The sequence below is a fragment of the Leptodactylus fuscus genome, chromosome 7, assembly GCF_031893055.1.
Source record: "Leptodactylus fuscus isolate aLepFus1 chromosome 7, aLepFus1.hap2, whole genome shotgun sequence".
Taxonomy (NCBI): domain Eukaryota; kingdom Metazoa; phylum Chordata; class Amphibia; order Anura; family Leptodactylidae; genus Leptodactylus; species Leptodactylus fuscus.
In genome coordinates, this window is record NC_134271.1 from 31,224,565 (window position 1) to 31,296,653 (window position 72,089).

Here is a 72,089-nt window from a genome sequence, read left to right on the forward strand (position 1 = left end):
CCCAGACTTGAACCCTATCAAGCACCTTTGGGACGAGTTACATCGCCGATCTAAGGGGTGCAGCAGCCGACCAAAATCTGTGAAAGAACTTACCTGTCTTCTCCAAGCCAAATGGAATCAAATACCACTAGCCATCATACAAGGACTTGTGGAAAGCCCCGGAGGGTTGAGGCTGTAATTACCGCTGGTGCTGCTCGGACCACAGATATCCAAATACTTATTGGTAGACAGTGTATAAACTGAGCAGTGCGGGGAATGGGTCATGGACCACCACTAATCTCCAATTCATGACCTTTACTAAGAATACGCCATTCATTGTCAGGTTTGGGGAACCTCTATAATCCACCCTCCTCCAATAAAGGATAATCATGTAAACTATCCTCCATCATCACTATAAGATTGTACGATACAATACTCCATAAATTCAGTATTTTAGCATGACATATAACCTAATCTCAATATATAATCTAATCTTAACCTACATATAACATGTAACCTATTCTCAATCCACAGTAACCAGTGTCAACAAACATCAATTCCAGGCCCCAAAGGTAATGGCCTTCTCTAAAAATGTGAATAAGGTATAAGCAAAAAACATATACTGCGGATGAAGGGGAAAGTTTAGCTGCATGAATGTTCACATGCCATTTCATTCTGTATAGAGTTGTATCCCACAGCAGGGATTATCTATTATACCGCCATATGTGTTCTAAATACATGCATGAATAAATGTCAGATGAATGAGTGTATTTATCTTGTATCATTGTGTGTGAATGTCAGATGAATGAGTGTACATATTGCATGACGATATAAGACTTAAGAACCAACTGCTAGAGATGAAACATAAGGAACGGCTCTACATATATAGAGACATTATCTGAATCCGTGTGTATTGGTTGCCTACAATGTATCTTATTGTCTCATCTTTGGTATATTTTTGCATTTATTCATTTATGAAGTTGAATAAGCTTATGTTTTGTATATGAATGAACATGACTATAAAACTGTGTCTGAAAGGTACCTACATAGTACAAGTGTGGGATGGGAGATCTCTGAAATTAGAAGATGTAACCGGGTCAGACGCTACTTATTGTTTCACTCTTTCTATCCAACACATGGGGTGTCAGTGGTTCATTCACAAAGAAGGCCAGCTGATCAGTACCTGCACTATTCTGCCATTAGGATGCATATTAAGGTGACAGATCCATAACTTACATGGTCTATATCTATATGCGGTATATCTAGATGAAGTGTTTGAGTATCACCCGAATGTCTAGGGGTGAGTTGAGCAACATTGTGCCTGAGGTTGAGCTGGATCTAGATATATATTCTGTACTTGAATCCATTATTCTTTTATTGTATGGGACCCTTTTCATGAATATAATATAGGATATTGTATATTTTATTATGTATATAATTGCCCGTTATATAAATGTACATTTTAAATCCTATACATGATTTGTATAAAATCTATCATTACATGAATATAGAATTGCTATAATGTGTACGCCTCCCCCTCCTTTATTCACTCCCCTCAATTCTTTCTGTCCCTCTGTCCCCTTGTCCCCAGCAGTGGACTACAATGCTGCCTAAATCTGTTGCTAAAAATATCGTAGGTGACTCAGACTGGCAGGCAGTGACTCACCGACATGTGGAGAAGAGAGTGAAGGAGAGGGTGGGCTGTAGAGACACAGATAAAGACTGCCAGGGAATGGAGAAAAGTACAGAGTGTGCTATGCAAAAAATGGGGATGAAAAAGAAGGACAAGAAGTTTGAGAAACGGAGAGAGAATAAGAACTGGTTGTGAGATGTCGCCGTATCTGCTGGAATGGGCGTAATAGTGAATGGTCCTGGTCATCAGAAGTGCGGAATATCCCCCGTCTATTATCCTGTATACATGAGGGTCCTAAACGATCACCCAGACTGCTCCAAGGGGTTTACTAACTAAGCATATCTGGAATAGGATCACATAGCATTATTGTAACCTACGTAACTAATATAATTTCTCAATTTCAATGATACTTTTTCCTGCGTCTTACTTTATGCCTTGCTGTGCAATATAAAAGGCTGGAATATTATACCTGACTAGGCCCTATAGCAATAATAGACATATATCATTCCTATCCAGATATAACTAACATCAGATTGCTACATGACATTGGCCGATATTCAGTAGTCTTCTATTTTAATACATACGGATACTTACCCCTTTGTTCTAGGTAAAAGGGAGCAATAGATTTTAATGACAGGTAAACGTAACAGCAATGAGAGGGATCACAGCTACATAACCATCTTATTCAATGCAGGACGTCTTGTACTAAGTCATTTTGTATCTCGGTGAAAGAGAACGCTTACAGTAACACTGATGGATCAGGATCATGGAGGAGGAAGAGGCAGGTGACAGCTGTTCTCAGCACCATGGACAGGGATTCAGTACAACAGAAGGAAATGATGGTGTCATAGGAATGAGAAAAACACATTGGCCTGGTAGATGATACAATAAGAAACCCTGGTAGTGGGATAACATTTATATAAAGAAGAGGCTGGAAATAGGACGGCATAGGCGAGAATGGCGACTGCTGCAATGAGCAATGCACTGCCACTAGCACACCGAGAAACAGAATGTAATAGGAGGGAGGGAGGACGGATGAGGGAGAGGAGGGAGGGAGGGAGGGAGGGAAGGGTGCAGGGGGGAGACCGAGGAGTTTTAATAATCTGTAAGAGCTCTATATATAGCCCTGATGCTATTTTTAACTTACAGAACAAATGTATAGAGACTATAAAAATAAGTATATTGTATAGTTATATATAGATGAGTATATATGTATATAAATGTATAGTGTTATATATCTGTATAGGTAGTGTATATAGATGTGTGAATACATATGTGAGTGTAGGAATAGTGTTACAGGCAGTATAGATGTATATACATATATAAATGTATAGTGTTATATATATGTATAGGCATATACATGTGTGAGTGTATGAATAGTGTTACAGGCAGTATAGATGTATATACATATGTAAATGTATAGTGTTATATATATGTATAGGCAGTATAGATGTATATATACTAGTATATACAGTACTCCAATCAGCCACAACATTAAAACCATAAAAATTGCTGGTCTAGTTACGGTAACCCTATCATGGAGATGGTTAGGCGGGAAGTGAACAGTCAGTACTTGTTGTTAATATGTTGGAAGAAGACAAAATAAGCATTAATAATATAGTAACCTAGTAACAAGGGAACATCCATCCAGTTCTGCCTATTATCCTGCAATGGAAGGCAGAATACATCAGAATTCATCTCTCAATCTGATCTCTGTTCATCTAGTAAAAGATACCTGGAATATTTTCATACTCAAGAAAGACCCCAAGACACTTGAATTCGCAAGAACGCCCCATGGCAACATCTCACTGCTCTTACAGTAAAGAATCTCCTTTGATACATTCCCTTACTTCTATATGTAAAGGATAACACCATGTCTTAGATGTCATCCAAGGCATAAACATAGGAAAGATCTTGGTATCGACACATTTATACAGAGGATCAGAGCAAATTGATTCTAGACTACTGGGACACAAGGGGTTTACCTGATATACATTACTTAGTACCTACCAAAGTAGTCCAAGGAAGTCCAGCCATGTACTAGACTGGTGCACATGGGGAGCGATGGCGGACCGGTCTAGTGGAATCTAGTAAGGCTTCACCTCAAACTAACATTTTGTTGCCCGATAATACAGGAAAACTTCAGAGGTCTTGTTTAATACTATATCTGATGTACATATGGGTATAGGTAATGTTATGTATAGATATATACATACGAGTGTACAGACAGTGTTATCTATAGATTTGAGTCCACAGATATTGTTATATAGATATCGGTATATACATCTGTGTGTATACATAGTTATATATATAGATTGTGCATACATATATCCACGTCATACAGAAATGTATATATCTTTGTGTGTATATACCACTTTAGGTTACATGTAGGTGTTTGTTCTTCATATATACAGTAAGTATATGTTCTTCTAACTGTTACACTGTTCATAACTCTGGTACTTTCTTACAGAATACATACTTCATAGATTACGTGGGCATTTGCGAAGTGGACCCTGATATACTCTGTGCCTGTGACATCATTGCAACTCTGATATACTCTGTGCCTGTGACATCATTGTGACTCTGATATACTCTGTGCCTGTGACATCATTATGACCCTTATATGCTCTGCCTGTGACATCATTGTGACAATGACATTTGGGATGAATAGGTCTCTGTACAAAGCAGCAGGCTTCATTGGTAATCTACGTATTGATAGTGGGATTGCGACACTGAAGTGCTAGAGATTGTAGCATCACTTATGGGAATGGGCGGTATCTTATTATTCAGCATTGAGGACCCCTGTATAGTTAAACAGGTTAATGTTCTGTGCTGTATTATATATGCGATAAGCATATTCTCACACCTGCCTGCCCCACTCCACCACTGTCTATACATTAAATCTGTGAAAGACAGACTGCTGCTACAGGAATTTGTGGTGAGTATAAATTTTGGGGTGTATCAGTATTTGGAAGGGGAAGCTGGCATTGGCACTGCCAGTTATGCGTTGCTAGCAGTGGGTTATAAATAGAAGAGCTAAAATAAGGAATTCATTATAAGGAGGGGTGAATAGAGAGAGAGAGAGAGAGCGTGGGAGAGAACGCGTGGGCGAAAGAGAAGGAGGGAGAGCAAGGACAGGAGCTAGGCAAAAAAAGAGAAACAGATACAGATTCATCTCAGATAGGTGGATGAACGTTGGATAGAAAGATAAATAGATAGCGAGAAAGAAAGACAGATAGAGATAGATGACATACATCTACACTGGCAAATACACTGTATGCATATTAAATACATAAAATCATAGAATAGAATAAGATAAAAAATGATGTTGTGTTCTTTCCAAGTTAATGGGGCTTTGCTAGAAAAAACAATAGAGAGAGACTGCGAGATAGCTAGATAGATAGTATACTGCGTTATACAAGGGGTCACTGTTAGTTACCCCCTATCCAAAGGAGGTAGGGGGTAGCTTGCTGATTAAACTGGGACCCCACCAATCAGCAATCTTGTGGATAGCAGGTAATTTGCTGTGGTTGGAATAATCCAGATAGATAGATAGATGGATAGCTAGAGAGATGATAGATAGATAGATAGATAGATAGATAGATAGATAGATAGATAGAAAATGTGCTACATGGTTAAGATGCAATGGGCAAATTAAATTGTGCTCTTTATAAACAATAGATAGATAAATAGATGGATGGATAGATAGATAGATAGATAGATAGATAGATAGATAGATAGATAATATGTGGTCAGATAGATAGATAAATCTACATAGATAGATAGATTTATAGATATATAGATAGATACTGTAGATAGATAGATAGATAGATAGATAGATAGATAGATAGACGAAGTAGCAAGAGTGAGAGATAGATAGATAGATATTAGATAGATAGATAGATAGATAGATAGATATTAGATAGATAGATAGATAGATAGATAGATAGATAGATAGATAGATAGATCACTGTACAGGATGTAGGTACTGCCAGGTACCTGTTATAGGGGGCTGACCAATATTCCAAATGGCAGTAATGTGGTTTATAGCCTGGTGTCTATTGGCAGTCATAATATTCTGCAGTAGTGTAAAGCTTTAGGCCGTAATCACACAACAGAGCCCTATTTGAGAAACATGGTCCATATGCATATTTTACAGACTTTAATGGGGCATTGCTGCGGTTCCTACACCTGCTACTACAGTAGAAACCAGGTAACTTCCTTCAGGCCATATTCACACAACTGAGTCCTATCTGTAAAATATACAGTACATATGGACCATGTTTCTCAAATAGGGCTCCGTTGTGTGAATACGGCCTAAAGCTTTACACTACTGCAGAATATTATGACTGCCAATAGACACCAGGCTATAAACCACATTACTGGCTTTTGGAATATTGGCCCGCCCCCTATCGCTGGTCACTGGCACTGCAATCATTCATGGGGAACACACCACATACTCGCCACGACAGTTTGTGGTTGTTTTATGTATTATCTGGTTATTTCACTTTGTCAGACTTTGTATATCACACTTGATGTGGCTCCATAACTCCTGTTTTATTTGTTCTATATTTTTTTGGTTCCTAGGCAAGAGCACCATGGGGATTTCTACATTATAGCTGTGTGAACGGTGACGAAGTCAGTATGTAGTTGATTCTATTTATAGTCCCTTTCTCTCATACATTTTGATGAAGGTTATCTTTCCATTTGCCTGATATTATGTTCCCATTTTTATCTTTTTCTTCATTCCATCATCTACCTTTCCTTCTCCGCCTTCTCTCTTGCTGCACAATTTTGACAATGAGCCATTTCCGTTTCATGTAGGATATATTTTCTTCCGCTTCCCACGCACACATTGTTGTTCTGACAGCATAAACACCAGCATTTAGCCATAAACTGCGCCAGCGATACCAACCCTTTCACAACCAGCGCAGACTGTATTGTACAATGGTGGATACAGGTCGCCTTCTTGAACATTAACTTGACGAGTAAAGACCAATTTTCTGTGTTAACAATTGAGCAGTTATAGATAAGCGCTACTACACCCTAAAGATGGCTGCAAACATTAGACAGAATATACCAATGGTTGGACAACCATTGTACATACTTCTGGCATTCAGACTGGGCATACACGTACAAAGACACTGGGCAAAGGATGCGCCATCTTTCGGGGAGTGTTCAGGGAATATTAATTCATGTAAAGATCATTTGTGGACTAGTAGCAACCACTAGCCAAAAATTTTAAACATGGTTGATTTTTTTCCAAATAATGATGATATGTTAGCATGGATTCACACTTGCGTTGGAGTCTCTGCTGCAGAATTCGTCTAAATCATCAGAGAGGACTTTTGTCTCTGTCCGTTTCAATATAAACCTGGCGTAAACTGGACGGAAACCCAGCGGATCCAATGGTGACCGTTAGAGATGAGCGAACACTATTCGAAACAGCCGTTTCGAATGGCATGCTCACATAGAAATTAATGGAAGTGGCACACCGACTTTGCCGGCAGCCGGCCGTTTAAGCCCCCGTGTGCCGGCTACGTCCATGCATTTCTATGGGAGCGTGCTATTCGAAACGGTGTTCGCTCATCTCTAGTAACCGTTTTTTAAGCATACAGGGTCTCCATCTTTCGGGTCCCCATGCAAAACCAAAGGATGGAAACACGAACGCTAATTAGATGGTTAAATCAATCCTTCATTGTTATAGAATACCGAATGAATGATCATTTTAGTTGAGATTATGTGGGATCAATGTCTATGGCCACCTCAATTGGGTTTGTCCATGAATTCAACTTATTCCCTATTTACAGGATAGATGGTAAGTCCCTATGGTCAGGCCAACACAACTCTGCAATTTATCCCCTTTAAGTATTAAAAGTGTACTAGGACCCTTTTCCTTTAAGGGATAGGGTATATAATCCTTTAGCCTATATAGTTTTGTACACATTGAACTTGCCTTCCTTTTTCTATGCAATAATGGTATTTTGAGATATTGCCGCATATATTTAGTCATTTTTTTAATCTACAGATGTTTGATGCTGAATTTTTGCTGCAGTATATCCTTCATGTTTCTGACTAGGTTCCTCAGGCACTTTTTGGGAATGGTTTTAAGTGTATATACCCATATCGTAAACTTTGTCATTATCATTGTACTGGCAGAATAAGGTCGAAAAGCTAAAGCTATAAATGGTACTATCTGGGGGGACTGGACTTTTGGGACCCAGTATTGTGATCCTCTGGTAATTCGATGTACCTCTCTAAACGTGTTATGGTGATGACAATGCTTTAAGAAGTTTAAAAAAAATTGTAAATCGATTTCAGGGTAAATTCTTCATTTTCTGACGATCTGATAGTTATGTACAGTCCACCCTGTATATACTTATGTTTTGTTGCATTATAAATATTACTTTATATCTTTGCAACACTCTTTCTTTCTTTCTTTCTTTCTTTCTTTCTTTCTTTCTTTCTTTCTTTCTTTCTTTCTTTCTTTCTTTTTTCTTTTTCTCTCTAAACTCTTTTAACACGGTTTTCCTCCCACGCAGCCCTAGCAACAGGAACCTGTCTCCCAGCAACAGCATCTTACGTGAAAGGAGCGTAGGGAGGGAGTGAGGGATGGAGGGAGAAGGGAGGGAGGAGAGAGATGCGCCAGACGACAGCCTTATAAGGACTTTTTCTCGCTCCGAAAATAATACAATCAGGTTTTTTTCCCTCTCCTTCACCTCACCAGGGAAGGAAAGTTTCAGAAGAGGGAAATCCCTTTAAACTTTTTTAGTGCTGGCAAGGAACTGGGACAGGGAAGCTTTCTTCTCGATGCCAGCATTTGGGATTCCTAATGGATCTATGCAGATACGCAGGACGATTATATTACAGGCACCAGTGATGCATTTTGACATCCACGATTTGATAGGGAACCATGATAATTTTGGATACTGTTTTGCGGAGCGCTAGACATAAATTTATCCTCATAGAAACGGCTGACGGAAATAGCGGCATGTATTTGCATGTCCTTTACTCTGAATTGATTAATATAATATGGCTTAATGTCACACGTTACATTATCATTCACTGCGTGGCTCTATGGGGTTACTAGGAGGGAATTATCAGGGACCGCGTATTATGGAAAGTGATGGGTTAATAAAGTGAAGCCATTTTGTTTTGACAGCTAATAGTGCTTTAACATGGTATGAAAGGTGGCAGATGAACAGTTAAATGAAAAAGTAAAAACAATATATAAATAGAGAAGGTCAAGGATAGAAGAGAAGTGATTGCAGCTATTTTTATCGGAGACCAGAGCGGGCGTATGTACAGAGAGACGTGAATAACAGATGGAAAGGTTATAAGGAGTAGTAATAAGAACAAACATGATGTTTTCTTGTATTTTCAGATATAGACCTGGTTTACACTTTACATATTTTTGTGCAGTGTTGGAGGAGGGGGGCGCTGCAGATGTTAATTAGAATTGATGGAGATTTTTGAGAAACTCCCTAAAATGTTGCAAAAACTGTGTTTTAGGCTCCCAGGCATTCTGGGAAGATTCCCTTTAAAAACATTGCAGAACACACATTTTTTGACGTACAGTAGTGGCGCAGCCCTGAGCCACACCCTACTGCAAAGTGTGAACTCAGCCTAAGGATGTATAAAGATTTACATAATATGGGCGTATTATAAAGACTGTATTACTACCACAAATCCCCATCCCCACCAAAGGTCTTATGACTCGAACTAGCTACATTATAGATGCTTATTAGAAATGAGCAAACACTAAAATGTTCGGGATTCGAAATCCGATTGGAACACCCGCACACTGTTCGACTGTTCAAACGGGTTTTGAACCCCATTATAGTCTATGGGGGGAAATAGTTTCAGGGGTACGCAACATTCGATCAAATTCTACTTACCAAGTCCATGAGTGAGGGTGGGGCTGGAATCTTCTCCCTACACAGTGTCCCCGCGTCCTCTTCTGGCCTTGAATTCACTCTGCTAGGCATCGGGCCTAGGCAGAGCCGACTGCGCATGCCCGCACTACAAGCAGACATGCACAGTCGGCTCTGCCCAGGCCCGATGCCTGGCAGAGTGAATTCAGAGCCGGAAGAGGACATGGGACGCTGCGCAGGGAGAAGACTTCTAAAGGTAGGAGAAGAACCAGCGTTGATTGGCAATGTACAGCATTCTGCCAATCAATGCTGGTTCTGCATCGAATCTTAACTTCAAACAGCTAGTAGTACTCGATCGAGTACGAGTATTTCGAATACCGTAGTATTCGATCGAACACCTACTCGATCGAGTACTACTCGCTCATCTCTAATGCTTATGATTTTGGATTATTAGATCGGCCAACAGGGTGGGATTTGTAGACATAATACAGCCATAAGAATTAGTCCTGAATCTGGCCATACATTTTAGATAATAATTGATCTTCGGGCAGCTATTACTACTAACTAGCCCCATACACCTGCATGCTTAGCTTGAAACATATAAGTGCAGAATGGGTAGAAGGAAAACCCCCTGACAGTCAGGAAGCCTCCATATCTTATTAGATAGTCATCTGTTCCTGGCAATAATGGACAAGCCAAATGTCTATGTGTAAAGATTGAGCATTGAATTTCAATATGCCCAATTTTTCTTCCCACCTCTGTCAATGGGAGAGTCAGGAGGCCTAAACACAACTTATATAGTGGCTTACCAAAATCGTCAGGTTTGGCCAACTTTTCTCTAATGTATATGGAGAACTTAAAGGGGTTGAAGAACTCTTGTGCTACCAATATTGGCATTAAAATGGAAACATGTATTTACCTCCCCTAGGTCTTCCACTTCCAGGGTCAGAAGTGACATTACATTTCTGAGGAGTCTTCACTGCAACCAATTCCAGGCCTCAGTGGTGGACTTTCACAAAGGGCACCTGACTGACCTCAGCAGTGACGTGCTCTTTAATGTAATGCCAGTGATGGATATGATGGACTGGGAGAGGGGTAAATGTGAAGGGGAGGTATATTTCTCCCATATTCCTCTCCTATGTGAAGCAGTAGGCAGAGGCCCTCACCTGTGCTAATTAATTAGTTAATTGAGAGAGGGCAGGTAAGAGGGGCTATACAGACTTCTTTCTCTCTCTGCCTGGGGACACAAAAAACCTGTCTGTGTGAAAGACACATATAAGTAAGGCCTGGTTCATATCTGAGTTCAGTATTCCGTTCGAGAAGTCTGCCTGGGGTCTCCCGAATGGAATACCGAACGCATTAAAAAGCTGTGAGCTACGAAACCATAAACTATAACGGGGTCCATGTAGTTTCCGCTCATGCAGAGAGAAAGGTGTTGCTTGATTCGTGCGGACACCGAGCAAAACACACGGACCCGATTATAGTCTGTGGTTGTGGTTTCTTAGCTAACTGCTTTTTAATGTGTATAGGTTTCTGCTGGGGGAGGGGGGTCCCAAGCAGACTTCCCAAATGGAATACCGAATGCAGATGTGAACCAGGAGTTAGATGTTGCTGTATGTTGTTGTGTTTATGAGCCAGCAGGAAGCTCTCTAGCTGCTAGCTAGGGATGTTTAATGCTTAGCAAGTGTTGGATAGGCCAGGATTTTATTTTGCTGTAGCTTTTTTTATTTTCTATAAACGTACAACCTTACTAGTGTGAGTTTACACCTATCTGCTGTTGCTTGGCCTGGTTTTGATAAGACAGACATATGTTGTTTGACCCCTGCACAAGTGATACTGAGTATAATCTCACAAGATATAATGCCTTTTTTTAAATCAAAGCAAAAAATATTGTACAAACATTTGTGTTACAATAATTAAAACTGTATAAATAGTACTTGCTTACATGCTTGTTACTCTGTGGAGTTACACCCTCCCCCCTCCTACTTTCTAAATAACATTAATAATAAAAATATATATTTACCAATATCCCTGGGACGGTCATGTGGTCACCTCTTTACAAATGGCACATCATAGCAGTCACATGTTGTTTGGGAAGAGGTCACCCCCGAGGCCTGTGATTGGCTGAAGCAGCCACCTGACACAAATGGGACATCACTAGTGATATCAGCTGAGGAACCTGTATACAGATGAATGGGTCCAGGACAATCAGGAGGCCTGCAGGTGGCCAAATTCAAGCAAATAGATAAATGCAATGGTCGTCCTCACTGTTAATAACCAAGCAATGTACTCAACCTCTTTTCTGCAATACCATGCAGATGAATGGCAGCAGGTATGTGCGACCACTGCCCCATTCTCATCATTAGTTGGGTTCCCAAGCTTTTAAAACTTTACATCAGCATGTGCAAATTTATCTCAACTAGTAATGGGGGGGGAGGTCAATGAGTACATCTAGTCATTACAACCTTTGCGGCATGACTATCGTGTCCTTCACTGTCTGATGTCAGCCCAATACCGTACCTAACCACCCGGCTCATGAGGTGAGATCTAGCACAAAGACTACATGACTAGCTAATGCTGTTCACTCCCTTGTGACTACTTAAAGGGGTTGGCCACTTTCAGACCAATATTGAGAAACATATGTTATGGTTTGTACCATATTGGAAAATTGTATATCTTTTTATTACACAAACCATAACATTTATCTCTCAATATTGGTCTGAGAGTGGCCAACCCCTTTAAGGTAAATCTTAATATACCGGTCCAAGGTTTTAAAAACTTATATCTTGAATTTTCAGCAACAGAAATCTTAGTGAGGGCCCCATAGGAAAGGTCATTACCAGATGCTAGACCAATTTACAGTATATGCAAAATACAATAAAGGCACCAAGGCTTCACACAAACTAAAGCTAATAACAGTGTCAAAAGACAGAAGAATTATGCAAAAAAGGAGTAAGGGAATGACAGAGACAGTGAGTCCTAAACTCGACCCAGCCCCTGTCCCTACTTACTTACCTCAACTACCCTAGGCGGTAGATGACAACTGGGCAACAGTCCATTCTTACAAAAGCAAGTGATACACAGAACAGGACAAGATAAAGAAGAAGAGTCAGCAAGCTGAGGTCAAACCAGAGAGACAAAACAGTACCAAATCATAATCCAAAAGAGTAGTCAAAAGCCAAAGATCAGAGGTAAGTAATTACAATATAAGAGCAAAGTCAAACACTTAGCAAGGTCAGAGACACAATAGCTAGCAACCATGTGTGGTCTGATGGTCAGTTTAAGGAACTCCAGAACCCACCCTAGGCTTGATCGGCAGTTAAGTTGTCAATCACAAGCACACAAAAGTTAACTCTAGGAGTGCTAAAACAGAATGACAAGAGTCCAGGAGCAGGTAATCATGAGCGGAAACGCCTCCTGTGCCGTACAATGTGGGCGGAGGACACTGCAGGAATACGAACCGGTGAGGATGAAGCAATAACCCTGGCAGAACCCATTATGATGCAATGGAGTCTATGGTCTATATTTTTCCTGTACATACCTTTATGAAGACTTCACTAAATTTCCAGCTTTTCATACGAAACTGTGAGACCTTGATTTCTCCAGTGCTTTTAATACTATTCAACCAGGGCTAGTGAGAGACAAGCTGGACCTTGATGGAGTGGACCATCACCTCTCCAGCTGGATCCTAGACTACCTCACAAACCGACCTCAGTATGTGAGAACCCAGAACTGTGTGTCTGACACTGTGATCTGTAGTACGGGGGCACCACAAGGTACAGTTCTTGCCCATTTCCTCTTCATACTGTACACTGCTGACTTTAGGTACAATTCATCTAGCTGTTGCTTACAGAAGAACTCCGATGACTCCGCAATAGTAGGCCTCATCACAGACGAAGAGGACAGGGAGTACAGAGACTTAAACCGGGACTTTGTGCATTGGTACAACCTTAGTATTAATGCTGGGAAAAACAAGGGGATGGTGGTGGACTTTAGGAAGCGGAGACGTGCTCCAAAACCAGTGGACATCAAGGGGACGGGCACTGAGATAGTCAAGACCTATAAGTACCTGGGTGTGCTCCTCAATAATAAGCTGGACCGGGCTGATCACCTGGACGCACTGCACAGAAAGGGTCACAGCAGGCTCTACCTGATCAGGAGGCTGAGGGCCTTTGGAGTCCAAGAGCCACTTCTTAGGGCTTTTTCAACTCTGCGGTAGCAACAATCATATTCTTCAAGTGGCCGGCTGGGGGAGTAGCATACCAACCATGGATAGAAATAGACTTGACAGGCTAGTTAGAAGGGGCAGCTCTGTCCTGGGGAGCCCCCTGGACCCAGCACAGGTAGTAGGTGACAGTAGGATACTGTCCGGGGTGAGCTCCATGCTGGAGAACAAATCCCACCCCATGCATGAGACCGTAACAGCAGTGACCGACTGCTTCACCTCAAGTGTGAGAAGGGGCCGCTATTGGAGGTCCTTCCTCCCAGCTGCAGTCAGGCTGTATAACCAACACCGGGCTAAATGGAGATCACTCTGCACAGAGAACTAAATGATCCTGAGTCTTTCTTTTTCTTCTTAGTTGCTATGACTCCTAGTATCTTTTTCTGTCTATTTGTATGTGTTCTTTCTTGAAATATATTACTGTATTATCATGCTGCTGTAACACACTGAATTTCCCCATGGTGGGACTATTATAGGATTATCTTATTTTATTCCCAAGCCCAGGATATTTTTCCACTCTTCTGGAATTCCAGGAAGTCGCTGATTTTTCTGGGATCCTCCTGAATGTTCTGGGAAAGTTGGCAAATATCAATAGTGTCCCCTCAGTGCCCCCACACCGTATAATGCCCAAACACAAAATAATGCCCTCTTATTGCTCTCACAAAGTTCCTGCCACATCATAATGCACCCTTAATGTCCCACACAATATAATGACTCCTTGGCTCCCTTAGTGCCCCCACCCCAAAAATAATATAATGGCAGAGTAGTAAAAGGAAGTTGGGAGATGAGTGAATCCAGTGAATTCTCAGCCATGACACGTAAATCTGGGGACTCCGTAACGTACTTCCTCGGCTTGAGAACCACTGGTGTAACCAATCGGAATCAGTTCTTTTATGTCCTAAGGACATTGTTCTTTTTATTTGTATTAATCTCTACATTAGAAAAATTATATCTCTTTATTTTTCCATTTATTTAGCCTTATATGGACTAGATTTTTGTGGGGTAGGTTGTTAATACCCCTTTCCCTAAACTCCCCTACACTCTATTCACCCCTCGTTTCTTCCATACTACTGGATGAGACTCACTAGAACTCTAAGGCCCAGTTCACATTTGCGTTCGGTATTCCGTTCGGGGACCCTCACGAACGAAATACCAAACGCATTAAAAAGCGGTTAGCTAAGAAACCACACAGACCCCATAGACTATAATGGGGTCCGTGTGTTTTTCACACGGTGTCCGCACGAATCATGCGGAGAGAAAAGTGCTGCTTGCAGTGCAACTAATGTTCTCAAACTATATTAAACCTAAATTACTGAAGATACTTACTCTGCAAGCTAAACTGGAGGCATAACTGTACATATACAGAAAATAGTAACGCCATGCTGCCACCTAGTGGGCAGAAAAGTGTACATTCGTTTTAGGAGAATGTTTGATACCTTATATACCTATTGTGAGAAAGTGACAGGCAGAGTGCTGGAGTCCAGATACATCAGCCCCTGGTTTCTGACATGTGTATGGTCCAGGGCACATCTGGAGTAGGCCTCAGCCTTTGGCTCATTACTGGGCCAGAAAAGGCTGCCGATCCTGCATTCCAGTGCAGTTCCATGAGGTGAAAGGAGGTGTATGGTTTTGTCCTGTAACCCTGAGTCGGGTGAGACTATATTGTGCTTGTTTTGTTCATGTGGCTGGTAGTAAGCCACACGTATAGTTAGGTTATCAGTTCTGTTTAGTTAGTGGCTCAGACGAGCAGGTTATTATTTTGTTTTTGCCTGAAGTTAAGGCTGTATTTTGTTTTGCTCATTTTGTGCCTGAAGTCAAGGTTTATTTATTTTCCTGTTTTTTGTTTTCTAAATAAACCAGTTTGCTGCATATTGTGTCCCTTTCTTAATTGTTTGGATCCGCACCACTGCTTCTACCAAGCTAACTTCACCAGAATATATATCAATCAGTTATACCCTTACAACCATCTAATACTGAGTACATTTCCTTTATGTTAGATCTCGGCAGTCTTGAACTTTCGCTTGATTTTCAAATACTTTTGCAGTGTCGCAGGGTGCATTATCCTGCTGAGAGAGGCCAGGGTCATTACGAAATAAAGTTGCCCTGAAGGGCAGTATCTGGTCTGCACCAATTCTTATACAGCCATGTCAAAATAATATCCATGTGGATGCTTGACATAAGATTTCCCAGCAGAATGTTCCCAAAGCCTGACACTGCCTCCTACCGCCATTGGTTCCCTAGATAAGTGAGGCACATTGACACAGCTCTCCACTTAATATAAAATATTCATGATTCCTTGACTTCTTCCTTTGCCCCATGGACTAGTTCGATGCCAAAATCCCCATAGCAGGTGCTTTCCAGAGGTTCAGCTATGGGGTTACAGCAGTCACAATTCCAAGCTCGTATACAAATAGTACTTCATTGATTGTCTTTGATACCTGACAGTCTATGTATCCTAAATCCTTCTATCGTACCCTCTGCACTGAGATTTATACAGACATACAGTTATACGGATATACAGGATACCTGAAAAATGCCCTTTTATCACCAAAAGTAGGATAGGTGGGTAAGTGTTTTGTGAGTTTTGCAAAAGGAACAAGAAACCAAATAAAATGTGTTGTTGGGAGTGTTACCATATTGTCTATCCAAAATAGTAGTAAGACATTATGGTAATACACCATCTACCAATAAGTATTAGGACCCCTATGGTAGAATAAGAAAACAATATTTGTTCATATTCAGTAGTTGGTTTTCCCCAGCAGAGGCTTCCTGTGAGCCGGGCAGCTGATAAGCCATCCGGCTCCTGACTGGGCGTGGTCTCTTGCTCGCCCCGCCTTCTCCCCCTTCTCCGGAGGCCGGCACTCCTGTTGGCTGCCGGGTAAGGGGGCGGAGATTCCTCACCACCCTACCCCCTTTATACAGCCTGGAGCCGGGCGGGGACTTCCTCTTGGATCCCCGTCGGCATCAAGTGAAGATCCCAGCGGCCTGCCCTCCCCCTTTTGGTTTACTGATGTTCTTTGTAATTTTTTATGGTTTTTCTGTTTTGGTTTTGTTTATTAATTTTCCTTTGTTTTTTTTTGTAGGTGTCACAGCTGGCATATCGGCAGGACATTGTCCCCCCCTATCCTCTGTCATCAGGAGAAGGTGGTAGACGCGTCACCCGCTAAAACATCATCACATGCACACCGGAAATGGTATCTGGGCATCCTGGTGACGCGTTACATAGGTCATCCCAGGGGTTATCAAGGTTCTTCTCATATGTATATTGTCAATAAAGCTGTGGTCTACCTCCACTATTTACCCATATTTGGTGTCTGTGTCTTTATTATGTTTGTTATGTGGGCATACGGGGCTAAGGGGGGCATGTTTGTTGTAGGTTGATACGGTCAGCCTTACGGTTGGTATTGAGCGACACAATACTCCCGGATGCCTGGTGACACTCCCGGTGTATGTGAGCCATCGGTTGGGTGCGGTTTTTCTGGCCAGCGCTCATCGGTCTCTATCTCCCAGTTTTGTGGGTCTGTCAACTCAGGGCGCATTCTGACAATCACCGATCACCTTCCACTTTGTAATCACATAGGCCACTGTCGATTTTGGGTAATTCAGTTCGCTTACTTTGTCCCTTAGGATCGACCATTTCTGTGCTACCCTACAATTACCCCTTTCTCGAAATCGGATAACTCTGCACTTTGTGGCAACTTGTATGCGACTAATGCCAATGCTGTTTCCTATATAACGGTGGAAGGGGTGACGTACATCATGACCGCAGATATCTTCATTCGCATGGGTGTCCAAATACTTATTAGTAGACAGTGTATCTGGCCACAATGGTTTTAACAGTGGCTTTTGTGGTTAAAATCTCAGCAAAAAATGCTGTTAAAAAATCCTACTAATATTATAAAGGTGAAAGTATGTGTGTTTGGATGTTTGTGTGTTTGGATGTTTGTTCCTCAATCACACCTACACGGGCGAATGGATTTGTCTGAAAATGCGCACATACATACCTTAGGTCCCGGATTGAACGATAGGCTACATGGAATTCCCGTACACCAACGCAATTCACTCCCGTGTCCGGTGCTTCTCACGGTTCAGTTCGCTGCAGGACCTGGCATGCTGTAGGACCTGGGATGACGTCATCCCAGCCGTTTCAGCAGCTCACCTGATTGGGTGCCACTTCTCTATGTGGGCGGAGTTATTGTCCAGCCGCCGTCCACACCAACATGGCGTCTCTGAGACAGCTTCCTGCACAAGGGCCTCTACTCTGGGGCAGCAACAAGTCCATATGCTGCCCCACCTGTGTGGCCTCACCACGGGACCGCAGTACTCTGCCGCGGCCAGACAGGGTTCACCTGCGGCACGCTCTGGAACGCTGGTTCGGCCAGCTGTCCCACAGCGTCTGCCGTCTCTGGACACTACAAGTCGGAACATCAGTGCACGGGAAGCCCAGGGTGTGGTGAGGACGGGGCCACAGGTTGGTAGGGGGAAAGGGGACACACAGTCGGCACGATCTGGTGGGGGAAAAGGGGGCACAGGGTAGGTAAGACAGGGGAAGGAGGCATGGGGTTAGGGGGGGGAAGGAGCCCCGTTCCTGGGGGGGCAAAGGGGCACGGGGTAGGAGGAAGGAGTGACCACATGGGGAAGCGGGTAGGGAGAAAGGGGGGTGGTGGGCGCCAGGAGGGAGAAGACGTAAACAGTTCCAGCGGGCCGCAGGGTGGGCCCTGAGGGTCCATGGACCCACAGGTATAGGAAGGGCCCACTGCGGACACAAGGCAAAGGAACAAGCCTGTGCACTGCTCCAGGTGGGTCCCGCAGGGGGTCGGGGTTCCGCGGACGAAGTAAAAGCTAGTACTAAATAAAACGTGTGAACCAGGCTCATGGTGAATGCCAGCTTTCTATTGATAGAAGAAATCATGAATCTGGAAAACGTCCCCATATTTTATCTTTCTGGGTTACGATATTCATGGGCATACTTTATAACTTTATGTATCACTACAATACAATGTATTTCCACTCTGCACTTCTCTGTATCTGCTATTTAGCTGTCCTGATACTCTGCAGAGAACGCCATAGAAATCTGTGTATTTTATTACACTCATCCGCATAGATTCTTTAATTTCGATGTAGGTAGCTTCTTAATAGACTTAATAGTCCATAACATTGATGGTTTCCCAGAAAACACAATGAACTCTGTCTAGATGGACACTACTAGATATTTTCTTATATTTTAGTGATTTACTGTATTGAATAGCATCTCGATAGAAACTTCTATCCACTCGAATACAGAACATCTCCAAATGAGATAATCCTACAGAATATACTACATCTAGTGCTCAAGTACAGCTATTAGGTAACTATAATAATCTATAAACTCATTACTTGTAATTCTTTGAAGATCCCACTCATGTTATTTCTCCCCTACCACAGTAAGTATATATAGATTTCTGCGAATGATTATATAATATCAATTATATCAATTACAATTATGGACATGTTTACATCTTCGGAACCACATTCAAATGCAATACAAAGCGTTCGGATCAATCCAAAAAAATCAAGACACAGAAGGATTAATATGTAAAATAGCAGCATGACATGTCCAGTATCAGTCCCTTAAAGAGGACCTTTCATGTCCTCAGGCTTGCGTGGTTTTATACACCGCTAGAAAGTGAATTCAGCGCACTGTCGGTTTTCCCGTTATGTACCCCGGGGCAAGAGATATCTGTGCAGTTACCGACATCTCTTCACTATCAGAAGGGCGTTTCTGACAGTCTAGTCGGGCTGTGAGGAACGCCCCTCCTGACATTACTGTCCATAGCTGTGTACCATCAGAGGGGGTGTTCCTTACCGCCCAGCCATGACACTGAGCTGTGAAGAACGCCTATCGATGAGTACTATCAGGAGGGGGGGGGGCGTTCCTCACAGCTTAATGTCATGGCTGGGCGGTAAGGAACAGAGCTATGGACAGTAATGTCAGGATGGGGTGTTCCTCACAGCCCGGCTAGACTATTAGCAGCTAATAAACTAAAGCCCCCACCCCACAATTCACACTGAACGGCTCCACACTGGAGAAAACCAACAGCTACACCTACCTGGGGCTGGAGCTCAGCTAATCAGGAAGCTTCAAAGCAGCAATAGAAACCCTGAAAGGAAAAGCCTGCAGAACTTTCTACGCCATCAGAAGACAACTGTACCACCTCAAACCACCGGTGAGGGTCTGGCTGAAGATATTTGACGCAGTCATCGCTCCGATCCTTCTCTATGGCAGCGAGGTTTGGGGCCCAGCCACCTATTCAGACCAGTCAAAGTGGGATTCCAGCCCAACAGAGACCTTCCACCTGGAGTTCTGCAAGTACCTCCTCCATGTGCACCGCAACTTCCCCTATGGCTCACCATACAGAAGAGGGCGCTACCATTCTGGACACACATACAGGGCAGCAGCCCTGGCTCTTACCACCACCAAGCCTGGCTGAGCTACAGAGCCCTGAGCAAATCCGATACCCCCAACCAAGCATCAGCCATCTGCCAAGCCATAGACAGAGAGCGGTACATCGAGGAATGGAGAAGCGCAATAAATAACTCCAAGAAACTCACCGTGTACCAGTCACTGCAAAGGGACTACACCATGGCCACCTACCTGGAGAGAATACGCCACCCCAAACACAGACAGACCCTGAGCCGGTACAGACTGAGCGCCCACAACCTGGAGATGGAGATGGGGCGACACAGGCAGACGTACAAGCCACGGGAGAACAGACTGTGCCAGCACTGTGACCAGGAGGCCTTAGAAGACGAGGCCCATTTCCTGCTACACTGCACCAAATACTCAGCTGTGAGGGCCGTCTACTACCAAAGACTCTCTTCCCACATCCCAGACTTCATATCTGCAGACAAGAAGAGGAAACGCTACATCCTACTGGGAGAAGAAGAGGCCACTGTGGAGATCGCTGCCCAATACGTGTCCAGCTGTCACCAAATAAGAGGAAGATGAGACTCCACGGACTGTTATACCCCAAATCACCCACCCCATCCCCCCATACAGCTGTCACCAACTAAGAGGAAGATGAGACTCCACGGACTGTTATACCCCAAATCACCCCCCCCCATACAGCTGTCACCAACTAAGAGGAAGATGAGACTCCACGGACTGTTATACCCCTAATCACCCCCCCACCCCCCATACTCTCCCCTCGACTCCAGCTCCCCCCCCCCCCCCCTCACTTTACTAGCTTTGGCAATGCCAAATATCTATTCGGACGTGCCAATAAAGCCTGTTTGATTTGATTTGATCTATTAGAAACGCCTTTCTGACAATGAAGAGATGTCGGTAGCTGCACAGATATCTCTTGCCCCGGGGCACATAACGGGAGGTGGGCGGTAACCTTTACTGTGAAAAAGCAAAAAATCTAAAGAACCACCATTTTTTTCCCATTTCACCTCCCACAAAATTTCAATAAAAAGCAAATAAAACTTCATCCATTTCCCAAACCCTGCAAAAAGATACATTTATACAGCACCATATACAGTTTCTCTCTAATTCCACCCCATTCTGAAATTTCTTTCCGGCTTCCCAGTACATTGGATGGAATATTAAATGCTACCATTCATACATCACTTGGCTTTTGGAAGGTGGAGAGTACAAAAAGATAAAATGGCCGTGGCGGGAAGGGGTTAATATATGTATTACATTGATCCAGTTTATGTGCTGACATTCAGCTTTTCTCAGTTTCTTCGGAATATTTTCTTGCCCGTATGAGAGGAGGTTACACTGTGTTATATTGTAGGTTGGCAGAGTTTGCAGCCTGCGGCTTCTGACACTTTGTGATATTACCGCTTACAAGATGCAACAGCTGGAAAACCACAGATCACAGCCCACTGCTTTACTGGGTGTTGTAAAGCACAAAAGAAAAGCCTTTTACTGCACATGTGAAATGTCAAAGACATGTTCCATTATATTTTCCCATTTGTAGGTATCGGGCTTTGTTCACATCTGTGTTGGAGGTTCTTTTAGGAGCCTGTGTTGTAGATTGAGTCATAAATGCTGGGAAAAAGCAGCCTGGCGTGCTCACGCTGTCACTCTCATTTTTTTGTTCCTATCACGATACGCCTTATTGATTGACAAAACAAGCTTAATGCCTATAGCGATCCTGCTCCATTTGTATTACAGGGGTTGTCCAGGAATATTTGATAGGTGAAGGGCTGACAGGTGACCCCACATGGCTCAGCTGTACAGGGCCACTTCTGACCCCCATACTCTACATTGCATGAAGGCAGAAGTAGTTGCCTCATGTCCTTGTATAGTGGCTAGCACCAGTACTTCAGCTCTGCTCCTATTGACTTCAATGAAAGCTATGGCGCCAAGTCACTACACATGGCCAACCATCTCTCACCAATTGCCCCAGGGGGCAGCATTATAGTGTGGGGCGGTGTAGCAAGGGAGTCAGCTACTCTTTCATAGTGCAGTCTACCCTATGGTTATTAAAATAAAATTGCCTTTAGCTACATCATCTGATCCCTGGGTGATCAGTCCGCTCGTAGTCAGCCTGTTTAAATGGCCTGGTGGTAGGCCACAATCTTCATACAGCCCAGAGACCATGGTCATCATAATCCACCTCTGTTTGAAGCTATTGGTAGCTACTAAGCGCTCCATACCAGGAATACTCCACTAGACCTGCCATTTATAAACGCTCTGACCTAGGTGTCTGGGTATCAAAACTTGGCCCTTATTAAAGTTGCTCATATCCTTACGCTTGCTCAGATTTCCTGCTTCCACATAAACTTCTAAAAATGACCGTTCATTCGCCAGCCAATATATCCTGTACCATTTACACACTAGCACTCAGGTCATAAATCCCTGACCTTGTGATGTAGAGTAAGACTTACAGCTGCACATTTCACTGCATAACACATGTATCTGGTATATTGTATAGCAGTGATGAATATGAAGGGTAAATGGCACGGTTATGTAACCTCTACCCTATTCATTTTGCACTTTGACATCTCTCTACTCATAATACAGAAGTACTATCTGGGTATTTGTTATGGGCCCTATGGCAGTATAGTATGATCTATGTGTTTTTATGTAAAAATATATCATTTTTGTACCAAGTATCTGGACGGTAACGTCAAGTAGTAGTATCTCTTCCCATGAAGGATGCAAAGATAAAATTCTTTTTGCTTTCTTGTGCAGTGGACATTTCTATAAAGCCCTTTCTAATTTATCTTGCATTCCCATGACAGACCTGTAATGATGTGTAAGGCGCACTGATGGAGGCTGATGTTTATAACGTCTGTCAGGGTCTGAGGTTGCTAGGTGGGGCGGCATAGACACACAAGTCCAGATTTTTAGTCCAAACAGGTAGAATTTTATTTTTTACTCCACAAGAAACCGTGCAGCAACACAAAAAGGGGGAAAAAAAACGTACAAAACAAATACCTGCCCGGCTAGGCTCTAACTACACACATCAATAGGTTATCTCACCTATGGTAGCAGCTCCCAAAGTTTGACCTTCCAGCTGGCCCTGCAGCCCAGCTCTGTCCAAAGTCTTGCTGCTGGAGCTGACCCTTTAAACCTCACGGATGAGGACAATCCACAGCAGCAGGAACATCTACAATGTGTGGACTGGAGGGGGTGTGGAATGACAGGTCCCACTGCCAATCCTACCTGCCATTCCTAAAATATTCAGCCCCATGCTGAGCATGTAACAAAATGCTCAGCAGAAAGAACAATGTCTATACCAGACTGGATCACTTAAATATTAAATAATTTTATTGAAAAAATAAAAACAGCACAGCTGTATGTAATAATAATAAAATTGCAATACATAAGGGAGGATGATTATAACCCAAAAAGGAGAAGTACAAAAACCAGGTGGTGGGGGCACTATATAATGGTAAGGCTGGAATATGCAGTATAATTATACTAGGTAAGGTGCTACATTCAATACAAAGGCAACAACATGGAGTGTTAAACATGTGACCAATGAATACAACATAATACATATAGTGAAGTAAAAAGAACACATGTGAGAACTGATAAAATGATGTGACCAACCAAGTAAATGAAATACAATACAAGTGGAAGTATAATAAGAGCCAATGCCTACCCGTGCCACCTGGGGACCCGACGCGCGTTTCACCTTGCTCAGGCTTCGTCAGGGGATATACTTTCTCACTGCCCCTCTAGTTTATATAGTGGTAATTTGATTATTATTGGCCACAACCCCTGCTCCTAACTCATTGGTGGCAGTGTATGCCGTACAGCGGGAGCCGGAGGTACTGCGCATGCGCGATGTTCAGAAAGAACATCGCGATAACCTAAAGGCCGGCACGAACGCCGGGAACTCCAGGCGGAGGAAGTGCGCATGCGCGACGCCGAGAGAAAGCATCGCGAGAGCATCACAACCGGCAAGAATGCCGGAGACCAAAGCAATAGGTCAGCAATAAATGCGCATGCGCAGCATATATCGTGGAGCGCCAAAGATAAAGGCAATCTACTGTAAATTTCCACCTAAAACACGTAAGAGAAAAATGGTATATGGGGATAACATGCCTGGATGTCTGAGAATATAAAGACATAGACAATGGCCACTGAATACATGAAACCACAAAAAAGACAAACAATAACACACATAAAAAACGCACAGTGTGAATACAGGCCAAAAGGCCAATATTATAGGTAAGGACAAACATGACTATGACAATGAACATAAAACAAAGATAAATAATAATGGTGATGAAAAATAAAGTGAAAAGCAAGTGCCAGTGCTCAGTGCAAAAAAGGAAGAATGATGATAAATAATAATAATAAATTGAGAAATGATAAGTAATATATGGAATCAAATCCAAAAGATGAATATATCATACGATGGTAGGAAAACACTGTGGGTAGATAATGGTATAATAATTAGAAGCAGTGAAAAATACATGCACAATAATATGAGGAATATATATATATATATATATATATATATATATATATATATATATATATATATATATATATATATATACACTCACCGGCCACTTTATTAGGTACACCTGTCCAACTGCTCGTTAACACTTAATTTCTAATCAGCCAATCACATGGCGGCAACTCAGTGCATTTAGGCATGTAGACATGGTCAAGACAATCTCCTGCAGTTCAAACCGAGCATCAGTATGGGGAAGAAAGGTGATGTGAGTGCCTTTGAACGTGGCATGGTTGTTGGTGCCAGAAGGGCTGGTCTGAGTATTTCAGAAACTGCTGATCTACTGGGATTTTCATGCACAACCATCTCTAGGGTTTACAGAGAATGGTCCGAAAAAGAAAAAACATCCAGTGAGCGGCAGTTCTGTGGGCGGAAATGCGTTGTTGATGCCAGAGGTCAGAGGAGAATGGCCAGACTGGTTCGAGTTGATAGAAAGGCAACAGTGACTCAAATAGCCACCCGTTACAACCAAGGTAGCCAGAAGAGCATCTCTGAACGCCGCACAGTACGTCAAACTTTGAGGCAGATGGGCTACAGCAGCAGAAGACCACACCGGGTGCCACTCCTTTCAGCTAAGAACAGGAAACTGAGGCTACAATTTGCACAAGCTCATCGAAATTGGACAATTGAAGATTGGAAAAACGTTGCCTGGTCTGATGAGTCTCGATTTCTGCTGCGACATTCGGATGGTAGGGTCAGAATTTGGCGTCAACAACATGAAAGCATGGATCCATCCTGCCTTGTATCAACGGTTCAGGCTGGTGGTGGTGGTGTCATGGTGTGGGGAATAATTTCTTGGCACTCTTTGGGCCCCTTGGTACCAATTGAGCATCGTTGCAACGCCAAAGCCTACCTGAGTATTGTTGCTGACCATGTCCATCCCTTTATGACCACAATGTACCCAACATCTGATGGCTACTTTCAGCAGGATAATGCGCCATGTCATAAAGCTGGAATCATCTCAGACTGGTTTCTTGAACATGACAATGAGTTCACTGTACTCCAATGGCCTCCACAGTCACCAGATCTCAATCCAATAGAGCATCTTTGGGATGTGGTGGAACGGGAGATTCGCATCATGGATGTGCAGCCGACAAATCTGCGGCAACTGTGTGATGCCATCATGTCAATATGGACCAAAATCTCTGAGGAATGCTTCCAGCACCTTGTTGAATCTATGCCATGAAGAATTGAGGCAGTTCTGAAGGCAAAAGGGGGTCCAACCCGTTACTAGCATGGTGTACCTAATAAAGTGGCCGGTGAGTGTATATATATATATAAACTGCTGACCAGAGAACCAATACCTTGATATAGCCAATGGATACATCAAACAAATGAAGCAAAACTCATCGACTCATTGAGGCCTTTAGGATGTACGGTGTCAAGTTGGAATATCCACTTACATTCTTTTTGGGCCAGCTGTCTGCTGAGAACAAGTCATTCCTGGACTTTCTCTCATCTTGCCCACCTTAGTAGTCTGGGCGAGATGTACACCCCCTCCATTATTTTTCTGCCCATCGGCTTACACGTGTTACTAAAAAGTTTCTTGAGCAGAACAGGAATCCTAATTGGCATATATAACAGTTGCTGTGCAGTTTTGTTGCACCCGGTTTTTGAAAGCGTACCTGTGTGGAGCCGGTCTCCTTCTCCTCCTTAGTCTCCTGGAACTTCTAACATGTGCAGGAAGAATCTGTTATTAGGTAAGTTAGCTATATACAGTTTGTATAACAACAGCTAATGGCACAGATAAAATGGGGTGCTCAGCCTATCCTCCCCATTGAATCAAGGCAAGATGTCATCCTTTTCACATACTACAGAGATTGAAGATCATAGTGGGTTAATAACCAAATCACTATATTTTTCTGTTACTGGCCACTGATGCCCAATTCACAATACACATTGTTTGACAAGAATAACTCAGCTAATAAAACATAACTTTTACTGCACCCGTGAAATAAAAGATTAAAAACCCATCAAGTCTGCCGTTGTGTAATATTTCTCAACATATACTTGATCCATTTGGTGACCACTAGTAGTAAGTCAATGATAGGTGGTAACTAGCGATGAGCGAGTACTATTCGAAATGGTAGTTTCGAATAGCACATTCCCATAGAAATGAATGGGAGCGGCCGGCGCGCAGGAGGTTAAGCAGCCAGACGCCAGCCCCCAGCCCCGGCTGCGTGCCGGCTGCGTCGATTCATTCCTATGGGAGTGTGCTAGTCGCAGATCACTTCACCCATTCACTGAATTAGTTACATGGCAGAGACTAATAATTGTGTGGCACCCCAACATGCAATAAAAGTTATCTCTTCTCATACTCTGTCATTCCATGGAGCTCATGGGTAATCCATCCAGACCACAGCCCAGGACTTTCTCTGGTCTTCTGTCTGAGAATCGCCACAGTTTTTTCTGTATTTAACACTTAGGGCTATGCTGGGATTCTAGGTGCAGAGACCCACTTGGTTCTTGAGGAGCTCTGCAGCTTTGTCTCTCCCACTTGCATTGCTGTCATCAGTATGAATTCTTCACCCTAACTCTCTGGTCTTGGGCTTTCCTCGCAGGGGTGTAACTAGCAAAGACTGAGTACCATCATAAACTTCTCACTCCACCTTGCCCCCACACAGCATTGAGCCGTCTTTCCTGGCCCCCATATTGTAAAACTCTACCTCTGCTGGCCCTCACACCTCTGATCATTATACTCTGGGGTCTTAAGAGAGCATAATAATACCAGTTTAGTATCTGACATGTTTGGTCCAAATGAGGCTGCTAGGTGAACCTTGCAAGACGGATCTCCCAAGGTTTGCCCACGGCCCTACTTACTGATCCCTAATTCTGCCTAAAGCCGTCTTTGCTTCCCCCATCAACCCTCCCATATCGTGCCATTGTCAGTGACACCTTGATGCTGTTTAGCACGGGATGGGACACACGGGGCCCCCTGTAGGGCTGAAGTGGAAGCAGCGGTGGGCAGGAGCAGTGATCGGTAGGTAACTAAGTGGAGCTGGACTGAAGACGCAGGATTGAAAGGGAAGCGTACATGCCAGGAGCACGTGAACAAGGGATTATGGCAGGGAAGGGTTAATTGGCCGGTTTGAATGAGGCAAAAGGGTCATGTGATTGTGGGAGGGGTTAAAAGGGAAGGGGGAGTTGGGGGGGGGGCATATATAAACCCAGGGCGGGAAGATTCCCGCCACTGTCGCCAAAAGTAGACGTGAAGGAAGCCCCCGCCCACCCGCCCTTTTGGTGGTTAGTTTGGATTTCACTTGTCACAGTGGCTGTTGCGGTGGGGGTCCTTGAGGCTGGGGTAACCGGAAGGTTGGTGGTGGGGAGGGCCCCAAGGTAGGGGCTGGACTCCCAGGGACATTTGGGATCTTGGTTAATTGGTTTACTCTGTTTAATAAATGTTAATTCAGGTTAGAGGTTAATTAGTTAAAGGAGCACCGGAAATTCTAATCTAATTAAACAGGTGCCCTTGAGCTGGTGTTAAAGCGGCTAGGGGTAAAAATGCTGGTTCTCAGGGACTGGAGTACGGTGGTTGTTGGAGCCTCAAGGACCGTCATCGTTGGGAGATAGGCTGATGGGGGAGGTTTGGGTTGGCACTTGAGAATGGTTATTTATGTTATGTATTAATAAAAGGCTGCTGTGGCCATTTAATCCATTCCTTGCGTGTTGAGTATTTATTACAGGTAAAGCATGAGAAGTGCGACTTGGCAATACACTAGTCAAGACCCGATACCTGCTTTTACCTACTGGTGTAATTTAATATCTGTAGTGTAGGATTTGCATGTGGCCCTATTGAACTGAATAGAGCCAAACATACTTCACTTTGTTTCAGGCAGACCTTCTGTCCATCTGAAAATTGCAGAGAGCATGTCTAATCGTCGTCCATTCTCCCAGACCATAATAGCACAAATTCTAGTCTGAAATTTCCATAGACTACACACTGAGCTGCTCAGGCCTGCAACCATTTTTTTTGTCCTCTTTTGCTCCCAGAGGCACCATAGAGGATAAATAACCGGTCGCCTTCATGTGGCCTGCCTATTGTTAGCCAAAGTCCGTGATGCCATGTCCTAATCCAGTTGTTTATGGATTACTAATACTAAAGCCATATAAATAGTCATTACCTTTTATTAGCTGTGATATCATAAAGCTGCACTGCATGTAGATGAGGCCTCAGCACTGAATAACTAGGCTGCGGTATACATGTATTGCCATCTAGTGGTTATTATTACATATTACAAGTGTATGACTAATATAAACCTCTACGTGTAGCAAAACTGTTGCTCATTCAACAAATCAATACAATGAAAAGCATTTACAGCATATTAGCATTTAATATGTTATACATAATAAACTGCTTTACCTACATCGAACCATGTTTTCCCCCTGTACCTCCATTGTGGGGTTGTTTTTTGTCAATAGGCAAATGAACTATTTGAAGCAACCAGGGCAATGTTGCTTTCCTCTTTGGAATAAAATACTCATTTGCATATTGACAAAAATGGAGACATCTTGGGAACAGAGGCACCAAATCACAAGGGAAGAACACTAATCTGGTGGCCCTAACCGAGCTGTGCATTGTAGAATACCGATTTTTATGACCACCCACAAGTGCAGAAACATAAGATGAGGCTGAGGTTGTAGTAGCTACTGGATCGCCACCGTCCTAGGACATCTATGTAGTACCAAAAGAAGACTGGCTCCAAACAGAGGAGCACAAAAGACCCGTGCTTGTCCAAATTCTTAAGAACGTTTCCTTCACTGTCACCAATACACAACAAGTTTTGGAGCTGTGATGTTCCTTTCTCTGGTGTATAGTTGGTATTAACCATAAAACATACATACACATTCCTGCTTTATATACCAAATGACCTAAAATAGGGTACACCCCCTGAGAGTGTCTCTAAATAATACAAACAGTGGCGTAACGATTGTGGTTGCAGGGGGTGTGACCGCAACCAGGTCGGGAGGGGTATGGGAACCACGGACAGATGGAAATGGCCGGAGCCTCAGACCACCATGATAACAGTCCGGAAAAACCTTGTTAATGGAAAGGGGTCTGGGCCCCTTTTCTATTGATGCCCACACAGGAGAGGTGACTAACAACAAAAAACAAATACCTATTCTCACCTTTCCTGGCTCAGCATCCTTTCTGGGCTCTTCCTGACGGTGACGTTGTTGCGCCTCAATCCCAGGCCACAGCAGGGACCACTGTGGGGCACTTGAGAGACGAGTATCACAGCTTTGAAATGCGTTGTGTATTGGTGACATTAAAGGTCATTTGCTCTCCTCTGTTTAGAGCCAGTCCATTGGCACTTTGAATACTTTGAGTTATTTCTCCTGGTAGCTCCTGGTATCTCCTGCTTTTGTTTACCTGCTTCTGCTTCCTGATATGTAACTATCTCACTAACCCCTCTCACCTTACTCACCCTCCTTCCTCATTCCCCTCCCATACACCCCCTCCCTGTCTCTCTATTTATCCCGCCCTTCCCTACCTACTCATCCCAATCCCCAACCCATAGTATATACTTAACCTCACGCTTCTTCCAGTGAGCCGGTCCCTCCTCCTCCTGTACTGATTCAGTTTTTGCGTGCTCTTCTCTTCCAGTGATGATCCACCTCTACTGCGCATACGTGCATGCACAAGAGAGGTGAATTACCAGCAGCAGTGCGCAGAGTGCTTGGAGTCCGGGCCTTGCTTAAGTAAGACTTTGAAACTGAAAAACGAGACTTTTTGAAATGTTGTTATTCCATTACATTTCCATACTCATCATACAGAATCTCAACTAGGCTATGAATATCTTACTGAGTAGAACTGTTAAGAAACTCTGCAGTATATTGTTATATACTTGACTGCTTGATTGTGACTGTGGTACCTAACATTGACCCCTCACCTTGAAAACAAACCCCCTCCCCGAGGCCTGTACCTTCCTATACTCTCATATCCCCCTTTTGTTATCAAAAACCCCTGGCAAACCCCACCCTCCGAATACCCCCACAGAGGAGACAGAGACTTGAATGTTGGATAATTTGGCCACAGCAACCAGTTTATTTACAAACATAAAATAAATAACCAAAAGAAACCAAATATATAAATATAAACATGCGGAAAAATACCTAACAGACACGGGGGGAGGTCCTTGGAGCCACAAAAGTAAATCGCTTGGCGCCCACCAACATATATATATATGGCCAGATTATTTAAACATTGTCATGTAATATTTGCATGTATACTGGCACTGTATGTAAATCTATAGACACCACATGACAGCACAAGAGCACATTATAGTAGTTATATTCTTATTCTTATGGTAGAGTTGGAAGGGACCTCAAGGGCCATCGGGTCCAACCCCCTGCGAGTGCAGGTCTTCCTAAATCATCCCAGCTATATGTTTATCCAGATTCCGCTTGAAGATTTCCATTGATGGAGCGCCCACCACCTCCCGTGGCAGCCTATTCCACTCTCTCACTACCCTCACTGTCAGAAAGTTTTTCCTAATGTCTAATCTGTATCTCTTTCCCTTTAGTTTCATCCCATTGCTTCTTGTACTTCCTTGTGCTAATGAGAATAGGGGAGATCCCTCTGCACTGTGACTACCTTTCAGATATTTGTAGACTGCTATTAAATCTCCCCTCAGCCTTCTCTTCTGCAAACTAAACAATCCCAGTTCTTTTAGCCGCTCCTCATAGGACATGGTTTGCAGACCTTCCACCATTTTGGTTGCTCTTCTCTGGACTTGCTCCAATATATCGATGTCTTTCTTGAATTGAGGCGCCCAGAACTGTACACAGTATTCCAGGTGTGGTCTGACCAGGGAAGAGTACAGCGGAATAATGACCTCTCTTGATCTAGATTCAATGCTTGTCTTAATACATCCCAGAATTTTATTAGCCTTTTTTTGCAGCAGCACCGCACTGTTGGCTCATATTGAATTTGTGATCTACTATTATGCCCAAGTCCTTTTCCCCTATGCTATCACTTAGTTCTATTCCTCCCATACTATATATGTTTTTTACATTTCTGTTACCCAGATGTAGAACTTTGCATTTGTCCCTGTTAAATACCATTTTGTTCGCCTCAGCCCATTGTTCCAGTGTGTCTAAGTCCTTTTGAATACACTCTCTCTCCTCTCTAGTGTTGGCTATTCCTCCTATCTTCGTATCATCTGCAAATTTTATGAGTTCCCCAATAATTCCATCGTCCAGATCATTTATAAAGATATTAAAAAGTACTGGGCCCAGAACAGAGCCCTGCGGCACCCCGCTTTTGACTTTCTTCCAGTTCGATGTGTAGCCATTTAGTATTACTCGTTGTGCCCGATCATTAAGCCAGTTGTGAATCCACCTAACTGATTTTTTGTCAAAGCCATACTTAATCATTTTTTCAAAAAGAAGGTTATGTGATACTTTATCAAATGCCTTACTGAAGTCAAGATATACTATGTCCACAGCATTCCCTTGGTCCAACCATTCAGTGATTTTGTTGTAGAAGGAAATCAGGTTAGTCTGACAAGATTTATTGGTCATAAAGCCGTGCTGGCTCTGGTTAATTAATGCCTTCCCATCCAGGTACCGAAGTAAATGTTCCTTGACAATTTGCTCAAAGATTTTTCCTGCTATCGAGGTCAGACTTACCGGCCTGTAATTTCCTGGATCGTCCCTTTTCCCCTTTTTGTAGATGGGGACAACATTTGCCCTTTTCCAATCTAAAGGGACCACTCCTGTTTCCCATGACTTACTGAAGATTATAACAAGGGGTTCTGTTATTTCCTCTGCTATCTCTTTCAGGACTCTAGGGTGTAAATCATCTGGTCCTGGGGACTTGGTTTCCTGTAACTTGGCTAAGTGCTCTCTTACCAGACCTTTGCTTATAGTCAGTTTGGAGTCCTCCTTCCCCTCATCTCCATTAATGTCGATATTTCCATTAGTTTCTTGGGAGAAGACGGATACAAAATATGAATTTAGTAGCTCCACCTGCTGTTCCACCATGTTAACTGTTTCTCCTTTGTCATTTTTCAGGACTCCAATGGTCTCCTTCACTTTTCTTTTGCTTTTAACATATCCCCAAAATCCTTTTACCTTACTCTTTGCCTCTTTTGCAAGCTTCAATTCGTGTTCAGCCTTAGCTCCTTTGATGCTTGTCTTGCAGAGTCTGCAGACTGCTGTGTACACTTCCTTAGGTATAGTTCCCATCTTCCACTTTTTGTATGTTTCCTTTTTCCTTTTTAGCAGGTTATGTAATTTTTTGGTCATCCATCCTGATATTTTTAGGTGCTTCCCATTTTTCTTCCTTCTAGGTATTGTTAGTTCCTGTGCTTTAATGATTTCCCTACGGAAGATTTCCCACCCTTCATGTGCATTTTTGTGCTTAAGAATTTTGCACCATGGAATTCTGCTAACCCTTGCCTTCAGGCTCTTGAAGTCTGCCCTGCTAAAGTCGAGCCTTGAAGTCTGTGTCTTCTCAGGTCTTCTTCTTCTTGCAACCCCAAACTCAAGTATAGCATGATCGCTGAATCCCAGTGTCCCTGCTACCCGTAGTCCCTCAACCATGTGCTCTTTGTTGGTTAGGACTAGGTCCAAAATGGCACATGACATCATAGACAGCACATGACATCACAATGGGTGTTCTAGTGTATACAGTTCTTAACCTCAGCCATCTTGTGTCATTTGAGCTTGACTGCTTGAAGAGGACAGTACAGTATGTCCAGGTATGTAACTCTTCACTCAGTGCTGAGGCCTTGTTCACATCTCATGTAACTTCCCAAAAATCTCAGTCAGGCTAAGGCCCCACATAGTGGGAGTCAGTGAAAAAGCGCTGCGGGAAAACCATGGCAGAAACGCATTGCGTGTTTTCCTGCAGGGCTTTTCACAGAACCTCTGCGGACCCTCTACTTCTATTATACCTATAGGGAAACCTCCGGCGTTTCTGTACGTATTATTGACATGCTGCGATTTCCAAAAACACTCTGGTTCTGGAATTTGCCGCATTTCCACTGCGTGTATTTTTCTGCAATGTGTAGATGGGATTTTCTAGAATCCCATCCACTTTGCAGGGACTGTAAAATGCCACCGTTTTTGCCACGTGGGGCCCCGGCCTATGGAGCCCTGTGCAATGTATTTCTTACTCTGATTGACAAAACAATTCATTGCAAGAAAGATAAGAAATCTGCTTCTATGGACAATGTGCCGCTATGGGCATGTGTGAACCCGGCCTTATAGGTGATCACTCATATAGACAATCCCTGCGCTACATGAAGATTCCCTGGCAGTAAACTGGTGGTTACAGGTCTGGCAGCTCATACCCCCTCCCATCATCTGTTATCACTGGGGGAAACTGCGTCCTCACCAGGTCACATGTCACAGATTATTGCTGTATTTCCTTTAGTACATAGAGTAGTAGGTGATATATATTACAGCAAAACAGGTCCCTTTAAGTGTGTCATGTATCGCAATATATCATGGCTTACATGTTGGGCTATGATACAGTTTTATATTGGTGCAGTCACTGTTATAAATCTGTAATGGTGATCATGTACATGATGGCTTATGGTGCTGTTCTCTGCTGTATTGTAGACACCACATGACATCACAGGGCACATGACATCACCAACATTCCATGATGTCACAATGGGTGTAGAATGTCTACAGCTCTTAACCTGAGCCATCTTGTGTCACTTGACAGATAGAAGAAGACGGTACAGATGAAGATGACTGCGGATCAAGATCACATACATCAGTGTGCCAGTCTGAGGCATGAAGATAAGGGAGTATGAGGGAGATTTATGGAGACCGGTGTATATAACGCCAGCCTTCATATCCCCTGCAGGAGAGGTGCCGGCCTCTTCATAGATCAGGCGCACCCTCCACTAGGCCTCGCGCCTGCACACTGACATCTTCCAGATTTCAGGGATCATTTAAGTCAGTAAACTGACATAAATGATAATAAACCTATTGTGCCGCCTCCGCAGCGCAAAACAGAAAAAGTCGCAAATCTTTGTGCAAAACTCTCTTTTGCTCATAAAATTGGTGACTTCTTTATGCCTTGAATGTCAGAAAACTGATGAACAAGGTATAATAATCCTACCCCTATCAAAATTGTGGTTTATTTATGCTGCAAAGGGGTTTTTTTTGTTGTTGTTTTTTCTTACCAGTTTGCCTGTATGGACGACGTTGGATTCAGTGGCCGACGTTGGATTCAGTGGCCGACGTTGGTTTTGCTGGCTGACGTTGGATTCACTGACTGACGTTGGATTCGCTGGCTGACGTTGGATTCGCTGGCTGACGTTGGATTCGCTGGACGACGTTGGATCCACTGGACGACGTTGGATCCGCTGGACGACGTTGGAATCAGTGGCCGACGTTGGAATCAGTTCGCTGGACGACGATGGATTCGCTGGACGACCTTGGATTCGATGGACGACGCTGGAGTAGGCAGCAGGCCAAATATGATCCAGGGAGATATCCGATCGCCATTCCTGGGGTCAGGAAGGAATTTTTGGCCCCCCTGAGGTATAACTCTCCGGGAGTTTGTTTCGCCTTCCTCTGGATCTTCGGGTCCAGTGGCTTTCATCTCAGGACAATGGTAGGACTGGTTAAAGTGAACAGAAAAAGTTCTTTGCCATCCATCATGCCTGACCTCTCAGTCACTGTGACCATTATTTAATTTAAAGGGCCAGTAATAATTTAATTACAATGTTGCCAATTCAATAAAAAAAAAAAAAAAAAAAAAAAAGAATTTACGTTGTGGTATTTGTCTTTTTTTCCGGATTGTTCCATTCATAGTGACCATGATGAGAGGGATCGCTCAGTACTAGAAATAGCACTAGATGTGGCCGCTGATACTGCCTATAACAAAGATAAGCTTTACATCACTCTGGTCACTGGGATATTACAATGTCAAATCCTGTTGTAGGTTACATTGCAAAAACCACAGGGTTCAGTGTTATAGGGTTCGGTACCCCTGATGGGGGGTGGGGGGCTGTGCATGCATCCTTCAGTCAGCAAGAGCAACTGAACACAAGAGAGACAGAGGGTCTTACATAAAAATAGGGAGTAGACTACGGGCCCTAAAACAAAACCTGGAAAGGGAACCACTAAGCAAAGCCTGCTTCACCAGACAGTGATCCACAGTAACTAACTGCTATATCCTAAGTCAGTCTATGTAAAGGAGATAGTTGGAGTGATTTGCTCCGAATGTATGAAAAGGTCATGTATCTAAACCATCAGAGAATCCCATGTATTCCTGCTATGAGACAGTGCACACAGTCCCTGCTTATCCCCTGTACTAGGTATATATAAGATGCAAGGTCTTGCTCGCTCTGGGTTCCTAGCAGTTAGGGGGAGCTTAGTGGTTGTAGGAATACCAAGTCTTTAGCCCGGAGGATCTTCCTGGATAACTCAGTTGGTGTTAGCCACTGGCTAGAGGGCTGTGTAGTGTCTCATAGAGCCCCTTCTGCTCTGTAGGTTAGGTAGTGGCCATTAGGATTAACAGCTAGTCCTACGTCATATTTATATTTCCGTGTACGGGGGTGCATAGGGTGTCTTTTTTTTGTGGGTCCAGGTGTACTTTTTAATTATACGATTTTGGGGAATGTCTATTGTTTTGATCGCTTTTTAAAAATTTTTGTTATCTGAGGTGAAGCAGCAAAAAAACTAAATATATATTGGAATATGTGAAGTATATACTGACTTCACTATAAACTAGATATGCAACCTGCTCATTCCACGTCTATGAAACACAGGGATGATATAGTGTTGATTGCTCAGTAAGGTCGGGGCCCCACGTGGGTGTGAACACAGAGGCGAAAAAACTGTAGCATTTTACAGCTAGTTTTACTAGCAAATCGCATCCACACATTGCAGGAAAATACACTCAGCGTAAATGCTGTAATTTCCAAAACCATTGCGTTTTTGGAAATTCCAGCATGTCAATTATATCTACAGAAACGCCGGCGGTTTCCCTATAGGAATAACGGAAGCAGAAAGTCCACGGTGAGATGGGGTCTAAGCAGTGTCGGACTGGGGTGTCTAGGGCCCACCAGTGGAATTATTTCTAGGGGCCCACCATCAGGATCCCTGCAAACCAGCAATACCAAGACAGGGCGGTTGAAGGTAATAACATATCAGGAGCCATGCTGCTCACCTGCCATACGATGTGCAACACTGCACTACCTAAACCTATTGCTACACTCTGTATGGAAAGTGAACAGCGTGGCTCCTAGAAATGTTACCATTACCTATAGCCGCGCTGTCCTGGAACAGCTGATCTGCAGAGGTCCAGGCTGTTGTGTCATCACAGATGTAATATTGATGGTCTATCCCAAGGACAGACCATCAATATTACAAAGATGCATAAACCCTTTAAAGATTTGTCCAGGAATTGGAGCGACCCATGTGCTGGGAGGGAGGTGTAAAATAAAAAATAAAAAGCGCCTTCACCCGTTCCTGTTGCTCAATTGTCCGCTGCCAGTGTCCATTCAGTCTCGCGCCGGTGCCTCCATGCTGGGAGTCCTGCACCTCATGGGACCACTGAAACCAATTAGGTCTCATTTCTGGAAATCCTGTATCTAACAGACACAGGCGGGGACAACGGAGTGCTGGGGACAAAAGCTCAATGAAAAACACTGTGGAAAAAAATATATTGGGATTCACTGCAATTTTTTCCCACAATGTTTTTTTTAGCTGCATCTCGCTGTTGTGCCTAATCCAGACCTTTCACCATCTGGGGCACATGAGGTTTAATACACCGCTAGAAAGCCAACAGTACGGTGAATTCAGCGCACTATTGGCTTTCAAGTTCTGTGCCGGTACCGTAGATCTTCATCGTCAGAAGTGCGTTATGACAGTCAGTCAGGAACGCCCTTCCTTACGGTAGCGTCTATAGCGCTGTACTGTGAGAGGGGTCGTTGCTTACCAGCCAGCGATGACGCTGAGCGCCTATAGTGCTCTCACAGTACAGCGCTATAGGCGCTGCTGTGAGGAAGGGTGTTCCGGACTGACTGTCAGAAACGCCTTTCTGACAGTGAAGAGCTACGGACTGATAGCTCCTCACCGGGGGCATAGAATGGGAAAGCTGAAAGTGCGCTGAAATCATCCCACTGTCAGCTCTCTAGCAGTGTATTAAACCGCACCTGCCCCAGGAGGTGAGAGCTCCTCTTTACCATCTCAATATACTGTACATCACACTATAAGGATAAGGCCTAACACAGCGTCCCACAGCAAAAAAACGCTGCGGGAAAACCCCCGGCACCGACACATCAGTTTTTCCTGCAGCGCTTTTTGCAGAAACTCCACAGAGGTTTCCGTTTCCGCGCTCGTTTTGTACACGACACAGGACTGGGAGCAGAAAGCTTCATCCACTGTATAGTTGCCTGGCAGATTCACTGCAGCTCAGCTCCCACTGACTTCAATAAGTGCCGAGATGCAGAGAAGGTGCCGGCTGATATACAGTGGACAGAGCTTTCTGCTTCAGGCTCCGTATTGTGTACAGGACTGGTACCAGAAGTGGCTCCATACAGCTGATCGGTCTGAGGGCTGGGTGTGGGCCCCATACAGATCAGGCATTTATAGCCTATTCTGACGATAAACCATAGAAAATTATGCCTGGACAACCCCTTTAATTTTCCCCCAAAATGACCCACACTTTAAAGAGGTTGTCCAGCATAATTTATTTTTTTTGTTTATAATTAGTCCTGGGAGGTGAAAAACAAAGTACACATAAAAAAAACCCCGCACTCATCTGTTCCCAGTGCTCTGGTCCTGCAGTTCTGCTGGTAGTTACATGCCAGACTGGACCGCACTGGGAGACACAGACAGGCAGACTTCCCCCTGCACACTCCGATTGGCAGTGTGCTTAAAAAAAATAGAAAGTGTTTTTAAGGGCTCGTTCACATCTGCGCCTGGGGTCTCTGCCCTGCAGGCATTTTTCAAACCCATTCAAATGAAGTGTGCGTCCATAAGCTCCTGTGAGCGTTTTGTGCTCACCGCGGCGAAATGTTTTTTTTTTTTTAACCAGACACAGAGTCGGACATGCAGGACTTTGTGTCTGGTTTAAAAAAAAAAACGGTTTTGCCGCAGAGAACATAAAACACTCACCGGCACTCACGGCCGGACTCGAACCGATAGGTTTCCGTCTTCTACATGCAGAAGATGGAAACCTCAGAATGGAGACCAGACGCTGGTGTGAACCCAGCGTTAACTGTGTTTTGCTCAGTAGGGCCTAATCCTTAGTGGCCCCTGCACACAGTATTATGCCCCATAGTGGCCCCTGCACACAGTATTATGCCCCATAGTGGCCTCTGTACACAGTATTATCCCCCATAGTGGCCCCTGCACACAGTATTATGCCCCATAGTGGCCTCTGTACACAGTATTATGCCCCATAGTGGCCCCTGCACACAGTATTATGCCCCATAGTGGCCTCTGTACACAGTATTATGCCCCATAGTGGCCCCTGCACACAGTATTATGCCCCATAGTGGCCCCTGCACACAGTATTATGCCCCATAGTGGCCCCTGTACACAGTATTATGTCCCTCAGTGGCCTCTGTACACAGTATTATGCCCCATAGTGGCCCCTGCACACAGTATTATGCCCCATAGTGGCCCCTGCACACAGTATTATGCCCCATAGTGGCCCCTGTACACAGTATTATGTCCCTCAGTGGCCTCTGTACACAGTATTATGCCCCATAGTGGCCCCTGCACACAGTATTATGCCCCATAGTGGCCCCTGCACACAGTATTATGCCCCATAGTGGCCCCTGCACACAGTATTATGCCCCATAGTGGCCCCTGCACACAGTATTATACCCCATAGTGTCCCCTGCATACAGTATTATGTCCCATAGTGGCCCCTGCACACAGTATTATACCCCATAGTGTCCCCTGCACACAGTATTATGTCCCATAGTGTCCCCTGCACACAGTATTATACCCCACAGTGGCCCCTGCACACAGTATTATACCCCATAGTGGCCCCTGCACACAGTATTATGCCCCACAGTGGCCCCTGCACACAGTATTATACCCCATAGTGGCCCCTGCACACAGTATTATGCCCCATAGTGACCCCTGCACACAGTATTATACCCCATAGTGGCCCCTACACACAGTATTATGCCCCATAGTGACCCCTGCACACAGTAGTATTCCCCATAGTGGCCCCTGCACACAGTATTATACCCCAGAGTGGCCCCTGCACACAATATTATGTGCCATAGTGACCCCTGTACACAGTATTATGCCCCATAGTGGCCCCTGCATACTGTATTATTCCACACAGTGGACTTCCCGAAAAAGGGAAGATGTGAACCAGGCCTAATACATATAACATACATTTACACACATACATTCATATACATACACACACACACACCTATCTACAAATATACAGGACTCACACAGTATATCAGACACTTTACACAAATATACACACATTAAATATACATATTTTACCCAAAAAATGTACTTACATTTGGCTGTGTCCTGTCTGTCCTGTCTGGCTGTGGAGAAAGCTCTTTGTTTACAGCAGCCGGCAGACTTCCCCCTGCACACTCCGATCTGTGTGGGGGAGGGGCAGCACAGCTCCTGCTAGTGACGGCAGTGTGCAGTGCAGGGAGCAGAGACACACTCCCAGCGATTGGTACAGGGGCCCATTTTGGCACGGTCAGGATCCCGATCGGGCCCCTGAAGATCCCGATCGGGCCCCTGACAAGTGCATTTAGATAAAATTAATAGTCAGGCTCGGGGGCCCACCGGGGAATCCCCCGGTGCTCCGGCGGGCCAGTCCGACCCTGGGTCTAAGCCTAAACTACACCTACAGACTGTTCAATCCACATCTACAAAGCACAAGGAATTTACCATTGCCTGTCTATGAGGAATAAGTATTCATTTCATTATATACTAGTAGAATACCCGGCGGCTTCGCTCGTCTAAAATATGTTATATTGTTGCTTATGCTAAAGTAAAATTTTCAGTGTCACAGTGAAATTGACATTTTCGGAGCGATACAGTAAATCTTTTTTTTTCCACTTTACATTTTTATTATTTTGGCATTTTCCTAATTTGTTGTAACATTGATGTGAACAACTTTAATGTCAATGTTTTTATTGATTTTACATATCCAATATATATTATGTAGTATAAACTATTACAACAATTTTTTTTAGCTATTTTGTTTATCAAAAATTTAAATTTCTGCCCCTTACACAAACATATAAAACCTTTACACCCAATTAACAACATAGTGCAGCCCTTCCCCCTCCCTCCAGTGTAATGTATAAGTAGTTCACGGACCAAAGAGTAACATTGGTTTCCAGTTACACAACTATCTATTGTAGGGCGTTTTGGTAACAATGTTTCTTGTTTTACCTTCAGGTGCTTACCTATATATGAAAAGATTTTTGGGGTTACCTACTCTAGAGCAAGCAACGTACAACTGTCCACGTGAAAAGCACGGACTCTCCAAATTAATGGCGGCTACTTTAAGTGATTGACCTTGTGCTTTGTTTAGGATAAGTTCACACAGGGATTTTTTGGACTGGAACCTGAGGTGGTCAAAATACGGGTAGCTGCGATTAGATGCTGGTAGCTGCGGTGCACCGACATCCAGTCGCACACTCCGCTCTGGATTAGGCCCAAATGAATGAGTTTAGTTGGGAGGGAGTGTCTTCAGGCAGATGCCGCGAGGTGAAATGCCCTGAAGAATGATCATCTAGCTTCTTTTTCCAGGAGCTGGAACAAAACAGGAGCCATCTTTTTGGTCAGGATTTTGAGGCAGATACGGCCTCAAAATCCTGACCAAAAAATCCTGTGTGAACTTACCCTTAGGCCAGGGCCCCAAGGACGGGAAATGTCGCAAATTGCCCGCGTGGTGTTTTACAGTACTTGCAAAGTGGATGGGATTCATGACAATCCCATCCCCACATTGCAGAAAAAAATCGCAACGCGGACATGCTGCGATTTCCAAAACCGTTGCGGTTGTGGGGAACTTGAGAGACGAGTATCACAGCTTTGAAATGTGTTGTGTATTGGTGACATTAAAGGTCATTTGTTCTCTTCTGTTTGGAGCCAGTCTATTGGCACTTTGAATGATTTCTAGGTGTCTCTGGTAGCTCCTGGTATTTCCTGCTTTTGTTTACCTGCTTCTGCTTCCTGATATGTAACTACCTCACTAACCCCTCTCACCTTACTCCCCCTCCTTCCTCATTCCCCTCCCATACACCCCCTCCCTGTCTCTCTATTTATCCCGCCCTTCCCTACCTACTCATCCCAATCCCCAACCCATAGAATATACTTAACCTCACGCTTCTTCCAGTGAGCCGGCCCCTCTTCCTCCTGTACTGATTCAGTTTTTGCGTGCTCTTCTCTTCCAGTGATGATCCACCTCTACTGCGCATACGTGCATGTGCAAGAGAGGTGAATTACCAGCAGCAGTGCGCAGAGTGCTTGGAGTCCGGGCCTTGCTTAAGTAAGACTTTGAAACTGAAAAACGAGACTTTTTGAAATGTTGTTATTCCATTACATTTCCATACTCATCATACAGAATCTCAACTAGGCTATGAATATTTTACTGAGTAGAACTGCTAAGAAACTCTGCAGTATATTGTTATATACTTGACTGCTTGATTGTGACTGTGGTACCTAACATTGACCCCTCACCTTGAAAATAAACCCCCTCCCCGAGGCCTGTACCTTCCTATACTCTCATATCCCCCTTTTGTTATCAAAAACCCCTGGCAAACCCCACCCCCCAAATACCCCCACAGAGGAGACAGAGACTTGAATGTTGGATAATTTGGCCACAGCAATCAGTTTATTTATCAACAAACATAAAATAAATAACCAAAAGAAACCAAATATATAAATATATAACATGCGGAACAATACCTAACAGACACGAGGGGAGGTCCTTGGAGCCACAAAAGTAAATCACTTGGCGCCCACCAACATATATATATATGGCCAGATTATTTAAACATTGCCACCAGCCATTACCCCCAGCTTATTGACACCGAGCCTGGCCCCCCAATTCTTGGTAGCAGGTAGCAGAATACTGACAGCCGCCCAGAATAGAAACAGTCAAAGGCAAGGGATAAGCAACAGCTACTATTGGATAATACATTCATGTTGGTTACATTTCTTGGAATGTGAGGACCAATGTCATGTAATATTTGCGTGTATACTGGCACTGTATGTAAATCTATAGACACCACATGACAGCACAAGAGCACATGACATCATAGACACCACATGACATCACAATGGGTGTTCTAGTGTATACAGTTCTTAACCTCAGCCATCTTGTGTCATTTGAGCTTGACTGCTTGAAGAGGACAGTACAGTATGTCCAGGTATGTAACTCTTCACTCAGTGCTGAGGCCTTGTTCAAACCTCATGTAACTTCCCAAAAATCTCAGTCAGGCTAAGGCCCCACGTAGTGGGAGTCAGTGTAAAAGCGCTGCGGGAAAACCATGGCAGAAACGCATTGCATGTTTTCCTGCAGGGCTTTTCACAGAACCTCTGCGGACTTTCTACTTCTATTATACCTATAGGGAAACCTCCGGCGTTTCTGTACGTATTATTGACATGCTGCGATTTCCAAAAACACTCTGGTTCTGGAATTCGCCGCATTTTCACTGCGTGTATTTTTCTGCAATGTGTGGATGGGATTTTCTAGAATCCCATCCACTTTGCAGGGACTGTAAAATGCCACCGTTTTTGCCACGTGGGGCCCCGGCCTATGGAGCCCTGTGCAATGTATTTCTTACTCTGATTGACAAAACAATTCATTGCAAGAAAGATAAGAAATCTGCTTCTATGGACAATGTGCCGCTATGGGCATGTGTGAACCCGGCCTTATAGGTGATCCCTCATATAGACAATCCCTGCGCTACATGAAGATTCCCTGGCAGTAAACTGGTGGTTACAGGTCTGGCAGCTCATACCCCCTCCCATCATCTGTTATCACTGGGGGAAACTGAGTCCTCACCAGGTCACATGTCACAGATTATTGCTGTATTTCCTTTAGTACATAGGGTAGTAGGTGATATGTATTACCGCAAAACAGGTCCCTTTTAGAGATGAGCGAACAGTGTTCTATCGAACTCATGTTCGATCGGATATTAGGCTGTTCGGCATGTTCGAATCGAATCGAACACCGCGTGGTAAAGTGCGCCATTACTCGATTCCCCTCCCACCTTCCCTGGCGCCTTTTTTGCTCCAATAACAGCGCAGGGTAGGTGGGACAGGAACTACGACACCGGTGACGTTGAAAAAAGTAGGCAAAACCCATTGGCTGCCGAATACATGTGACCTCTAATTTAAAAGAACAGCGCCGCCCAGGTTCGCGTCATTCTGAGCTTGCAATTCACCGAGGACGGAGGTTTCCATCCAGCTAGCTAGGGCTTAGATTCTGGGTAGGCAGGGACAGGCTAGGATAGGAAGGAGAAGACAACCAACAGCTCTTGTAAGAGCTAAATTCCAGGGAGAAGCTTGTCAGTGTAACGTGGCACTGACGGGCTCAATCGCCGCAACCCAGCTTTCCCAGGATCCTGAATGGAATACACTGTCAGTGTATTCCCGTATACCCGATATATACCCCGATACCCGTTCCAACGGTGTGCCCCCCCACCTTCACCCCAGAAATACCCTGCAAGTCCCCTAGCAATAGAATTGGGGCTATATACACCCACAATTTTTACTACTGGTATACAGTGCCATTGTCTGACTGGGAATTCAAAGAATATATTGGGAATACAAATACCCTCATTTCTTGCTACTGCCATATAGTGCCAGTGTCTGACTGGGAATTCAAAGAATATATTGGGGTTACGTGCACCCACAATTTTTACTACTGGTATACAGTGCCATTGTCTGACTGGGAATTCAAAGAATATATTGGGAATACAAATACCCTCATTTCTTGCTACTGCCATATAGTGCCAGTTTCTGACTGGTAATTCAAAGAATATATTGGGGTTACGTGCACCCACAATTTTTACTACTGGTATACAGTGCCATTGTCTGACTGGGAATTCAAAGAATATATTGGGGTTATAAATACCCTCATTTCTTGCTACTGCCATATAGTGCCAGTTTCTGACTGGTAATTCAAAGAATATATTGGGGTTACGTGCACCCACAATTTTTACTACTGGTATACAGTGCCATTGTCTGACTGGGAATTCAAAGAGTATATTGGGAATACAAATACCCTCATTTCTTGCTACTGCCATATAGTGCCAGTTTCTGACTGGGAATTCAAAGAATATATTGGGGTTACGTGCACCCACAATTTTTACTACTGGTATACAGTGCCATTGTCTGACTGGGAATTCAAAGAATATATTGGGGTTATAAATACCCTCATTTCTTGCTACTGCCATATAGTGCCAGTTTCTGACTGGTAATTCAAAGAATATATTGGGGTTACGTGCACCCACAATTTTTACTACTGGTATACAGTGCCATTGTCTGACTGGGAATTCAAAGAGTATATTGGGAATACAAATACCCTCATTTCTTGCTACTGCCATATAGTGCCAGTTTCTGACTGGGAATTCAAAGAATATATTGGGGTTACGTGCACCCACAATTTTTACTACTGGTATACAGTGCCATTGTCTGACTGGGAATTCAAAGAATATATTGGGGTTATAAATACCCTCATTTCTTGCTACTGCCATATAGTGCCAGTTTCTGACTGGTAATTCAAAGAATATATTGGGGTTACGTGCACCCACAATTTTTACTACTGGTATACAGTGCCATTGTCTGACTGGGAATTCAAAGAGTATATTGGGAATACAAATACCCTCATTTCTTGCTACTGCCATATAGTGCCAGTTTCTGACTGGTAATTCAAAGAATATATTGGGGTTACGTGCACCCACAATTTTTACTACTGGTATACAGTGCCAATTTCTAACTAGGAATTCAAAATGCGCAAGGCTCCCGGAAAGGGACGTGGACGAGGCCGTGGGCGAGGTCGGGGGAATGGTTCTGGGGAGCAAGGTAGCAGTGAAGCCACAGGGCGTCCCGTGCCTACTCCTGTGGGGCAGCAAGCATTGCGCCACTCCACAGTGCCAGGGTTGCTTGCCACATTAACTAAACTGCAGGGTACAAACCTTAGTAGGCCCGAGAACCAGGAACAGGTCTTGCAATGGCTGTCAGAGAACGCTTACAGCACATTGTCCAGCAGCCAGTCAGACTCTGCCTCCTCTCCTCCTATTACCCAACAGTCTTGTCTTCCTTCCTCCCAAAATTCCGAAGCTTTACAGAACAATAACCCAAACTGTCCCTGCTCCCCAGAGCTGTTCTCCGCTCCTTTCATTGTCCCTCAACCTGCCTCTCCACGTCACGATTCCACGAACCTAACAGAGGAGCATCTGTGTCCAGATGCTCAAACACTAGAGTCTCCTCCATCTCCGTTCGATTTGGTGGTGGATGACCAGCAACCCACCCTCATCGACGATGATGTGACGCAGTTGCCGTCAGGGCATCCAGTTGACCGGCGCATTGTGCGGGAGGAGGAGATGAGACAGGAGTTGGAAGAGGAAGTGGTGGATGATGAGGACACTGACCCGACCTGGACAGGGGGGATGTCAAGCGGGGAAAGTAGTGTGGATGTTGAGGCAGGTGCAGCACCAAAAAGGGTAGCTAGAGGCAGAGGCAGAGGTCAGCAGCTTAGGCGAAGCCAGGCCACACCCGGAATCTCCCAAGATGTTCCAGTTCGTACCCAGCCCCGAAAAACTCCCACCTCGAGGGCACGTTTCTCGAAGGTGTGGAGTTTTTTCAAGGAATGCGCCGAGGACAGATATAGTGTTGTCTGCACAATTTGCCTCTCGAAATTGATTAGGGGCTCTGAGAAGAGCAACCTGTCCACCACTTCAATGCGCCGTCATTTGGAATCCAAGCACTGGAATCAGTGGCAGGCAGCAACGGCAGGACAAAGGCCGCCTGCCGTTCACGCCACTGCCACTGCCTCTGCCACTGCCTCTGCCACTGCCTCTGCCACTGCTGACTGTGCTGGCGATGCACTCCAGAGGACGAGCCAGGACACCGCTTCATCTGCCTCCGCCACTTTGTTGACTTCTACCTCATCCTCCCCTGGTCCTGTCTTATCTCCTTCTCCTGCACCATCAAAGGCACCATCAGGCGTTTCTTTACAACAACCCACCATCTCTCAGACATTGGAGCGGCGGCAGAAATACACTGCTAACCACCCACACGCGCAAGCCTTGAACGCCAACATCGCTAAACTGCTGGCCCAGGAGATGTTGGCGTTCCGGCTTGTTGAAACTCCCGCCTTCCTGGACCTGATGGCAACTGCGGCACCTCGCTATGCCGTCCCTAGCCGTCACTACTTCTCCCGGTGTGCCGTCCCCGCCTTGCACCAGCACGTGTCACTCAACATCAGGCGGGCCCTTAGTTCCGCGCTTTGCACAAAGGTCCACTTGACCACCGACGCGTGGACAAGTGCATGCGGACAGGGACGCTACATTTCACTGACGGCACACTGGGTGAATGTAGTTGAGGCTGGGACTGCTTCCCAAACTGGCCCGGTGTACCTCGTCTCCCCGCCTAACATTCCTGGCAGGGACACGAGAAGAACACCCCCCTCCTCCTCCTCCTCTACCGCCTCCTCCTCCGCCACCGCCTCCTCCTCCGCCACCGCCTCCTCCTCCGCTGTTAGATTGACCCCAGCTACGAGTTGGAAACGTTGCAGCACTGGCGTTGGTAGACGTCAGCAGGCTGTGCTGAAGCTGATCAGCTTGGGGGACAGACAGCACACTGCCTCCGAGGTGAGGGATGCCCTCCTCGATGAGACGGCAATATGGTTTGAGCCGCTGCACCTGGGCCCAGGCATGGTCGTTTGTGATAACGGCCGGAACCTGGTAGCAGCTCTGGAGCTTGCCGGACTCCAACATGTTCCATGCCTGGCCCACGTCTTCAACCTAGTGGTGCAACGTTTCCTAAAGAGCTACCCCAATGTTCCAGAGCTACTGGTGAAAGTGCGGCGCATGTGCGCCCACTTTCGCAAGTCGACAGTAGCCGCTGCTAGCTTAAAATCTCTCCAGCAACGCCTGCATGTGCCACAACACCGGCTTTTGTGCGACGTCCCCACACGCTGGAACTCAACGTTTCAGATGTTGAATAGAGTGGTTGAGCAGCAGAGACCTTTGATGGAATACCAGCTACAAAACCCTAGGGTGCCACAAAGTCAGCTGCCTCAGTTTCACATCCATGAGTGGCCATGGATGAGAGACCTTTGTGACATCCTACGGGTCTTTGAGGAGTCCACAAGGAGGGTGAGCTCTGAGGATGCGATGGTGAGCCTTACAATCCCGCTCTTGTGTGTTCTGAGAGAATCCCTGATTGACATCAGGGATAACTCAGATCACACAGAGGAGTTAGGGATAGCATCCGATCCGTCACAGCTGGAGAGTAGGTCCACACATCTGTCCGCTTCACTGCATTTAATGGAGGAGGAGGAGGAGGAGGAGGAGGAAGAAGAGTTGTCCGATGATGTGATGGTGATACAGGAGGCTTCCGGGCAACTTCGAATCGTCCCATTGTTGCAGCGCGGATGGGTAGACATGGAGGATGAGGAGGAAATGGAGATTGAACTTTCCGGTGGGGCCAGAGGAGTCATGCCAACTAACACTGTGGCAGACATGGCTGAGTTCATGTTGGGGTGCTTTACAACCGACAAGCGTATTGTCAAAATCATGGAGGACAACCAGTACTGGATCTTTGCTATCCTTGACCCCCGGTATAAAAACAACATCTCGTCTTTTATTCCGGTAGAGGGGAGGGCCAATCGCATCAATGCTTGCCACAGGCAATTGGTGCAGAATATGATGGAGATGTTTCCAGCATGTGACGTTGGCGGCAGGGAGGGCAGTTCCTCCAGTAGGCAACCAAGTTCTCACCGGTCCACACAAACGAGGGGCACACTGTCTAAGGTCTGGGACACCTTGATGGCACCCCCTCGCCAAAGTGCCGCCACGGAGGGTCCTAGTGTCACCAGGCGTGAGAAGTATAGGCGCATGTTGCGGGAATACCTTTCCGACCACAGCCCTGTCCTCTCCGACCCCTCTGCGCCCTACACGTATTGGGTGTCGAAGTTGGACCTGTGGCTTGAACTTGCCCTATATGCCTTGGAGGTGCTGTCCTGTCCTGCCGCCAGCGTCCTATCTGAGAGGGTGTTCAGTGCAGCCGGTGGCATCATCACTGACAAGCGCACCCGTCTGTCAGCTGAGAGTGCCGACCGGCTCACTTTGATAAAAATGAACCACCACTGGATAGAGCCTTCATTTTTGTGCCCACCTGTGTAAAGCACCCCAACATGAAACTCCATGTCTGTACTCAACCTCTCCAATTCCTCCGCATCCTCATACTCATCCACCATAAGCGTTGCACAATTCTGCTAATACTAGGCTCCCTCCAACATGATTTCCCCCAACTCTGCTGGTTAGAGGCTCCCTCCACCCTGATTTCCACCAACTCTGCTGGTTAGAGGCTCCCTCCACCCTGCTTTCCCACAACTCTGCTGGTTAGAGGCTCCTTCCACCATGAATTTGCCAAAACTGGGCTGTTTAGAGGCTCCCTCCACCATGAATTGGTCCAAACTGGGCTGGTTAGAGGCTCCCTCCACCATTAATTGGTCCAAACTGGGCTGGTTAGAGGCTCCCTCCACCATGAATTTGCCCAAACTGGGCTGTTTAGAGGCTCCCTCCACCATGAATTTGCCCAAACTGGGCTGGTTAGAGGCTCCCTCCACCATGAATTGGTCCAAACGGGTTTTTAGAGGCTCCCTTCACCATGAATTGGTCCAAACTTGGCTGTTTAGAGGCTCCCTCCACCATGAATTGGTCCAAACTGGGGTGGTTAGAGGCTCCCTCCACCATTAATTGGTCCAAACTGGGCTGGTTAGAGGCTCCCTCCACCATGAATTTGCCCAAACTGGGCTGTTTAGAGGCTCCCTCCACCATGAATTTGCCCAAACTGGGCTGGTTAGAGGCTCCCTCCACCATGAATTGGTCCAAACTGGGGTTTTTAGAGGCTCCCTCCACCATGAATTGGTCCAAACTTGGCTGTTTAGAGGCTCCCTCCACCATTAATTGGTCCAAACTGGGCTGGTTAGAGGCTCCCTCCACCATGAATTGGTCCAAACTGGGTTTTTTAGAGGCTCCCTCCACCATGAATTTGCCCAAACTGGGCTGTTTAGAGGCTCCCTCCACCATGAATTTGCCCAAACTGGGCTGGTTAGAGGCTCTCTCCACCATGAATTGGTCCAAACTGGGGTTTTTAGAGGCTCCCTCCACCATGAATTGGTCCAAACTTGGCTGTTTAGAGGCTCCCTCCACCATGAATTGGTCCAAACTGGGGTGGTTAGAGGCTCCCTCCACCATTAATTGGTCCAAACTGGGCTGGTTAGAGGCTCCCTCCACCATTAATTGGTCCAAACTGGGCTGGTTAGAGGCTCCCTCCACCATGAATTGGTCCAAACTGGGTTTTTTAGAGGCTCCCTCCACCATGAATTTGCCGAAACTGGGCTGTTTAGAGGCTCCCTCCACCATGAATTGGTCCAAACTGGGCTGGTTAGAGGCTCCCTCCACCATGAATTTCCCAAAACTTGGCTGTTTAGAGGCTCCCTCCACCATTAATTGGTCCAAACTGGGCTGGTTAGAGGCTCCCTCCACCATGAATTGGTCCAAACTGGGGTTTTTAGAGGCTCCCTCCACCATGAATTGGTCCAAACTTGGCTGTTTAGAGGCTCCCTCCACCATGAATTGGTCCAAACTGGGGTGGTTAGAGGCTCCCTCCACCATTAATTGGTCCAAACTGGGCTGGTTAGAGGCTCCCTCCACCATTAATTGGTCCAAACTGGGCTGGTTAGAGGCTCCCTCCACCATGAATTTGCCCAAACTGGGCTGTTTAGAGGCTCCCTCCACCATGAATTTGCCCAAACTGGGCTGGTTAGAGGCTCCCTCCACCATGAATTGGTCCAAACGGGTTTTTAGAGGCTCCCTTCACCATGAATTGGTCCAAACTTGGCTGTTTAGAGGCTCCCTCCACCATGAATTGGTCCAAACTGGGTTTTTTAGAGGCTCCCTCCACCATGAATTTGCCCAAACTGGGCTGTTTAGAGGCTCCCTCCACCATGAATTTGCCCAAACTGGGCTGGTTAGAGGCTCCCTCCACCATGAATTGGTCCAAACTGGGGTTTTTAGAGGCTCCCTCCACCATGAATTGGTCCAAACTTGGCTGTTTAGAGGCTCCCTCCACCATGAATTGGTCCAAACTGGGGTGGTTAGAGGCTCCCTCCACCATTAATTGGTCCAAACTGGGCTGGTTAGAGGCTCCCTCCACCATTAATTGGTCCAAACTGGGCTGGTTAGAGGCTCCCTCCACCATGAATTGGTCCAAACTGGGTTTTTTAGAGGCTCCCTCCACCATGAATTTGCCCAAACTGGGCTGTTTAGAGGCTCCCTCCACCATGAATTGGTCCAAACTGGGCTGGTTAGAGGCTCCCTCCACCATGAATTTCCCAAAACTTGGCTGTTTAGAGGCTCCCTCCACCATTAATTGGTCCAAACTGGGCTGGTTAGAGGCTCCCTCCACCATGAATTGGTCCAAACTGGGGTTTTTAGAGGCTCCCTCCACCATGAATTGGTCCAAACTTGGCTGTTTAGAGGCTCCCTCCACCATGAATTGGTCCAAACTGGGGTGGTTAGAGGCTCCCTCCACCATTAATTGGTCCAAACTGGGCTGGTTAGAGGCTCCCTCCACCATTAATTGGTCCAAACTGGGCTGGTTAGAGGCTCCCTCCACCATGAATTTGCCCAAACTGGGCTGTTTAGAGGCTCCCTCCACCATGAATTTGCCCAAACTGGGCTGGTTAGAGGCTCCCTCCACCATGAATTGGTCCAAACGGGTTTTTAGAGGCTCCCTTCACCATGAATTGGTCCAAACTTGGCTGTTTAGAGGCTCCCTCCACCATGAATTGGTCCAAACTGGGGTGGTTAGAGGCTCCCTCCACCATTAATTGGTCCAAACTGGGCTGGTTAGAGGCTCCCTCCACCATTAATTGGTCCAAACTGGGCTGGTTAGAGGCTCCCTCCACCATGAATTGGTCCAAACTGGGGTTTTTAGAGGCTCCCTCCACCATGAATTGGTCCAAACTGGGCTGGTTAGAGGCTCCCTCCACCATGAATTTGCCCAAACTGGGCTGTTTAGAGGCTCCCTCCACCATGAATTTGCCCAAACTGGGCTGTTTAGAGGCTCCCTCCACCATGAATTGGTCCAAACTGGGGTTTTTAGAGGCTCCCTCCACCATGAATTGGTCCAAACTGGGCTGTTTAGAGGCTCCCTCCACCATGAATTGGTCCAAACTGGGGTTTTTAGAGGCTCCCTCCACCATGAATTGGTCCAAACTGGGGTTTTTAGAGGCTCCCTCCACCATGAATTTGCCCAAACTGGGCTGTTTAGAGGCTCCCTCCACCATGAATTTGCCCAAACTGAGCTGTTTAGAGGCTCCCTCCACCATGAATTGGTCCAAACTGGGGTTTTTAGAGGCTCCCTCCACCATGAATTGGTCCAAACTGGGGGTTTTTAGAGGCTCCCTCCACCATGAATTTGCCCAAACTGGGCTGTTTAGAGGCTCCCTCCATCATGAATTGGTCCAAACTGGGGTTTTTAGAGGCTCCCTCCACCATGAATTGGTCCAAACTGGGGTTTTTAGAGGCTCCCTCCACCATGAATTGGTCCAAACTGGGGTTTTTAGAGGCTCCCTCCACCATGAATTTGCCCAAACTGGGCTAGTTAGAGGCTCCCTCCACCATGAATTTGCCCAAACTGGGCTGTTTAGAGGCTCCCTCCACCATGAATTTGCCCAAACTGGGCTGTTTAGAGGCTCCCTCCACCATGAATTGGTCCAAACTGGGGTTTTTAGAGGCTCCCTCCACCATGAATTGGTCCAAACTGGGGGTTTTTAGAGGCTCCCTCCACCATGAATTTGCCCAAACTGGGCTGTTTAGAGGCTCCCTCCATCATGAATTGGTCCAAACTGGGGTTTTTAGAGGCTCCCTCCACCATGAATTGGTCCAAACTGGGGTTTTTAGAGGCTCCCTCCACCATGAATTGGTCCAAACTGGGGTATTTAGAGGCTCCCTCCACCATGAATTTGCCCAAACTCTGCTGGTTAGAGGCTCAATCCACCTTGATTTTCAAAACAAATGTTGGTGCCAACCTCAACTTACTACAAGGGCCAAATTCACTGCTGGTGACAAGCTCTCCTCACTGCAAGTGCCAAATACACATGTTTCAAGGTGTTTTCCTACTGTCAGAGAGGTGGTATTGAGTGTGTAAAGTGTGTAGTTGTTAGGCTGTGATGTTGGGGTAATAGAGGGTCTTTGGTGTGTTAGATGCCCCCAGACATGCTTCCCCTGCTGTCCCAGTGTCATTCCAGAGGTGTTGGCATCATTTCCTGGGGTGTCATAGTGGACTTGGTGACCCTCCAGACACGGATTTGGGTTTCCCCCTTAACGAGTATCTGTTCCCCATAGACTATAATGGGGTTCGAAACCCGTTCGAACACACGAACATTGAGCGGCTGTTCGAATCGAATTTCGAACCTCGAACATTTTAGTGTTCGCTCATCTCTAGTCCCTTTAAGTGTGTGTTATGTATCACAATATATCATGGCTTACATGTTGGGCTATGATACAGTTTTATATTGGTGCAGTCACTGTTATAAATCTGTAATGGTGATCATGTACATGATGGCTTATGGTGCTGATCTCTGCTGTATTGTAGACACCACATGACATCACAGGGCACATGACATCACCAACATTCCATGATGTCACAATGGGTGTAGAATGTCTACAGCTCTTAACCTGAGCCATCTTGTGTCACTTGACAGATAGAAGAAGACGGTACAGATGAAGATGACTGCGGATCAAGATCACATACATCAGTGTGCCAGTCTGAGGCATGAAGATAAGGGAGTATGAGGGAGATTTATGGAGACCGGTGTATATAACGCCAGCCTTCATATCCCCTGCAGGAGAGGTGCCGGCCTCTTCATAGATCAGGCGCACCCTCCACTAGGCCTCGCGCCTGCACACTGACATCTTCCAGATTTCAGGGATCATTTAAGTCAGTAAACTGACATAAATGATAATAAACCTATTGTGCCGCCTCCGCAGCGCGAAACAGAAAAAGTCGCAAATCTTTGTGCAAAACTCTCTTTTGCTCATAAAATTGGTGACTTCTTTATGCCTTGAATGTCAGAAAACTGATGAACAAGGTATAATAATCCTACCCCTATCAAAATTGTGGTTTATTTATGCTGCAAAGGGTTTTTTTTTGTTGTTGTTTTTTCTTACCAGTTTGCCTGTATGGACGACGTTGGATTCAGCGGCCGACGTTGGATTCGGTGGCCGACGTTGGATTCGGTGGCCGACGTTGGATTCGGTGGCCGACGTTGGATTCGGTGGACGACGTTGGATTCGGTGGCCGACGTTGGATTCCGTGGCCGACGTTGGATTCAGTGGCCGACGTTGGTTTCGCTGGCTGACGTTGGATTCGCTGGCTGACGTTGGATTCTCTGGCTAACGTCGGATCCGCTGGACGACGTTGGATCCACTGGACGACGTTGGATCCACTGGACGACATTGGATCCACTGGCTGACGTTGGATTCACTGGCTGACATTGGATTCACTGGCTGACATTGGATTCGCTGGACGACGTTGGATCCACTGGACGACGTTGGATCTGCTGGACGACGTTGGAATCAGTGGCCGACGTTGGAATCAGTTCGCTGGATGACGATGGATTCGCTGGACGACGATGGATTCGCTGGACGACCTTGGATTCGATGGGTGACGCTGGAGTAGGCAGCAGGCCAAATATGATCCAGGGAGATATCCGATCGCCATTTCTGGGGTCAGGAAGGAATTTTTGGCCCCCCTGAGGCATAACTCTCCGGGGAGTTTGTTTCGCCTTCCTCTGGATCTTCGGGTCCAGTGGCTTTCATCTCAGGACAATGGTAGGACTGGTTAAAGTGAACAGAAAAAGTTCTTTGCCATCCATCATGCCTGACCTCTCAGTCACTGTGACCATTATTTAATTTAAAGGGCCAGTAATAATTTAATTACAATGTTGCCAATTCAATAAAAAAATAAAAAAAAAAATAAAAAAAAAAAGAATTTACGTTGTGGTATTTGTCTTTTTTTCCGGATTGTTCCATTCATAGTGACCATGATGAGAGGGATCGCTCAGTTACTAGAAATAGCACTAGATGTGGCCGCTGATACTGCCTATAACAAAGATAAGCTTTACATCACTCTGGTCACTGGGATATTACAATGTCAAATCCTGTTGTAGGTTACATTGCAAAAACCACAGGGTTCAGTGTTATAGGGTTCGGTACCCCTGATGGGGGGTGGGGTGGGGGGGGGGGGGCTGTGCATGCATCCTTCAGTCAGCAAGAGCAACTGAACACAAGAGAGACAGAGGGTCTTACATAAAAATAGGGAGTAGACTACGGGCCCTAAAACAAAACCTGGAAAGGGAACCACTAAGCAAAGCCTGCTTCACCAGACAGTGATCCACAGTAACTAACTGCTATATCCTAAGTCAGTCTATGTAAAGGAGATAGTTGGAGTGATTTGCTCCGAATGTATGAAAAGGTCATGTATCTAAACCATCAGAGAATCCCATGTATTCCTGCTATGAGACAGTGCACACAGTCCCTGCTTATCCCCTGTACTAGGTATATATAAGATGCAAGGTCTTGCTCGCTCTGGGTTCCTAGCAGTTAGGGGGAGCTTAGTGGTTGTAGGAATACCAAGTCTTTAGCCCGGAGGATCTTCCTGGATAACTCAGTTGGTGTTAGCCACTGGCTAGAGGGCTGTGTAGTGTCTCATAGAGCCCCTTCTGCTCTGTAGGTTAGGTAGTGGCCATTAGGATTAACAGCTAGTCCTACGTCATATTTATATTTCCGTGTACGGGGGTGCATAGGGTGTCTTTTTTTGTGGGTCCAGGTGTACTTTTTAATTATACGATTTTGGGGAATGTCTATTGTTTTGATCGCTTTTTAAAAATTTTTGTTATCTGAGGTGAAGCAGCAAAAAAAACTAAATATATATTGGAATATGTGAAGTATATACTGACTTCACTATAAACTAGATATGCAACCTGCTCATTCCACGTCTATGAAACACAGGGATGATATAGTGTTGATTGCTCAGTAAGGTCGGGGCCCCACGTGGGTGTGAACACAGAGGCGAAAAAACTGTAGCATTTTACAGCTAGTTTTACTAGCAAATCGCATCCACACATTGCAGGAAAATACACTCAGCGTAAATGCTGTAATTTCCAAAACCATTGCGTTTTTGGAAATTCCAGCATGTCAATTATATCTACAGAAACGCCGGCGGTTTCCCTATAGGAATAACGGAAGCAGAAAGTCCACGGTGAGATGGGGTCTAAGCAGTGTCGGACTGGGGTGTCTAGGGCCCACCAGTGGAATTATTTCTAGGGGCCCACCATCAGGATCCCTGCAAACCAGCAATACCAAGACAGGGCGGTTGAAGGTAATAACATATCAGGAGCCATGCTGCTCACCTGCCATACGATGTGCAACACTGCACTACCTAAACCTATTGCTACATACTGTATGGAAAGTGAACAGCGTGGCTCCTAGAAATGTTACCATTACCTATAGCCGCGCTGTCCTGGAACAGCTGATCTGCAGAGGTCCTGGCTGTTCTGTCATCACAGATGTAATATTTATGGTCTATCCCAAGGACAGACCATCAATATTACAAAGATGCATAAACCCTTTAAAGATTTTTCCAGGAATTGGAGCGACCCATGTGCTGGGAGGGAGGTGTAAAATAAAAAATAAAAAGCGCCTTCACCCGTTCCTGTTGCTCAATTGTCCGCTGCCAGTGTCCATTCAGTCTCGCGCCGGTGCCTCCATGCTGGGAGTCCTGCACCTCATGGGACCACTGAAACCAATTAGGTCTCATTTCTGGAAATCCTGTATCTAACAGACACAGGCGGGGACAACGGAGTGCTGGGGACAAAAGCTCAATGAAAAACACTGTGGAAAAAAATATATTGGGATTCACTGCAATTTTTTCCCACAATGTTTTTTTAGCTGCATCTCGCTGTTGTGCCTAATCCAGACCTTTCACCATCTGGGGCACATGAGGTTTAATACACCGCTAGAAAGCCAACAGTACGGTGAATTCAGCGCACTATTGGCTTTCACGTTCTGTGCCGGTACCGTAGATCTTCATCGTCAGAAGTGCGTTATGACAGTCAGTCAGGAACGCCCTTCCTTACGGTAGCGTCTATAGCGCTGTACTGTGAGAGGGGTCATTGCTTACCAGCCAGCGATGACGCTGAGCGCCTATAGCGCTCTCACAGTACAGCACTATAGGCGCTGCTGTGAGGAAGGGCGTCCGGACTGACTGTCAGAAACGCCTTTCTGACAGTGAAGAGCTACGGACTGATAGCTCCTCACCGGGGGCATAGAATGGGAAAGCTGAAAGTGCGCTGAAATCATCACACTGTCAGCTCTCTAGCAGTGTATTAAACCGCACCTGCCCCAGGAGGTGAGAGCTCCTCTTTACCATCTCAATATACTGTACACCACACTATAAGGATAAGGCCTAACACAGCGTCCCACAGCAAAAAAACGCTGCGGGAAAACCCCCGGCACCGACACATCAGTTTTTCCTGCAGCGCTTTTTGCAGAAACTCCACAGAGGTTTCCGTTTCCACGCTCGTTTTGTACACGACACAGGACTGGGAGCAGAAAGCTTCATCCACTGTATAGTTGCCTGGCAGATTCACTGCAGCTCAGCTCCCACTGACTTCAATAAGTGCCGAGATGCAGAGAAGGTGCCGGCTGATATACAGTGGACAGAGCTTTCTGCTTCAGGCTCCGTATTGTGTACAGGACTGGTACCAGAAGTGGCTCCATACAGCTGATCGGTCTGAGGGCTGGGTGTGGGCCCCATACAGATCAGGCATTTATAGCCTATTCTGACGATAAACCATAGAAAATTATGCCTGGACAACCCCTTTAATTTTCCCCCAAAATGACCCACACTTTAAAGAGGTTGTCCAGCATAATTTATTTTTTTTGTTTATAATTAGTCCTGGGAGGTGAAAAACAAAGTACACATAAAAAGACCCCGCACTCATCTGTTCCCAGTGCTCCGGTCCTGCAGTTCTGCTGGTAGTTACATGCCGGACTGGACCGCACTGGGAGACACAGACAGGCAGACTTCCCCCTGCACACTCCGATTGGCAGTGTGCTTAAAAAAAATAGAAAGTGTTTTTAAGGGCTCGTTCACATCTGCGCCTGGGGTCTCTGCCCTGCAGGCATTTTTCAAACCCATTCAAATGAAGTGTGCGTCCATAAGCTCCTGTGAGCGTTTTGTGCTCACCGCGGCGAAATGTTTTTTTTTTTTTAACCAGACACAGAGTCGGACATGCAGGACTTTGTGTCTGGTTTTAAAAAAAAAACGGTTTTGCCGCAGAGAGCATAAAACACTCACCGGCACTCACGGCCGGACTCGAACCGATAGGTTTCCGTCTTTTACATGCAGAAGATGGAAACCTCAGAATGGAGACCAGACGCTGGTGTGAACCCAGCGTTAACTGTGTTTTGCTCAGTAGGGCCTAATCCTTAGTGGCCCCTGCACACAGTATTATGCCCCATAGTGGCCCCTGCACACAGTATTATGCCCCATAGTGGCCTCTGTACACAGTATTATCCCCCATAGTGGCCCCTGCACACAGTATTATGCCCCATAGTGGCCTCTGTACACAGTATTATGCCCCATAGTGGCCCCTGCACACAGTATTATGCCCCATAGTGGCCTCTGTACACAGTATTATGCCCCATAGTGGCCCCTGTACACAGTATTATGTCCCTCAGTGGCCTCTGTACACAGTATTATGCCCCATAGTGGCCCCTGCACACAGTATTATGCCCCATAGTGGCCCCTGCACACAGTATTATGTCCCATAGTGGCCCCTGCACACAGTATTATGCCCCATAGTGGCCCCTGCACACAGTATTATGCCCCATAGTGGCCTCTGTACACAGTATTATGCCCCATAGTGGCCCCTGCACACAGTATTATGCCCCATAGTGGCCCCTGCACACAGTATTATGCCCCATAGTGGCCCCTGTACACAGTATTATGTCCCTCAGTGGCCTCTGTACACAGTATTATGCCCCATAGTGGCCCCTGCACACAGTATTATGCCCCATAGTGGCCCCTGCACACAGTATTATGCCCCATAGTGGCCCCTGTACACAGTATTATGTCCCTCAGTGGCCTCTGTACACAGTATTATGCCCCATAGTGGCCCCTGCACACAGTATTATGCCCCATAGTGGCCCCTGCACACAGTATTATGCCCCATAGTGGCCCCTGTACACAGTATTATGTCCCTCAGTGGCCTCTGTACACAGGATTATGCCCCATAGTGGCCCCTGCACACAGTATTATGCCCCATAGTGGCCCCTGCACACAGTATTATGCCCCATAGTGGCCCCTGCACACAGTATTATGCCCCATAGTGGCCCCTGCACACAGTATTATACCCCATAGTGTCCCCTGCATACAGTATTATGTCCCATAGTGGCCCCTGCACACAGTATTATACCCCATAGTGTCCCCTGCACACAGTATTATGTCCCATAGTGTCCCCTGCACACAGTATTATACCCCACAGTGGCCCCTGCACACAGTATTATACCCCATAGTGGCCCCTGCACACAGTATTATGCCCCACAGTGGCCCCTGCACACAGTATTATACCCCATAGTGGCCCCTGCACACAGTATTATGCCCCATAGTGACCCCTGCACACAGTATTATACCCCATAGTGGCCCCTACACACAGTATTATGCCCCATAGTGACCCCTGCACACAGTAGTATTCGCCATAGTGGCCCCTGCACACAGTATTATACCCCAGAGTGGCCCCTGCACACAATATTATGTGCCATAGTGACCCCTGTACACAGTATTATGCCCCATAGTGGCCCCTGCATACTGTATTATTCCACACAGTGGACTTCCCGAAAAAGGGAAGATGTGAACCAGGCCTAATACATATAACATACATTTACACACATACATTCATATACATACACACACACACACCTATCTACAAATATACAGGACTCACACAGTATATCAGACACTTTACACAAATATACACACATTAAATATACATATTTTACCCAAAAAATGTACTTACATTTGGCTGTGTCCTGTCTGTCCTGTCTGGCTGTGGAGAAAGCTCTTTGTTTACAGCAGCCGGCAGACTTCCCCCTGCACACTCCGATCTGTGTGGGGGAGGGGCAGCACAGCTCCTGCTAGTGACGGCAGTGTGCAGTGCAGGGAGCAGAGACACACTCCCAGCGATTGGTACAGGGGCCCATTTTGGCACGGTCAGGATCCCGATCGGGCCCCTGAAGATCCCGATCGGGCCCCTGACAAGTGCATTTAGATAAAATTAATAGTCAGGCTCGGGGGCCCACCGGGGAATCCCCCGGTGCTCCGGCGGGCCAGTCCGACCCTGGGTCTAAGCCTAAACTACACCTACAGACTGTTCAATCCACATCTACAAAGCACAAGGAATTTACCATTGCCTGTCTATGAGGAATAAGTATTCATTTCATTATATACTAGTAGAATACCCGGCGGCTTCGCTCGTCTAAAATATGTTATATTGTTGCTTATGCTAAAGTAAAATTTTCAGTGTCACAGTGAAATTGACATTTTCGGAGCGATACAGTAAATCTTTTTTTTTCCACTTTACATTTTTATTATTTTGGCATTTTCCTAATTTGTTGTAACATTGATGTGAACAACTTTAATGTCAATGTTTTTATTGATTTTACATATCCAATATATATTATGTAGTATAAACTATTACAACAATTTTTTTTAGCTATTTTGTTTATCAAAAATTTAAATTTCTGCCCCTTACACAAACATATAAAACCTTTACACCCAATTAACAACATAGTGCAGCCCTTCCCCCTCCCTCCAGTGTAATGTATAAGTAGTTCACGGACCAAAGAGTAACATTGGTTTCCAGTTACACAACTATCTATTGTAGGGCGTTTTGGTAACAATGTTTCTTGTTTTACCTTCAGGTGCTTACCTATATATGAAAAGATTTTTGGGGTTACCTACTCTAGAGCAAGCAACGTACAACTGTCCACGTGAAAAGCACGGACTCTCCAAATTAATGGCGGCTACTTTAAGTGATTGACCTTGTGCTTTGTTTAGGATAAGTTCACACAGGGATTTTTTGGACTGGAACCTGAGGTGGTCAAAATACGGGTAGCTGCGATTAGATGCTGGTAGCTGCGGTGCACCGACATCCAGTCGCACACTCCGCTCTGGATTAGGCCCAAATGAATGAGTTTAGTTGGGAGGGAGTGTCTTCAGGCAGATGCCGCGAGGTGAAATGCCCTGAAGAATGATCATCTAGCTTCTTTTTCCAGGAGCTGGAACAAAACAGGAGCCATCTTTTTGGTCAGGATTTTGAGGCAGATACGGCCTCAAAATCCTGACCAAAAAATCCTGTGTGAACTTACCCTTAGGCCAGGGCCCCAAGGACGGGAAATGTCGCAAATTGCCCGCGTGGTGTTTTACAGTACTTGCAAAGTGGATGGGATTCATGACAATCCCATCCCCACATTGCAGAAAAAAATCGCAACGCGGACATGCTGCGATTTCCAAAACCGTTGCGGTTGTGGGGAACTTGAGAGACGAGTATCACAGCTTTGAAATGTGTTGTGTATTGGTGACATTAAAGGTCATTTGTTCTCTTCTGTTTGGAGCCAGTCTATTGGCACTTTGAATGATTTCTAGGTGTCTCTGGTAGCTCCTGGTATTTCCTGCTTTTGTTTACCTGCTTCTGCTTCCTGATATGTAACTACCTCACTAACCCCTCTCACCTTACTCCCCCTCCTTCCTCATTCCCCTCCCATACACCCCCTCCCTGTCTCTCTATTTATCCCGCCCTTCCCTACCTACTCATCCCAATCCCCAACCCATAGAATATACTTAACCTCACGCTTCTTCCAGTGAGCCGGCCCCTCTTCCTCCTGTACTGATTCAGTTTTTGCGTGCTCTTCTCTTCCAGTGATGATCCACCTCTACTGCGCATACGTGCATGTGCAAGAGAGGTGAATTACCAGCAGCAGTGCGCAGAGTGCTTGGAGTCCGGGCCTTGCTTAAGTAAGACTTTGAAACTGAAAAACGAGACTTTTTGAAATGTTGTTATTCCATTACATTTCCATACTCATCATACAGAATCTCAACTAGGCTATGAATATTTTACTGAGTAGAACTGCTAAGAAACTCTGCAGTATATTGTTATATACTTGACTGCTTGATTGTGACTGTGGTACCTAACATTGACCCCTCACCTTGAAAATAAACCCCCTCCCCGAGGCCTGTACCTTCCTATACTCTCATATCCCCCTTTTGTTATCAAAAACCCCTGGCAAACCCCACCCCCCAAATACCCCCACAGAGGAGACAGAGACTTGAATGTTGGATAATTTGGCCACAGCAATCAGTTTATTTATCAACAAACATAAAATAAATAACCAAAAGAAACCAAATATATAAATATATAACATGCGGAACAATACCTAACAGACACGAGGGGAGGTCCTTGGAGCCACAAAAGTAAATCACTTGGCGCCCACCAACATATATATATATGGCCAGATTATTTAAACATTGCCACCAGCCATTACCCCCAGCTTATTGACACCGAGCCTGGCCCCCCAATTCTTGGTAGCAGGTAGCAGAATACTGACAGCCGCCCAGAATAGAAACAGTCAAAGGCAAGGGATAAGCAACAGCTACTATTGGATAATACATTCATGTTGGTTACATTTCTTGGAATGTGAGGACCAATGTCATGTAATATTTGCGTGTATACTGGCACTGTATGTAAATCTATAGACACCACATGACAGCACAAGAGCACATGACATCATAGACACCACATGACATCACAATGGGTGTTCTAGTGTATACAGTTCTTAACCTCAGCCATCTTGTGTCATTTGAGCTTGACTGCTTGAAGAGGACAGTACAGTATGTCCAGGTATGTAACTCTTCACTCAGTGCTGAGGCCTTGTTCACATCTCATGTAACTTCCCAAAAATCTCAGTCAGGCTAAGGCCCCACGTAGTGGGAGTCAGTGTAAAAGCGCTGCGGGAAAACCATGGCAGAAACGCATTGCATGTTTTCCTGCAGGGCTTTTCACAGAACCTCTGCGGACTTTCTACTTCTATTATACCTATAGGGAACCCTCCGGCGTTTCTGTACGTATTATTGACATGCTGCGATTTCCAAAAACACTCTGGTTCTGGAATTTGCCGCATTTCCACTGCGTGTATTTTTCTGCAATGTGTAGATGGGATTTTCTAGAATCCCATCCACTTTGCAGGGACTGTAAAATGCCACCGTTTTTGCCACGTGGGGCCCCGGCCTATGGAGCCCTGTGCAATGTATTTCTTACTCTGATTGACAAAACAATTCATTGCAAGAAAGATAAGAAATCTGCTTCTATGGACAATGTGCCGCTATGGGCATGTGTGAACCCGGCCTTATAGGTGATCCCTCATATAGACAATCCCTGCGCTACATGAAGATTCCCTGGCAGTAAACTGGTGGTTACAGGTCTGGCAGCTCATACCCCCTCCCATCATCTGTTATCACTGGGGGAAACTGAGTCCTCACCAGGTCACATGTCACAGATTATTGCTGTATTTCCTTTAGTACATAGGGTAGTAGGTGATATGTATTACCGCAAAACAGGTCCCTTTAAGTGTGTGTTATGTATCACGATATATCATGGCTTACATGTTGGGCTATGATACAGTTTTATATTGGTGCAGTCACTGTTATAAATCTGTAATGGTGATCATGTACATGATGGCTTATGGTGCTGATCTCTGCTGTATTGTAGACACCACATGACATCACAGGGCACATGACATCACCAACATTCCATGATGTCACAATGGGTGTAGAATGTCTACAGCTCTTAACCTGAGCCATCTTGTGTCACTTGACAGATAGAAGAAGACGGTACAGATGAAGATGACTGCGGATCAAGATCACATACATCAGTGTGCCAGTCTGAGGCATGAAGATAAGGGAGTATGAGGGAGATTTATGGAGACCGGTGTATATAACGCCAGCCTTCATATCCCCTGCAGGAGAGGTGCCGGCCTCTTCATAGATCAGGCGCACCCTCCACTAGGCCTCGCGCCTGCACACTGACATCTTCCAGATTTCAGGGATCATTTAAGTCAGTAAACTGACATAAATGATAATAAACCTATTGTGCCGCCTCCGCAGCGCAAAACAGAAAAAGTCGCAAATCTTTGTGCAAAACTCTCTTTTGCTCATAAAATTGGTGACTTCTTTATGCCTTGAATGTCAGAAAACTGATGAACAAGGTATAATAATCCTGCCCCTATCAAAATTGTGGTTTATTTATGCTGCAAAGGGTTTTTTTTTTGTTGTTGTTTTTTCTTACCAGTTTGCCTGTATGGACGACGTTGGATTCAGCGGCCGACGTTGGATTCGGCGGCCGACGTTGGATTCGGCGGCCGACGTTGGATTCGGCGGCCGACGTTGGATTCGGTGGCCGACGTTGGATTCGGTGGACGACGTTGGATTCGGTGGACGACGTTGGATTCGGTGGCCGACGTTGGATTCAGTGGCCGACGTTGGATTCAGTGGCCGACGTTGGTTTTGCTGGCTGACGTTGGATTCTCTGGCTGACGTCGGATCCGCTGGACGACGTTGGATCCACTGGACGACGTTGGATCCACTGGACGACGTTGGATTCACTGGCTGACGTTGGATTCGCTGGACGACGTTGGATTCGCTGGACGACGTTGGATCCCCTGGACGACGTTGGATCTGCTGGACGACGTTGGAATCAGTGGCCGACGTTGGAATCAGTTCGCTGGACGACGATGGATTCGCTGGACGACGATGGATTCGCTGGACGACCTTGGATTCGATGGGTGACGCTGGAGTAGGCAGCAGGTCAAATATGATCCAGGGAGATATCCGATCGCCATTTCTGGGGTCAGGAAGGAATTTTTTGGCCCCCCTGAGGCATAACTCTCCGGGGAGTTTGTTTCGCCTTCCTCTGGATCTTCGGGTCCAGTGGCTTTCATCTCAGGACAATGGTAGGACTGGTTAAAGTGAACAGAAAAAGTTCTTTGCCATCCATCATGCCTGACCTCTCAGTCACTGTGACCATTATTTAATTTAAAGGGCCAGTAATAATTTAATTACAATGTTGCCAATTCAATAAAAAAAAAAAGAAAAAAAAAAGAATTTACATTGTGGTATTTGTCTTTTCTTCCGGATTGTTCCATTCATAGTGACCATGATGAGAGGGATCGCTCAGTACTAGAAATAGCACTAGATGTGGCCGCTGATACTGCCTATAACAAAGATAAGCTTTACATCACTCTGGTCACTGGGATATTACAATGTCAAATCCTATTGTAGGTTACATTGCAAAATCCACAGGGTTCAGTGTTATAGGGTTCGGTACCCCTGATGGGGGGTGGGGTGGGGGGCTGTGCATGCATCCTTCAGTCAGCAAGAGCAACTGAACACAAGAGAGACAGAGGGTCTTACATAAAAATAGGGAGTAGACTACGGGCCCTAAAACAAAACCTGGAAAGGGAACCACTAAGCAAAGCCTGCTTTACCAGACAGTGACCCACAGTAACTAACTGCTATATCCTAAGTCAGTCTATGTAAAGGAGATAGTTGGAGTGATTTGCTCCGAATGTATGAAAAGGTCATGTATCTAAACCATCAGAGAATCCCATGTATTCCTGCTATGAGACAGTGCACACAGTACCTGCTTATCCCCTGTACTAGGTATATATAAGATGCAAGGTCTTGCTCGCTCTGGGTTCCTAGCAGTTAGGGGGAGCTTAGTGGTTGTAGGAATACCAAGTCTTTAGCCCGGAGGATCTTCCTGGATAACTCAGTTGGTGTTAGCCACTGGCTAGAGGGCTGTGTAGTGTCTCATAGAGCCCCTTCTGCTCTGTAGGTTAGGTAGTGGCCATTAGGATTTACAGCTAGTCCTACGTCATATTTATATTTCCGTGTACGGGGGTGCATAGGGTGTCTTTTTTTGTGGGTCCAGGCGTACTTTTTAATTATACGATTTTGGGGAATGTCTATTGTTTTGATCACTTTTTAAAAATTTTCTTATCTGAAGCAGCAAAAAAACTAAATATATATTGGAATATGTGAAGTATATACTGACTTCACTATAAACTAGATATGCAACCTGCTCATTCCACGTCTATGAAACACAGGGATGATACAGTGTTGATTCATCAGTAAGGTCGGGGGCCCATGTGGGTGTGAACACGGAGGCAAAAACCGTAGCATTTTACAGCTAGTTTTACTAGCAAATCGCATCCACACATTGCAGGAAAATACACACAGCGTAAATGCTGTAATTTCCAAAACCATTGCGTTTTTGGAAATTCCAGCATGTCAATTATATCTACAGAAATGCCGGCGGTTTCCCTATAGGTATAACGGAAGCAGAAAGTCCGCGGTGAAGACCTCGGCAGACTTTGGGGAAAAAATGTGATGAGGCCCGCTACATGGGGTCTAAGCCTAAACTACACCTACAGACTGTTCAATCCACATCTACAAAGCACTGAGAATTTACCATTGAGGAATAAGTATTAATGTCATCATAAACTACACATAACACCTGTTCATGCCATACATAGGAAGCTCAGGGAAGTTACTACAGACTTACATATGTGGAATATACTGTATGTTCATTCCACTATAAACTATATGTAGAATTTGTTCATTTTATGTCTCCAGAGCTCTAGAATCTCATTGTACTTGTCTTAATATTTATAGCAATTAATACCATTGTATATTCTCTTTCATTATGTGTCCAGAGTATAATAATAACAGTTTCAGTTCGGATGTTCCTCAAATACCAAGTAACGTGGCCCTACTCATTTATCCCCAATCCTGCCAAGGACGCCTCCACTTCCCCTCCAGGGTCCCTATGTGTTGCATATCACATCCCTATGAACGATGTCCTGACACTGTTCAGTTTCAGTGACATGATATTGTATGCACAGCGCCCCCTAGAGGGTTGAAGGGGTAGTGGAGGCGGCGGTGGACAGGAGCAAGGCTCAATAAGTATATAGGGCCTGATTCATGCTGGAGTTACACTGGCAGGTAACGGTCTATTAAAAAAAAAAAAAAAAATAGCAGGGGCCCACCAGGTCCCCTAAGTTTGCAGGCCCCGGCTTCTTTGTCCACTGGGTGCAGTACTAACAGTTGGGCCTCAAAGTTCCATCTGCCACATAAAATATATCACTTCTAAATGGGGCCCCATTACAGATTTTGCTTTTGTTGCCCATGACAAGGGCATTGCTAAGTTGTTCCCTGTTAAATAATGACACAAGACCAGGATGGATTAAATCAGCCACAGCAGCCATTTTTAACCATAAATAACATTTTAAATTCCAACATAATACAAAACCCAACATTATCCCGTAGACACCATAAGTGTCTACCCCCTACCCAACTGTAACAATAGACCATGATGACCCGACAAAGGAGATCCTCAAAGCCCAAAAATCAAATAAATATATATCTTCCCTTAGCACCAGGAATATTACCCCCAGACGTTACCCACTAGCTCGGGGGAACAATCTCTTAAAACTCCTTGGTGCTCGTCATCCCTTCCAGTCCCCTACAGTATAAACCCATCCAGAGCCACCAAATGGCCTTGGAAGTCCAGCCCCGACCGTAGGACCCTCCTCACCATACCCATTAGCACAGAACACCCATTAATTAGGCCCATTCATCTGTACAATATAAAGAGAATAAAGAAGCAAAGCCCAGTCCAAACAGGATAATGCACAAACAAAATATTAATGACATCACAGCATATGAAGAAAGTAATTATAATGATGTCACATGATGGCATTATAATAATGGAGGACCACTCAGCTTTCCACACCCCCTACCACCATCCATAGTTAACACTATTTGCACCCTAGGTCACACTAGATATAGGCCCCCTTAGTTGTTGGGCAGCTGCTATATGTACTACTGTGTTAGTTATAACCATGCTGGGCGGTTGCACATTGTGAGTTAATATTCTGAATAATATCAGAAGAGCATGGTTCTGCTTGACCCGTGCCCTGATTTTTAAGTATTGCCTGTGGGTTGTTCAGTTTTAATAATAAAATGTTAACCATTAACTAATAGCTGCTTTGCAGACATATTTAAAGAGATATAACACATATAATTTACTAAAAACAAAATTACAAAATGTCATTGAAAAGAGACCGTACTTGGTAATACAAGGTTAAATAGCAATCACTGCAGGATGCCCATAAGTCCCCATTAGCACAGGTATCAATGAATAGCACAGGTGTCAATATCAATGAATATCCCTTCACACACAGAGGGGGAGGGGTGAATGCTTATTATTTTGAATGCGCACTCTAGAAGTATGCACCATTCTCCCAAAAAAACACAAGACTGGATCTTGCAAAAAATATGATAAACATGTCTTTAGGCAAATTAGTCCCTTATCTTAGTCACTTGTAGCATTTGCATATCCATAAAAAGATGATTATCTCTGTATTGCTGCATCAGTTATGTGGACTAAAACGTATATTTCTGGCCCCTACAGGGCACAAATAGTAGTTTGGGAGGCATTGTGAACCCGACAAACTTCCTTTAATAATGTTCTCCCAGTGTCCCACATGGTACAATCAATAGTACAATGCTCCCTAATGTGTCCCCATTAATAATACTGTATAATGCTTCTAACAGTATTAATGCTATCCCAGATAGTCCCATTAGTAATAGTGCCTCCAATAGTAATCAGCTCCCCAATGTGCCCCCATTGGTAACAGTGCCTCCATAGCACGTAATAGTCATAATGCTCCCCAGTGTCCCTCCATTAGTAATAGTGCCCTGCATAGTGTTCCAAACAGTAATAATGTTCCTCAGAATTTGCAGCCAAGATGACTCCAATCCCAGCTGTTTACACTCTCAGATGCTACTGCCAATTTGTGAATACGGCTTCTAAATGGTCAGACAGCAGGTGGGGTCTCCCTCTGTCGCCTATTTTTGCACCCCACAACGAAAGACCACAGGGCTACCATTTGACAATGACACACATACTGCACTGTAATAAAGGAGTAGAGAAACATTTGCTGTGTGCATTAGATTTACAAGTGTAACATTTTCTCAATAGAGCTGGTTCCGCTTTGAGAAGTTAGCCTGCTACTGTGAATTTACTTGGCAGTAATCCATTATTCTGTGTATAGCAGCATAGTTAGTAAGAAATACTAAGTAAGGGGGCGTTCACACTACCGTCTGTGTCCGACAGGTAGTGTTCGCTCCTAGTGTCCGTTCAAAATCTGGCACGGACATTAGGAGCGGACACTAGCTGTGTCCGTGATATCTGTCATTTATTTAAATGGCGATCGGGTGCGTTCTTTTGCACTCCGTGCCCTTCCTTCACTGTCCGCATGTAAAGATGTCCGACTTTGATCGCTATTTAAATAAATGACAGGTGTCACGGACACAGCTAGTGTCCGCTCCTAATGTCCGTGCCAGATTTTGAACGGACACTAGGAGCGGACACTACCTGTCGGACACAGACGGTAGTGTGAACGCCCCCTAAGGCTCCGTTCCCACGGAGTAACACGCCGTGCATTCAGACACGTATACACGTGTCAGAGTGTGAGTGCTCAAAACAGATCCCATTCACTTCAATGTGTGCCGGCTTACGGCGCTACACATTGAAATCAATGGGAGGCTTTTTAACGCGTATTGCCACATGGGAAAGGAGCCTTAATTCAGTGAAACTCTGATAAAAACAAAAAGTTAAAAAACAAAAAGTTACCACCAACTTGGTGAGCTAATTCACATATAAGCTACTAACGGCCATCTTGAATGGGCCAAACTGATCAGGAAATAGTGGCAATACAATGATGTCACTTTGCAGTTTGTACTTGGTGACAAGTCCTCTTTGATAACCTAGATTCCCTTTGGAAACATCACCTACACCATGTTTTCTGTACCTTCATACACAGTCCAGTCCCATTAATGTGACCACCTATCAAAATCCAGAATAACCACCTTTGGCAGAGCGGACCGCTGCGAGACGTGCAGGAAGAGAGGGGACGTTGTGATGATGTTCACTGGGATGTTGAGCCATGCCGACTCCAGTACCGTGTCCAGCTGCGCTAGGTTACGTGGTTGAGCATCCATGGTGCGAACAACCCAATCAAGGTGGTCCCACAGATTCTCGATTGGATGTCTTTCCTACACAGCCCTCTTCGGGTCTTGCCACAGCATCTTGAAAGGGTTAAGGTCAAAACTCGAGTTGGACATTCTTTAACACAAATCTTTTTCTATTATGAGACATTCCTTAGTTGATTTACTTGTCTCCTTTGTCGCCATTGTTTGAAATGAATTCAAGTCCTTGACCACCATGCTTCACAGTTGAGATTACATTTCGGTGTTCTTTTTCCTCCATACTGTTATGCATTTTTGCTAACAAAAGTTCCATATTTGTCTAATCAATCCATCGAACATTTTCCAGCAGAAGTCGTGAGAAAAATTGAGATGGTTCACAATGTTCTTTTGGACAACAGAGACTCCATTCATGGTGTCTTTCACTGAACACCACTCTTATTTACAGTTTTTTCATATTGAGTACAGAAAATTTTTTTGTACTTTGTAGAGTTTTCAGTAGATCTGTTGCTCGTAGCCTTGGGCTCTTTACACTTGAGTCAGGATTCCCCATTGTGGACATGGAGTGACCTTAACAGAGTGCCCTAAATTTTTTTTCCATTTGTTAGCACTTTGTCTAACCATGGATTGGCCTGCACTCTCAGGGCCCCTGGTCTTCAGCATTGATTTTGTAGCCTTCTCCAGCTTTATTCACCTCTAACTCATTACAACTAATCTGAGACAGTCTTAAAGTTGTTTGCCATGAGACATGGATAACACTAAACAATCTTTCTTGAGAAGAACAACTATGTCAGTAACCAGGTTTTGTGTGCCTTTATTGTGTAAAGTATATTGAACCCGACACTTCCAATCTCATTGCCTTATTTGAAACACCTCTGGCACTTTGCTTTTGGGAAACCCACTGAGGGTGTTTTTACATGTTTAGGTTTGCAGATGCAGTTACTCATGCAAAAACAAGGAGCGAATTGAAAATAAAGAGAAGTAGGACCTGTCCTCTCTACGTTTGCTCCCTTTATGATCCAAACTTGGTTTTGGCTTCAAACACTGCACCTGAAAAACTGGAAACTCCCTGCTACAGGTTTACTTACTTTTTTTCCTGCATTGTCAATGTTTACTTACTGTGCTCAACAAACGACATGGATAGTACAACTATGTGTGTTGTGAGAATAAGGACAAGTGTTAAGGTTTGTTGTTAAAGCCAAACTACAGTGTTGGCCAAAAGTATTGGCGCCCCTGCAATTCTGTCAGATAATACTCATGTTCTCCCAGAAAACGATTGCAATCACAAATTCTTTGGTATTATTATCTTCATTTAATTTGTCTTCAATGGAAAACCACAAAAAGAATTGTCAAAAAGCCAAATTGGATATAATTCCAAAGCAAACATAAAAAAAGGGGTGGGCAAAAGTATTGGCACTGTTTGAAAAATCATGTGATGCTTCTCTAATTTGTGTAATTAACAGCACTTATTACTTACCTGAGGCACCTAACAGGTGGTGGCAATAACTAAATCACACTTGCAGCCAGTTGAAACGGATTAAAGTTGACTCAACCTCTGTCCTGTGTCCTTGTGTGTACCACATTGAGCATGGAGAAAAGAAAGAAGACCAGAAAAATGTCTGAGGACTTGAGAAGCAAAATTGTGAGGAAGCATGAGCAATCTCAAGGCTACAAGTCCATCTCCAAAGACCTGAATGTTCCTGTGTCTACCGTGCGCAGTGTCATCAAGAAGTTTAAAGCCCATGGCACTGTGGCTAACCTCCCTAGATGTGGACGGAAAAGAAAAATGGCGAGACATTTCAACGCAGGATTGTGCGGATGGTGGATAAAGAACCTCGACTAACATCCAAACAAGTTCAAGCTGCCCTGCAGTCCGAGGATACAACAGTGTCAACCCGTACTATCCGTCGGCGTCTGAATGAAAAGGGACTGTATGGTAGGAGACCCAGGAAGACCCCACTTCTTACCCAGAGACATAAAAAAGCCAGGCTGGAGTTTGCCAAAACTTACCTGAGAAA